The 56,854-nt window shown below is 30.4% G+C and overlaps 5 protein-coding genes across 5 annotated transcripts in view; 1 reads left to right on the forward strand and 4 right to left on the reverse strand.

The window, feature by feature from the left end:
• The window catches only part of TRIADDRAFT_22638 (uncharacterized protein), a gene marked incomplete at both ends in the record, with an annotated part of 12,819 nt that extends 12,651 nt beyond the window's left edge, over window positions 1-168 (reverse strand). Inside the window, one exon of the mRNA XM_002110937.1 lies at window positions 42-168. Within this exon, the coding sequence (XP_002110973.1) occupies window positions 42-168 (127 nt within the window). The remainder of the gene's footprint in view (window positions 1-41) is intronic.
• Window positions 169-1,654: 1,486 nt separating this feature from the next.
• Window positions 1,655-3,815, reverse strand: TRIADDRAFT_23148 (uncharacterized protein; the record flags this gene model as incomplete). Its single annotated transcript, XM_002110938.1, has 2 exons — window positions 1,655-2,061; window positions 3,485-3,815. Coding segments are annotated over 2 exons (738 nt in total), but the record flags the coding sequence as incomplete, so codon positions are not given.
• Window positions 3,816-29,000: 25,185 nt separating this feature from the next.
• Window positions 29,001-30,930, reverse strand: TRIADDRAFT_17953 (uncharacterized protein; the record flags this gene model as incomplete). The annotated part of the gene is made up of 2 exons (XM_002110939.1): window positions 29,001-29,087; window positions 30,772-30,930. Coding segments are annotated over 2 exons (246 nt in total), but the record flags the coding sequence as incomplete, so codon positions are not given.
• Window positions 30,931-40,959: 10,029 nt separating this feature from the next.
• Window positions 40,960-42,804, forward strand: TRIADDRAFT_22236 (uncharacterized protein; the record flags this gene model as incomplete). Its single annotated transcript, XM_002110406.1, has 5 exons — window positions 40,960-40,994; window positions 41,839-41,936; window positions 42,024-42,099; window positions 42,270-42,410; window positions 42,669-42,804. The coding sequence occupies 5 exons, from the start codon at window positions 40,960-40,962 to the stop codon at window positions 42,802-42,804; spliced, it is 486 nt and encodes a 161-aa protein (XP_002110442.1).
• A 2,377-nt stretch (window positions 42,805-45,181) lies between these two features.
• Window positions 45,182-51,119, reverse strand: TRIADDRAFT_54453 (uncharacterized protein; the record flags this gene model as incomplete). Its single annotated transcript, XM_002110940.1, has 14 exons — window positions 45,182-45,324; window positions 45,465-45,537; window positions 45,659-45,740; window positions 45,873-45,966; window positions 46,195-46,294; window positions 46,409-46,508; window positions 47,578-47,694; window positions 48,015-48,061; window positions 48,139-48,185; window positions 48,326-48,389; window positions 48,848-48,995; window positions 49,247-49,337; window positions 49,578-49,695; window positions 51,072-51,119. 14 exons carry the CDS (start codon window positions 51,117-51,119, stop codon window positions 45,182-45,184), a joined length of 1,272 nt encoding a protein of 423 aa, XP_002110976.1.
• Between the last annotated feature and the right edge of the window lie 5,735 nt (window positions 51,120-56,854).

The following is a 56,854-nucleotide window of genomic DNA, read 5'->3' on the forward strand; positions in this document are numbered from 1 at the left end:
ATAAGTACCGCAGCAAGAATAGCCTGACGCATTTGTGTAACCTAATTGACGACAAGCGACTCTGGCTTCCTTCATGTTAAATCCGTAATAGCAAATAGAGCCCCATATATTATTGTGATAAACTTCTACTCTTCCCTTATTCGGAGTAGGACCATTTACTAGTCGAATTGGTAACTGACTATTGGAACCTACGTATGAAAACGTTAAATCAGAAAATAAGATAATACTATACGAACATGCATAGCCAATGACGCGTATTTTAAAACAGCCTCGGACTGTATCACATACATAACAGCAATCGTGAAGAATATTATATTATATATCGTACAATAAGCTACGAGTATATATGCTATATATTATCTTACGTACTTTCATAACAGAATGGTCCTACGTAGCCTGGTGCACAGTTACATTCGTATCTTCCAATAAGGTTACTACAAGTAGCATTACTTGCGCAAGGCGAAGAACTACATTCGTCAATATCTATATTAATTAAATATTGAAATACTTATTTCATGATGCATGGTATTACAATATTAATATTCTATTAAAATGGCATAACACTAAAGTGTTAATTACACATAAAATATCTTTTATAATAATGTAATCAATACAACTGCTATAATTATCTATAATTAACATTATTGCAGATTTTTCAAGGAAAATCGTCAGAATAATAGTTTATATAAAGCATAGAATAATACGATGTTGAAGTAAGAAACTGACGATCTCGTATTGTAATTTCAGTATGAAGTAATCATACAGTTACGCATATGTGTTGTATTATATAGTAAAAATATTGTCTATATTCTATAATAGACGATATTAATCCACTATTTGTACATTAATATTATTATTCTGCTGTACGTCGTCTACCTGATTGACATTCATTCCCAGTGTATCCATTTATACAAGAGCAGTTATAACCGATTCCTGAAGAGCCTACCATGCAGGTACCACCGTTTAAGCATGGATTTGAATAACAATCGCTTCCTAATTTTAGTTACAAATAAATCAGCTAAAAATTACTCCTTAAGCATTTATTAGATCAATATTTATGCTATCATCTTTCGAATACAAATTTCAGGAGCAACTACCATGATTTTGCTTAAAATACTAATACGAAAAATAGTTGTACACATTTACAATCTGATATTGTTTGTTAGCGTTTCCATTGAAAGCATTGAGTACTTACGGATATTACACTTTGTTCCTACGTAACCTGGGAAACAAGAACAGTTAAATGCACCAACTTGATCGTAACACGTTCCATTAACACATGGATTGGAGGCACATTGGTTAAAATCTGTTTCAAATTAATAGTAAACAGAAAATTGCAATATTATGGCACGTGGAAAAACTAGTCGTTATGATAAGTACTACGATTATTATACCGAAATAAATGACAGCACGAGCATAACGTACTGATGTAGTTACACAAGAAAAACAAAATTTATCAGTTTAATACTATAATTTTTGATGCAATGAACTACATACTTGCACTATTGCTGCACGAAAAATTTAATAACTGTTATAAAAACTTTTATTAAGCTTGCTACAATTTATTGCATTATCTCACAATAAGTAACTAATGTAAATTTGCCATCATCACAACATTTATACCAAAAAGGTTAAATTTAGTAATAATAACGTATCAAATAGTAACAAATGCCGCAGCAAAGATAAAAATTAGATAGGTAATCTTATTGCTCAAACCTGTACAACTAACACCAGCTATACTGTATCTACCACATCCATTGGAGAAATCTCCCCATCTGGAACCACGAGGGCAATCTAAAACTCTACTTTCATTACCACTGCAATTTAAATAACTTAACCATGTCAACTTATAATTGCTGTTCCCATAATTCGAGCAGCAGGACGTATACGAAGCATTAGTATAGCCAAGCTGGCGGCATACAACTTGAGCATCCTTGATATTGAAGGAATTATGACATATTGCACCCCAAGTTCCGTTGTGATAGATTTCAACATTGCCTTCGTTCGGTCCGGCCGAATTATACTGAGCAACCAATCTAAGAGTACCATCTGTAACCGGTCCTATGGTCATGAAGTGAGAATTTTTAATTTAATTATCATGTGTTTGTGCTATTGCAGTAATGCACCAGTACATGAATATTTTGATCGATATATTTGATATACAGTATTTGAGTTATTAATATTACCTATTATCATTTTAGCTAATATTACAAAATATTGACTGCCAATGTTATTCACTTATACAGTGTACTTACTAATATAGTCGATTATCTAAGTATGGTAAATGGTCTAAGACATTGATGTACTGAGATACGAAGATGTCCAACACCTTGCAGTATCCCAACATTTGTTGAAGAGAAATCAGATGTTGTGAAAATAGATTTGTACGGTAGGAATTGTTGATCCTCCGTTATAGAAAAAAACTAACTTAATGCCCCTATCGCTTCGCTGACGGAGATACTGAATTATAGTTTTATTATAATGACATTCTATTGATGTGTGAGGTGTTATTATTAGGCTTCATTAGAGCTTTATTGCAGTAAATAGATCGAGCTGAATGTATTTGAAAATGGCAAGTAGAAGCTCTTGATTCGTTTGAGCTCCAGATAATTTATTTCTAGATTCTTGTAATAACTGCTTTATAAATTCTACTATTCCAATATACGGTGAGGTAATAAAATAATATCTTGATACGTTCAGTTTTCTACGAGAATTAGATTTCTATCAGATTAGATAGATTAGCTACATACATAAATCAAATTAATATTTCATTTTAGAATTTTAAGAGCATTTGCTCTCATGTACGGTAGCTGGTGAGCCGCCTACTCATAGTTAGAACTTAGAAGTAACCTTTTACTGTTATAATAAATTAGTGTCCAAAAGTATCCATAGTTTGCTCAAGGTAATGAATTTAGCTCGAAGCCCTATGGTCTTTTGAAAACACTTCAAATATCTTTTCTTACCCTGATCACAATTACTGCCGTACCAGCCTTCAGGACATAAACAGGCGTAAGATACATGTCGGTCAAGACATGTAGCATTGGCTACGCAAGGATTTGAAGCACACTCATTAACACCTGTTTGCGAATTCAGAGTATAACAACTTGTAAGTCATATAAGTTACTGAATACACTTTGATTTATAGTCTATCGGTTCACACCCCTTTAGCTTAGAATACACTGATATTGCTTCCAAGAAGCAATATTATATTATTCAAATCAATTTTATAATCTATACTTTTGAATATACATACTTATATCACATTGCTGGCCCATCCAGCCATAGTGACAACTGCAGCTATATGAGCTTCCCATAGTATCATTACTATTACACGTTCCATGAGCACATGGAAATGATGAACAACCGCCAACTAAAACATAAGAAAATCTTATCAATACTCCAGTATTAATTCAACAATACGAAACTAATTATCTAAATCAGTTTATTGGTTTATTTATTATGGCATAAATTACGTTATAATTACTCAATTTCATACTGTACGAACCTGTACATTTAACTGATGCTTTATCATATCGCGAACATGTAGTAGTACCATTACTCCAACTAAAGTCAGAGCAGTTATAAATAGAGTTCTCGCTTCCGGTACAATTTAGATTATTTATCCAATATGTACCAAAACTATAACCATACTGACTACAACAGCCAGCGGATGATGCGTTATTATATCCTAATTGTGTACACACCACTCTAGCATCCTGTATATCCCATCCATAGTGGCATATGAAGCCCCAGCGGCCATCATGATAAACTTGCACATGTCCATCAGCTACATTAGGTCCATTAACCAGTCGAATGGCACCATCAGATACTGGACCTATTCGATATCATTGATATATTTATTAAATCTGTGCGATTAAATTTAAACTATATAAGCAACCATTTATTCGTAGATGCAATATTGTAAACTTCCAAGCTATTGAGACAAACCATTTAAGCAATTGTTGCCGTAATAGCCTTGAGGACATCGACAACTGTAACCCAAGTGTTGATCTACGCAAGTTGCATTTGCAGAACATGGATTCGATGCACATTCATTTATTCCTAATTGTCAAATATATATATAAGTTGTAGAAGAATCAAACCGAAGTAAAGTTAACAATTAATATAATCAATAAACCTTTTACATAAATTTATGCTAACGTTATATAAGTAAACATGACAAAGTAATTTCACATTGTAAAAATCCATCCATACTATGATAGCTTTAAATTTAAAGCCGATAATTTAACGAACGATAATGAGCTCGCTATGCTTAAGACGTTAGTAATTAAAGTTTTAAGTTAGCTTTATAATTATGGACAACCAGATCCAAATTACCGCTTTCGCATTGTTGTCCAGTCCAACCACTGCTGCAAGTACAGTTATATCCATTATTAGCAGTACTTGAACAAGTTCCGAAATTGGCGCAAGGAAACGAGCCACAGGCCCCCACTAGATATTATAATTCGGATAATAAATATTAAGTTACATAAACTTTTAATATAAATATTGTAGTTGCGTCTAATAAACGGAATCCTTTACTCTCTGCTCCACCGTATGAGCACGTAAGCTAACTAAATAGGAAAATCATTGTTATTATATCTAGGCATCTTACCAGTACAAGCAATACCAATAGTTGAGTACCGATTACAACTGCTGTCATTTGCTATGGTGTATGAGCACTGGCTTAGGGAAATCTCATTACCAGTGCAGTTGATATTGCTCATATAAGATGGTGCCGGTTGAGGAGTGCCGAAAGAACCGCTACAGCAATAGTAGGTGCTAACGTTGGTAAAACCGAGTGAACGACAAACAACTCTTGCAGCATTCCAATTAAAATTGTTGTGACAAATATTAATCCAACTGTAATTGCGATAAACTTCTACGCGACCAGAATACGACTGACCGTTAACCAAACGAATTGGTAAAGTTGAATTAATATCTAAAACAATATAGCGAACTAAGAGTTAAACTTTTATTCTTTCCAAAACTATTATAATATCTACAGCGTTAACTGCGATAACTATGTACAATAGATAAATGATCGTGTCAATCTTTAAAAATATAATAACGTTTACTCTACGATTTTTATGCGAATTAAAATAGAGTATCAGTCTGATTTTAGATAAACTAAATGATATCATTACCATCAAATTACTTAAAACTATTATGGTAGGTATCTTTCACCTATGTTGCAATTGCTTCCACCGAATCCCACTGGACAAGAGCATTCATAATGAAATCCATTACCAATACAGGTAGCATTACTTGAACAAGGATTCGAATTACAAGTATTATTTGCCCCTGACAAGAAATGAAACGAAAATCATAGTTACTTTGAAATAGTGGCTAAAGCTATATTACTACTTTCCATTTCTCTATACGCCGCACTTTACGAAGATACAGCATCTTAATTTAAAGCTGCATCACACAGCGCTTAATATAAGGTATAATATACTAGTATCATCGCTATGACGTAACATTATATTTAGATAAACGTCAATAAAGCCAAAAAGTTTACAGTGTAGCGTATTCTACTATGCCAGCAATAAAACAGAAATACTCATTGAAGGGAAATCTTTATGAACCTTACCTGAGGCAAGTGAAGATAATCCTAGAACTGATATCTGTATGAGCCAGGTAAAAAAGAAGTGAATTTAACTTTTAATGCTCTTAAATATCTCAAAGTAACGCCTAAATTTCGGAAAGATAAGATCTGTAACAGTTTTACTATCTGAGTAATAGGTATGAGTATTATATGCATGAAATAAGTATAAAAGATTGACTGTAAAATACGCTATTGTATGATATAACTAAATAACGTACACAATTTGGAATTAGAATCGATCGATAACTTTCTACGGAAGAGCATTTGTCAGATACCATAGTGATTTTTTGTTATAAATGTGCTGTTTAATACGTACAGTAAGTAAACCTATAGAAATTCTAACCATTATTAATGGTTAAGAATTTCGAGAGCTATTTTAGAAAACTTTCAATCAGACTTATCGAACGATTCCCTCTCAATTTAGACTTAGCCGAATAGAAAAGGGATTACCAGTGTCAAGGTTAATACAGATTCAATCATAGCGTGGTAATCTTAAGTGATTAATGTCCAAACCATCAAAAAATTAGTATTTGCTATATATATATACTCGTATGTAGAAATAACCCGTTCACTCTACTGCTTTAATCAATTGCACGTAACGGGTACGTTCCTACGGTCTGCCTCTTGCAGTATTTATAATACGAATTCTCTTAACAAATAAAAAGCACTTAAAGCTACTATATGGAAATAGATTTGCAGCAATAATCATCATCGGTGCTCATTGAATATTATATTCAAGTAAAATTTTACATGCAAGATCGTCAGCTTTAGTCTGCCATAAATTTCAAAACAATCTACAATTATATCGTTTTCGACTTGAACAACTGTGTATAAAATAATACAACACGAACACATTACATATTTATCCAATGCATCTTGCCAAACGACAAGATACTCGACTTACGGCGATTATCAAAATCAAGAAAATTTGCTGGTTGACCGCCATTTTAGTTCTTTTAGTTCATTCCGAAGATTCTTCGAAATAGATTTAACAATATGAACGTCGAAGCTATTCAATATGGGTAAATAGTTACAGCCACACCTTGAATTGATGAAATTTTAAGCTTTTGTCTTTCTTTAAATCCACTGCCCATTGGGATGGCCTGATACATGCTTGTCTCTTGCAGCTATCTTCAAACACTAGACCAGAATATCTTATTAATTACATAATGCACAAATCCTGTATGGATATTAGGTTGCTATGGGCTACACTAATACTAATATTAATACTATAGCGGCTGGATATCAACTTTTATACATTACCATGTTATACGCACATTGAGATGCAACGTTTACGTATCTCATAACGATACGTCATCGCTACCGATGTTAATTACACCTGCATTAACAATAAATCTATTCGATAACGATTAATTGTTCATCTCACTAATCAAATATTTTTTTACATCTGGATAATATAGATAATCAGGTCTTCATTGTTTAATTTCCTAGTAGTAAAGTAAACGAACTATTCAAGATGATAATTCATGACTAACTCTTTCCACTCTAGATAGAGCCAAAAAAAACTATCTAAGGTATCCCTCGAATTCTGATCTAACTGATTATTCTAGGTCCATCTAATATCATTCCGCACTTTCAAAGATTTATTGTTCGCAATAAACGCGATTAGTTACCAATTTTAAAAGTAATTAGCGACCGTATATCATGTGCACGAATATTATACTACGTCAGAGATGCAAAAGAATTGACACATGATGATTTAATAGCTGATTCCAGCTAATTGAATAGTAATGTGTGCTAAATGGGTAGTAGTAAAATGAAGCAAAGCTATTTGTGACGTGTAATAATCGCTATATTCAATAAACTATTGATAGATGATGACTGGTACAAGAAAATCGCCTACTTGCACCATTTTTACTATGTGTATAAGGGGTTACGAAACTTACTCACTTTAATATCTTAAATTATTTAACTAGAAAGCGAGGTTAAAAATATTATGCAGGATTTAATGATCAATAAATTTATGCTATATCATTTTTTATCTCCAAAGTTAAATTATTTTAGGATTATAATGGAATAAAAGATGATAATATTACAAGCCTATTTCATCTACTAAAAGTATGCATAACGTCTAGATAAGGTATATTATCTGACGAAAATAAAATAAGTATTTTCTGGCAAAAAATCGCTTTGTGCGCGGCCGCATCTTCTATTACTACTTCTTGCAGAATTTGCGATGGGGAGTTCTATTAGTCAGCGGTTGTGAACTTAGTTGCAATGAAGAGAATTGCACAAAGATTTTAATAGAAAAATAGACAGTTTATATAGATTGTGTTTGCGTACAATGCGTGCATTTGCTGTAAAGCAGCGTGTAAGCTGTCGTGGAGTAGCGTGGGAAATACCAACAGTGAGACGATTGCAACTAACTAAATCTGAGGCAGAAATCGTTAGTATTATAGTTATAGGGATAGAACAGATGCAGAGTATAAGATTATAGAATTAGATACATCATATACTGTAATGAACTATGTTATAGCAATGACTGTAGAAAATGACGAAGACTGTAAGTGTTATAAAAATTAAGCATAACGAGCTATATTCCTATATAGTGTAAGAAGACAGTATCTATATTTAAGAACAATATGAAATGCCTATATTGAAAAACATGTTACATCATAATCTGAATACACTACAATATTGATACGGCAAACGATTAGAGAATATTATCTACTGAGCATAGTACAGTTACTTGAGCACCTAGCGTTGTAGTTACTGATAGCGTAGATAGAACAGTTGCGATATAATATTGATATAAGAGAAGAGATAATTTACAAGGTAAAAGATTTCCCGTTTGTAGCAGTTACACATATAATCATCAGTATGCTTAGATCAATACTATGGTAATGGAAACTGCTCTTACAGCGAATACATCATTATAAAATTCCTTGGATTTTGATATAATGTAACAGGAAGAATTAACATTATCGGTTCATGGTCTTAAAATTATATGGATACGTATTAAAAATCTTGAAAGCAAGATCAGTAAGATTTGAGGTATTATTCAAATCAGAATTATGATAATGCTGAGATAGCGAATATTAATTTTACGCTTGTTACCGTGCCTAGCTACGAACAATAATTGCCGTGTTAATTAAAATATCTTTTCTAGTGCCTCGTTTGAATGACAGCAAGGCAACGTTACTACAGAAATATTGATAGATTCGAAGATCATGTCTACAAATATAATTTTTCTAATGCTGTCAATAAATTTGAGTAAACTGAGTCATGAAACGTATGACTCAGAACGTACCGTATAACACTTTAAATAGATAGAGACAAAATTTTAAGACACTGATTATCATATATTTCTATACTATGAGTACTACATATAATGTATTATCTTGTCACGCTACGAACTACCGTGAAGAAATAGCTATCTAAATTTGGTAAATACTATGTAGTGATAATATATTACAACTAGTTTCTTACAATAGGAATTACTCTAATTATAAATGTGTTGCAGTAAATTTAATGCTGTGCTGTAATGTATACTGAAATGATTCTGTGAATGAATATGTAGTCCGAATGTGAAAAATTAGTTAGTAGATGTTCTCACCTAAGCATCTCACCTAAGTATTTTTATAAGATGACTCATGAATGTTAGCTGCTGTAGAAGGGTATATAAGCCCGTCAGATAGTTGAATAAAGTAGTTCTCAATTATCTAGTTGAGTTTAACGTAGAATCAAAGGCGTCTAAATTCTTGTGAGGTAGTTAAGGGATTCTGAATCCCGGAGATTATAGTAATTTAGAGATTTGTTTTACGTTATCCTTGTCACGAAGCTGGTTTGTGACATATCTTTATATTTTACTGTAACTAATTACGGAGATACTGGCATGAACTGAAAACTTTTAGACGTGAATTATTCATGAAGGATAGGTATGTAAAAATGTAGATACGCATATATTGCCTACACAAGGGCATATACTGCAACTGAAAAGAGTACGTAATACATTTTTAAGATAATATCCATCGTTTGAAGGCTCCAATTTACTAAATATAAACTTACTTGAAAATAGTTAAGATATAATAACTAATTCAATAATTCACGATGCAATATTGACTTAAAAGGCGTACTCATAAAGACCAAAAAAGCTTATAGCATGAAATCTTTAAAATCTTTTAACCGTGCTCTAGCTCAATTAATTCGAAGATATTCAGACATGTTACAGTCAATTATAATTAAATGCAAATAAGATTATAATACCAACCAAATAAACGCAGATTAATACGAATTACAATTCCAAAGAATGTAATTTTATATAGCAATATGTCCAGTTATTAGCTACCCCTGACATTAAATGAATTAGCAATTCCCGGTATATAATGATTAAGTTCATTTCCGATGCAATTCGTTCTTATTGATAAAGAAAAGAACATGAAATAATTCATATTTTAATATTTATTAGATTCAGAAAAATGAAATTTGGAAGTGATAGGTTACTAATACTGAGAGGATAAGAAAAACTATAATTTGATGCTATCAGTTCGAGACGTCCCTGCTACGGTACCTGATTAAAATTATTGCTTTAAGCACGCCATTATTATCCGGAATGGGTAACAATTAATCATTTTTATCGCCTGATTTCGAATAATCTCATCATAAAGTAATATTATACAGAAATTTTCAACTTGATTTAAAAATTGCGTTTTGTTATAATTGTATAATACTATGAACAAAGCTGTTGAGGAAATTATTATACGCTTATTCATTTGAGATATACTGAACGCCCTAAATCCGCGACTGCTTAATTACTCAAATGATATCATCCAGAATTATCCGCTAACACATTCTATACAAACTGCATTTGCTCTCTGTTATGTGATCTCACTAGCCACTTAATCAACGCTGATTTGATAAACCTGCAGAAGGCTACGGTAGACTTACAGTAATTATTGATACAAGCCTCATCTTTAAGATTAGACTGCGGATAAATAACATATAAATACACTCTACTCCAGCTGTTTGTCTTTGGTCTCTTTACTTGTTACAATTTAAACTCTGTGACAAGGAAACATACAGTAAAAGTCTATAAGCAACTACTGGCTTAAACGCTCTTTTACTAAATATTAAACACATACAGCAAAGTAACATAAAAATAACACTATTATTAGCATAAACGCATCTACGACTTTTTGCCGCATAACTCAACTCAATTGAATGATCAAAGGCCGCTAATCATTCAGTTACAGGTTTTGTATAGAAAAGGCATCACTTCTAGCAATAATACGCTTGTAGACATAGCTTAATATAGGAACCGTCTAATTTGTAAGCAAAAATAAAAGTATTATTATTATACCTTACTAGGAGAGACATCTCGAACTGAGATGTTCCTTACATAGCTTTTCTATCAGTAAATATTTTTAATCTCTTACTGACACTTAATCTTAATCTATATTGCGTAATTCAACTATCATTAGCTAAAACTTGAATCATCTTACTGCTATCTATACATAATAACAATCAATATCAAACATGTAATAAACTATCACAAATAATATAAACGACCTTAAAGTATTACTTATCTTACTGTACCTAGTACTACAAATATGGATATTTGCCACATTAGCTACTACTGTACTATTGAACTATCCTAACGGTAATCAATTATAGGTACGACTTCAAGACTCACAACTCCAAATAAAACGAAGCAATTATTTTCAATACGGAAAAGTATTATAACTTGTAGATCACCCCAAAACTTGTGACAGCAATGTCAGTATTGATTGTACAATTCCAAATAGTGATATTGTATTATATCCTCCATAATTATCCGTAAACCTATATACCAATTGCATCCTAAAAATCTTGAATTCCGTTAAAAAATTGATTGCTAGTCTTAATCATACAATTATTGTTTCGTTATCTTTTTTCATATTGAACAGTAGAGTATTTATAGAGCTTGACTAACTATATAACTGTGTTAATAATGCTTCAGATTTTTAATGCGGATAGCTTGCAGCGTAGTCAATTGAGTGCAAAACGTTACTAGAACGCACTATCTATCACTAAGATAATACGCTATAGATGTTATTCATGTTGTGGGATACCATATATCTTAGGCTTATGGTATATATGCATTTCTTTCTGATACTGCGTTATTAATTTATACAACACGCGTGTTCTTGGCATTTATGTTGTTAGCCTATACACTTCTTTATATTCTAACTTAGAAAGTGTACATACAGCATATGAAGTAATAATTCAGTATATCATAATCTTTCCACCCTACTCTCTGTAATACAAATGTGGTTCAGTCCCCCTGTCACTTATTTCAAATAAGCTGTTTTTCTCAACTTGCCATTCCTTGTTTTCGTCACCGAATCTGATATCGGAAAAAACTACGTCCATTACCTGAAGTTAGCTAGCAAATCTTCAACCGGCACTTCTAAAAATCTAATCTTAATCAATTTTTCATGGTTTAAGTTTTATAAACCAATTGCTACTTTCAGAAAGGATCTTGAAGAATAGATGCGGTATTCTTATTGATACTGATCTCAATAAATTTAGCACGAACAAGCTTTTATTGGACAGCAGCGTATACGAATTCAGAATGTACTTTTTCCTATACGTTATGCGTCTTCCTAACTACACAAAACCTACGAACTCATAAATACCTATCTACATGTTTTTTGTGGTGTTTTTGATGCAATATGATATAAACTGCATTACGTTACAGTAATATTCTAGCTCTCCTTATTCTTTATGTACTAATTAAAAATAATAATGATACTTGCATATCACAATGGAACCGATGCTTAGAAAAGGAACACCCTATACTCAAACAGCACCATTTATGTTAGGGTTTCCCTCTTTCTAGTCCCTAGTTTGTAGCATGGATTTCTCTCATATAACTTTATTTACCTTGCAATATATCTAAATTTGCTCATTAGAACACTCTAAGCAAAGTTTCTTGTTTTTTTAATATGAGTACATAGAGTTTTAGTAAATTATATATCAAAACATGCAGATGAAGGCACTTCATACCAACATCTGCGCGTTTTTATACGCAACTACGAAGCAGTATTCATAACCATTAAAATATTTAGCTACACGTAGGAGCTGTTTATGCTATACAATCCTTATGTTATACTAATATCATTATGATGTTTATATAGCTAGTAATTTTATATTTTCTCTAATTAGGATATTGATATATCGGTATAATAATTACTTGCTTCATTTACTATACCGTTTCATCAAGATACGGCAGTCGACATAAGTGTTATGGGAGGGTAGTGATGTAAGTTACTATTATCAACCTAAGTATAATCTGCCAACAGAATCACTTTAAATCCATAGCTATTTGCTCTTCAATTACTGCGTACAGCTGTATACCAGACAATATTGAATTAATAGATTCGATAATACTAAGCCAACAGCAATATAGCATTTTAGCTTTATTTAAAGAAAAATCACTACGTGACCTGAATACGAATTAATGAATGTTTAAATACGTATTATTGCAAGTTTACCTTTAGCTACTGACAGAAAATACTACTTTTATATCTTTTATCATAGTTTACTTCATGATTAAACTTGACTGATAGGAGTCTTAAATATAATTTACGGCTAAAAATTACGTACTCATATGAACTGTAAATCTTAGCATCTACCGTGGTAGATTAAAAATTTTATATGACTAAATAGAGCAATCTAAATCTTTATTCTGGTATAAATTACCATTTCGTAATAATTAAGGTTAACTGATTTTATATTACAGAAGTTCTACAATGTATTTACTATAGCAAGACCGTGAGGCCATATTGTTTTATACGAGTATGTATTTTACTGTATAATATATGTCCTATCATTCAAATAAATACAATAAAGTGATATTCTGTTGACTACCAAATTTAACCATCCTACCATCTTTTTCATGACGTAAACTATAACTCATCAACTTTCAACTAGAAATTAATGTGCAATCGTGTACTAGTATTAATGCAGTTGTGCATCTGTTCACAGATGACATAAACTCGTAAGTTCGTGGCTGGTAAGACAATAGGACGTACTTGCCTCAATCCTATTACCTGCTAAGATCTCTCTAAATCGCAACTGATTGCTGCTAGAGATATCATAAATCAATCCTTTGTAATGCTACAATGCGATTCGTAATATTGTAACCTGCTAATTGTTTCAAGATGAATATTGGGTATTGAGTGATTATTCGTTCTAGCAAGGGGATTACGAAACAAAATAAGGGTCTTATTGATGTTATAACAGTAACTATTGCTCAAATTGCAATGCTCCTTCAAACTTAGGGCAATATCGTGTTATACTATTAATAGAATATGATAATACCGAGGTCAAATAAATATTTTGAAAACTCCTTTAGCAATAAATTATATCAAAGCTAGAGACATATTACAAGTGGAAAATATTAGATCCGTCATATTAATACTTAAATTAAATTTTCATGTTTATACTAGAAATATGAATGCGCCATAAAATGGTAATGCGATTTCCGTAAGTTTAAGCTACTACTATATAAAAAAAGTGCTAAATCTATGCTTCTAGAGTCATTATCAAGTGTAATTTCAACAATATCTAGAAAATATGCTAGCAGTAAACACCCAATGACTTCAAATAGTATGCAAAGTATTATAAACATACAGCAGCAATAAGCATGCCATTACCCTCATCATAAAGGTAATAAAACTTATTCGAAGTGTAATCTGATTTTTACACTATTATTGTGTTAATAAAAATTCATGTAATAGCAAAAATGTATTGATATCCTGCTATTTTGTATCACAACCAGCTTTATATGGAGACCCTAGTTAATCAGATTCTATTGGTCTAGATGTAAGACCTTTTAGCAAATGTATGAACCATAAAGATATTTAAATGGCCGCTACGTTATTGTTTTCCTAATAATCTAGGATCGAATATTTAATCATGTATTACGTTATTGCTATCAAGATAAACAGGATTCAAAGAGAATATTGATACTGCCTGAATAATAGAAAATAAATAAATATCAATTGATCAATACATAATGGTTATGCATCAATATGGAATAGTTGGGAGCTTAAGCATCAAGAAATCCTGTCCTATCCCAGCAAATGTGTTGCAATATGCCTACAAAGCATAGCATAAGTTGTTTTCAGCCCAAATCTAATGGATAAAGTAAATCAAATTTGGGCACTTCCTATAAACATTAATCCTTTCATATATATTGCTGCCAAGTCAAATTAGGATTAAACGCCAAGGTAATTACAATATAATTTTCTCAAATATTTCGATAGAGCCTGGTTTAAATCTGAAGATATAAGTACAGAAGGTAGTCAGATTTTGCTTCCATCGCCGTCAAATGCGGCAACTGCAGCATGATGTCATGTCTATTTATTTTTATGAGCATTGAAATTTAAATAAACAAGATTACAGTTACTATTTTATGAATAATTTCGTATAATGAAAGACTAATGAAACATGTAAGCTACTCACATCCAACTAAATATTTTAAGCTTAGCCCTTTGATCTACTAGTATTGAGATTGCTATGATAAACTCAGATCATGTTATGTTTTCGAGCAGTTCACTGAAAGTTAGATATTTTAGAAAATTATCACCTACAGAACGTGAGAGATCCTTAATTAATAACCTACGATTAGCTTGTCAAGTGTTCTCAACAGAATTTAAATACAACTTTCAGTACTATAACTACGTTACAAGGCCTTCCATAAATTTCATACGCTACTGATATCTATTTACTTTGGTGACCTAGTAATAATATAAAATAGTATTTACGGACGCGCACGGTACAGTATTTGGGCTTACTCTTATACTTAACACAGTACAATACTTCAATTGCTATTATGATAATGCTAACTTACTTTTAAATTCATGCAATAGAGATTCCTGATGAATAATAGTTACCATTAGCTGTCAGAATGTTCAAAACAGAGCACAGACGTATAAAGTTTAAATCAACAAACACAGCATCCCACAAAATGTTAATAAACTAGCACTAATCATGTGATAATGGAATAGTTCGGGCAACAGCACTATTATACGTTAATTAGTCAATTGTTCATATAATCCTAGCAAAATCTAGTTGATCCTGCTGTAGATTACTTCAACTATATTTTTAATGTTTTCCGGAATTTATCAATTAATCCCAGTAAAATACACAATGAAGACTGACTGTGTAAACAGTTGACACAATTTTTAGTTGATCGTAGCTCATAACAACGTTCCATGAATATCTAAAGGAGCGATTGTTTGCAGTAATATTTGAAGAAACTGCCTGCGTACAAAGGGATTTAAAATCTTATGATGCACCAATCAAACATGCAAATAAATAACTTATAACAAAATTTTTATATTTAAGGCTAAAGTTTCTACACTCTCTAGTGGCAATCTATGAGGAAATAGAGTAACGCTTTAAAAGATCTTTCAGGTCAAGTCTAAAGTTCAGTGCTATAACCTATAGAGCACGTACAGAATGGATTAGATTTAAGTCTAGCTTTTCATTTTCTTAGCGTTACCAATATCTAACTCTAGGCTACATAACTGCTATGACTATAGATTTAAGTCCAAAGTATTTCGTCATCAATCTTAGTTAAATAAAAAATATCATCAAATTAATAACTCCATTTCTAGATTTATTACCGCATTCGACACGTTAGTAGTGATCAATTCATTAGAAAGGTGTTAATGACGTTCGATGATGGTTTCTCCGTAGGAGTCAATTTATGCAAATATTTAGACTAAAATTGAATTGATTTTAAATCCTTAACCGACTAAATTGCGTTAAAATTAAAATAATATAGCTATATAGCACAGTATGCAGTACTACAAAATTCAATCATTTAGCTATTATTATTAACTAAAATAAACAATGATCATGACATTGCAAATATCTAAATTTACTGCTCAAGGTTCAGTATAACTTTATTCTAGTAGATGATATACTGAACGACCATTTGTGTCAGTAGGGCATCACAAGGTAGAAAAGGATGCCGATCTAGTTCTTTTAGTAGTGATCGGTGGCTGATTCGTTAGCAGTTAGCTTATTGAATTGATAAAGTTATTGAGATTTCTTATCATTATAGATCCGAATTAATCATTTTAAGAAAGCATGACATAAGCAAACAAATAGTCAAGATATAAAGAATTCGTAAGGATTAGTCAATAACAAACAACTCTGGCATTCATACACGAGGTAATGAATGTTATAACCATCTGCAATACATAATAGACCATTTTACTGGTTTATTTATTTTTCAATCAAGCATAAAGTCCTGCCTTCGATGCGATTTGTTGTTGACATAAAGACGAAGGAGCACAATAAAGGAGTTATTTAAGACTTCATTCATGCTATAATAGTAATAGTTCTATTTGATGATTTCAAACTTTCTTGAAACGCTCATTAATCAAGAGTGAATTTATAGCAGCGATAGTGCGTCTAAGTCAACTATTCAAGTCCTTATACTGAATAAACCGTACGTTTTCAGTCCTGTTCTTTAAAAATAGACTGACTTTTAAAGAACACAATATTACCAATAAAGCAGTCTTAATATGGAATGGCATAATTACTTAGTGTGTTTTTTTATATTTTGTGGAAGCAAAGATCGCGTAAATGGACTGAGAAGTTACTAAAGGAGTTTTGAAATATTCGTCTAATGACAGTAGTGAGTTTAAAATGCTTCCTCTTAGACTACAATTGGTTGAATATTGACATATTCGACCTGCAAACTTGCAACTGAACAATAAATAATAACATCAAAATTAATAACAGAATTTAACAAGAATAGTATAAAAATGCTTTACATCAATAATGCAAATCACTTATTTGTGTTTGTTAGAATAGAATATTTTATAGCATAGCTTATCGATAATATTTTATAGTAATTCTAAGAGTTTAAAAAAATTAGAATAGCAAAAAACAATGGAAGGGCATTAATAATACTCAGCCTTGAATTATTAAGTTACTATTTGGTGTTGGCCGATCGATCAAGCTAGTAAATAATAATTCAATGCATTTTCATTGAGAAGATTGCATCATAAGAAAGTTAATCAACAAGGTCACACTATTAGTACAAGTTAGCAAAAAGCAATTAGCTATTGAATGAGACTAATTTTTTCTGTTCTAGAAAACAAATTAAAAATTCATAACTCTGACAATAAATCAACTACAGTGACATACTAGTATTGAACTTTATAATGATATTGAAACATAATACATTTCAGCAACTGCACAATGACGTAGACAAAAAGTGTACCAACTTCTATATTTTGATATGTTGAGATGTTATTAGTATCCAAAATTATTCAAATAGGGAAGTAATGTAGTACGTTTATATATAATAAATATTGGCTTTCTCAGAATTCTAACGTCATAAAGGTGGTACCATGTAGTGATTTCAGTTAATTACTGTAGTAGTGTGTACTAAAAATATAATAGTAATATGAAGTAAGGACTACGCAACATAGAATAGAGTTATACTAAATGCGGTATTTATTCTTCTATCCCGATCATTAATTTGTACGCATATAGTAACAAACTAAGGTCGCTTTCAAAATTTTCCTGCTGCTATAGAAAAATTTCAGTAAGAGAATTAGCCTAACAACATTACTAGCTAATTGTCAGTTAGTACTAAATCACCTAAAATTAATAAAACCCATGATGATTATTCTGATACACAGGTCATATGCAGTAATTCTTCTGTGAAAGCTACAATTAATTTAGCAAATCTAGACGAAACTTGGGCGTTTTTAAGGACGAAATCATTCATATTACAATTACTGACTAATTTACTATTATCTTTCGTCACCTTTAGTACTAAAATCGATCCAAACGTGTCATTATACTGATACAACTTCATACCGCTATATAATGGTATAGATGCTGAATTATGCATCATAACAAGTAAAGAATATGAATTGGGCTAAGTCAACAATCCATATTGAATTTTGTAAAGCAAAAAACAAATTATACTACTTTATAATAGATCCAAAACAAGATCTGTATGGTATGTCATATTTAAATTTAGGATATAATTAATTAGGATAGTCATTATACTATATAATTAAGCTAAGATTATTTAAGGTGCTAAATGAATGATGAATTATTAATAAATTCATTTTCACGTGATTTTTACCAATAGACATTATTGATAGCTATTAAATCTCCGTCCAGCATATAAACGCATAATATTTTGCAAAGCAAAGTTGTACACAATGAAGTTATAGACTTGATAACAACTTGCTTTTAACAACAGGATTCAAGCTATTACTAACATCCTCCTCTTTAAAAATAATATCTGCAAATTCCGGCGCAATGGTCGACCATTAACGCCATTTCTATTATTTCATATTATGATGCAATAAAATGTTAATACATATTTGTTTATTAGCGTACTAAATTTAGTTAGTCATTTACAGGAGTTATATATGGATACATTGCATAAGTGTATGTACATACTTTATGCTGCATATACATAATTTCAGATAGTTTTTAAATGATTAGCCTTTAACAATATATTGATAATTTATATGATTGAATTCCATTTTCTGTACTATATGTATATATTACATATACATAAAAAACTACTGCCTAAACTTATACATAGATGAAGAAAAATGTATCTACTGAGAGTATAGTTTTCGCCACCATACGCTGGGATACACGTTACAAATGTTCAATCATACCATTCTTAATTATTATATATTTAACAGAATGATTCTATCTATGGGAACTATAAAGCTAAGCCTGGTAGATGAATGATTCGTAATAGAATACATACTGGTATTTACTTCTAGCGCATTATTTGTTATTTGATTCAATCAGTGCATTGATATGCAAATTTCGCTTTCTAGAGCATTTCATAAATAATCGTTCCCGGATTAAATTCTTTGGATCTTTATCCAAATATAGTGCAATCAGAAGTAATTCAGTTATTTGTCTGATAAAGATGTTTTCGTCTTTGGATGAAATTAATATTACTTTTAACTTATAACAACAACTGAACGTTTAATTAATGATAAGAATAAGCATTCCAGTTTATTGTTAATTTGAATACGAACAAAGCATTCTAATTACTTAAGCCAACTCTCGAAATATAGAATCATTAGTCAATAATTTATGTGTCCCGGTTGTTAATTATTTTAAAAAAAAATTGCTAATGAAATCATTATATAAAAGAAAATTCGCGAGAAGTATAATACGATCATAAGAAACATAATACAGTTTTGTATGGTAACTTATTAGTCCCCTACTACTGTGCAAATACTGGAATTCGTAGCAGACACAGTACTTTGCTGAAATTTGAGCAAAAGAACTTTAGCAAACTAGTATAAATTTACGTACCCATATTTTTACTAAGACAACACTACCAAAAAGCAATGTATAATAATTATAGTCTATAAAGTTTTCGGTTATAGTTTTAATAAAGTAAATTAGGCATGATTCAAGAATGGTTTTAATGAAATTAGTGATATGCTAAGGGGGAACCCCACCATATAAGATATAGTTACAATAAGCTATGATTGATACACTTAGCTAAGATTTACTATGACTGTAAAAGCGTAGATATGTAGCAGCCGAACGGAAAATAATTAATTACTTTCAACATGTAGCCTTTCATCACGCTTTGAACTCCTAGATGATAAATAAACATCACGTTATCATATTCTCTTAATCTTTTATTTAATGCAGTGACATCTCAGAGAGGTTGGTTTATTTGTATTAGTTGTTTTTTTCTCTTTAAAATAATAGAACCGATTTGATTAAATCTAATTATTTGTTAAAATTTCAACCACGTTGTTAGACCTTGCATCATATTACATACTTTACATATACTTTACGATTGATTCAGTACTACAAACCTAGAGCAAACTTAATTCTATACTTATACGAGACCAAGTAAAATATCATACTCTGACAGTAGTTTAATAAAGATCATAATCATCTAGAATGTTGTACAAGACGAATTTTACATAGTAATTCATAGTTATCTAGATATCTTAGATTTATATATACAATAGTAGTAATATAAACTAGGCCTAGGATGAGTGCACTTCATAAAATAGTTTACAAATTATCTAAAATAGCTTACTATTACAGTTTTGTAACTTATGTTGACTAATTTTATCCTTATGAATGACGAGGTTGCATGAAGTAATGCTATTATTAATCATTAAGCAACACATTATAACAATCCATAAAATATTTAATTATTGTCTACAATTATTCTATATTACTCTCTAGGTATATAAATCATGATACTGGCCATGTTATATTTCACTTGATTCTATCAGAAAACTCAGCGCAAAGGTTAAATGATATTTTCACACACGAAAACAACAGCATCATATAACTACTGATCTTCTTTTGTTCTTGTTATTATGCTTAGCCTGCCAATTAATTTAATTTCTGAAATATTTATTATTTCTACATAATAATCGCCTCAACATCTCTAATTAACATATGAATTATAATATTGAATCAATCGAGCATTCCGTAGATATATATGACAATAGTTCTCCCTTATTTATATTAACCTGTTTAGAGAGTAAGGATCGGAGTCCAATAATATTTTTTTTAATTCTTTTAACTTCTATTATTTAAATCTTTCAATTTATTCCGGATTAAATTGACGTAGACATTCTTACAGTTCATGCTAAGCTTATTACGTAAAGGTTAACATTTATGAACGATTAGCTTTAGTACAGAAATTAGTGAGCAAGCACGTAATCCAGAAAATCGTCTAACGTGGAGTCGTTTTAAACTTCGAATAATCTTAACTAGGCAAATATAACTATAATATGAAAGTTTTAAGATTATTTATACACTGCTTATGTAACACAGCATACTACACCATCATCTTAGTACTAATATCTTTATAAAGCCACGTGGAAATATAATTTATGCGCTAATAATAATAATATTCATTAGCTTATAATCGACTAATTTCTCTATCCAGAAAAGAAAATCGACTCATTTGTTTTATATCTGCATACTGTATAATTAATTATCTTTAATAATTTCAAAGGCAATAGTATGTTACAGCTATGATTGTATCTCAAACATACTTATATTAGATATAAATTTGAAATACATCTTAATACATTACAGTACTCGTAAAGGAATAATACGCGTTGACCAGTAAGAAAAATAAATGACCACTTGTAGATATCAATTGAATGCCGCATTATTATTATTATTATTAATAAAATCATAATTTAAGGCGTGTCCGAGCGGTTTCTAACTATTATCTGTGTGATTGTCAATTGGCCTATTCAACTGAAACACTATATCATATTCCAATTGATTATATTATAATTAGATTTAGCTATCTGTAAACGCTAATTAGATCAAGTTTTATCAAGATATGAGGTACGGTAGACCTTAGCGCGATCAATACATTCAAAATTTTTCTTTTCTAGATCACAATCTAAGAATTAAATATCTTATTCGTATTTATATGTTTCTTGCAATAATTTTTACTATATAAGCTTATCATTAACATTAAGCATTGACTATTTAAATTTACACTATAAAGCTAGTTACCCGTTATTTGACTAACTATATTTTCATAACGCAGTAAATATATTTGAAATTTTACTCCTTTAGTCAAAAGCTTGCTGATAATGATTATGGATTTATATGAAATAGTCTGTACTAATATGTTAGAATGATGAATGTATTAAATTATATTTAAATTTTAACTAAACAAGGCATTCTACTTTAGCATTCATAATTTGATTATGATTTGGCTTAAAGAACTTTAGTATTAATGACGACTACCGTATGCAATAATTATGTTACCATTCAATTAGTAAATCAGGGGCTTGCTAATTGAAAGTACACAATATGGATTTAGAAAAAAACGTACAAACATAGATACGATGCTTTACTCTCCTGATTATGAATGTCAACTTTGTATGAAAGAACTTAATTATGGTGCGCGTATATCGTATCTTACATTCTTATTTAATTACAATGCTGATCACATGAACACAGCAGGGGTGATTTCTGAATTCTGTTTTGAATAAAGCAGTAATAATAACAATAAAATTAAATTAAATTAAATCAATCGCGGCTGTATTGAAAGTTACTCCATTGTACGTATGAGTTCAACATCAAAAAGTAAAAGACAATATATGTCTGCTGTTAGTAAAATAAGTATCTTATTCACCACTATATGCAAAAGTAATCATTAGATTCTAATTCAACGCTTGCTTAATAAAATTAATAATGAAAGAACACATCTAACACATGTTTACATCGTTGCAATACGTAGTGCATATGAGTAATGCTATTTAAACATACTATACAATATCGGATTAATAATATAAAATTAATATCTACAACAGCTAATGGCTGTATAATGCAGTTGTCGAAAGTAATAAATCGGTTTGACTAGATTATTTCAGGAGGTCTGAATGAGTTTATTGTATTATTATGGATATAATTTCATATCATTAATTTGGCTTACGGGAAAAATTTTATCTAAAGAGCATGCGTTCAATAATTGTAGGTCTAAAATACTATAGCATCTTCTAATATTACTCATTTATTTTATTCTAAATTCATTATGATGCCCACAATGCAGTAAAGGTCAATGTTAAAGAAGAAAAAGACTTAGTTAAATCGATGATTAAGTATATCATAAATATTTAAAGAAAAGATTTTACTGTATAGCTATTATATGCCAGTTTACAATAACATAATTTTTTGAATATATATTATTTAAGGCGTAGTATAGGATTTATACTTTACTTACAAATAAATAAGGAACAATAAGCCGAAAATATCATTTTAAATTAGCAATCATGCTGATTTCATGATAATTTCTATTTCTATGCTTTGATAAAGCATAATTAAAATTATCTTATACGTTATCTAGTAACTTTGCGTTTCCTGCAGTATCTTTAAGCGATCAATAAAGATTTTTTGATGATAAGTCTATGGACCAGCTATTTTTGAGTTATTCCATAGCGCTACCATGAAAATTTCAATTAATCAGGCACGCATCCAGGTATCTGATTCATCTATATTCTATGCGAAATAACAAATAAAACATCTTATGCAAGATCGAACAATGATATTAATTTCATTCATACTTTTTCCAATGCATGTTTTATAAATTATAATTAATCTATCTTGAATTTATATTTCAAAAGTTATACACATTACGCAATAGCAATAAATAGTCAATTGTAAATAAATTGTAGGCGTTTCAGAAACGATTCTCCCTGCAGAGAATTCGTCCGACAAAGGAAAGTGTAAAAATCTACGTATATAGGTAATTACCTATTCCTTATGTAATTCATTCATTCTAAAAACTGACTTTAGCTTAAAAAACTTTTAATACATTAACGAGATCAAAAACTCCATACAGCTTGACTATAGTCTGAACCTATTCGTATGTACTGTAAGCTAACAGACATAAATCTGGAAGACCTTGATGCGTATATGTTATACACGAATAAAAGAAACTAATGGATCTGAATCTAAACTGCATATTCTTTATCGTTATATTAATTTTTCAATCAAATAAGTTGGGTATATTTGATTATGCCAATGAAGATATCAAGGTAAAATATGGTAATCATCGTTGTCATTATGTACACTATACAGTAGAGCTAGGTTTCTGCCGATTATAGTCACTTCCAAAGAGGTTATCGGAAGTATAATAATAACCGAATTAACAAGTGGTTGTACAGCATATGCGCAAATCGGCTTCGCCTACTTAGGTAAAATGTGGGCATGGACATTAACGCGTTACTTTTTTTTAATTTTCGTGATCTAAGCCTTTATTGCAAAATATGAAATTTCAAGTGCATAAATATAACATACTGCGCTATAATCAGTCGTAGTCGAATTGTATTTTTAATTAAAGTACAGCAGTATCGTCATGACACTATAATTAAAATTCCAGGTACATTAGTATCAGCACTACAATGATCCTAAATCAGGTATTATCTGTTATATTTAATACGGCCTTCAGTAATTTATATCAAATAGTATCGATATTATACTATACTATATAGACTAATTTCTCGAATACAAATTAATCAATCAATTTAATTAATTAAATTACTGATATATAAGAAACAAGTTAATTACGCAGTCTCAACTGAATGAAAGAAGCGCTTGAGTTATACCGAATATTATAATGAGGTGGATATCAAAACGACGGGTTACTAAATTTGATATGATAGAATAAATTAGCGATAAATCATCTATACTCGTAGTTGTACGGAAAAGATATTTTAAGTATTTGTAACTAACAGAATAAGTGTAATATGCGATTATCATTAGATGAGATCCACATTATTGTTTTTCGGAAAGTTCGGAATTATTTCTTGAACAATCCAACTTTATTGTAGCTAGTATAATCAAACAGTAGTTTATCATTATTCTATTTTCATGATAGTCTCATTTACTGTATCATGCATGCATAATTAGTTTTATATATTGATCTTTTTGAAAATAATTATTTACAATTGAGTTAGAACTTTAGTACATAAAGTGAATTAGATTTTTACTCAATCTATATTAGGTAGCATTTTATAATCTATGTAAAGCAATTTTAATGATTCTGACGAGAAACCCAATCTTTCAAAGCCCTTAAATTTTCCTATTTGATTTACACATGCTCAATTTATACTATGTTTTGTCATTATGTTCTGTATAGAACTTTTACAATTTATTTCACTATATTTCTTTCCGTATCACGGTATTTATAATGCTGTAATGAGAAAATTTGTTGTTTATCATTTCTGTAAGCTACGATACTTTGGACGATATGAAACAATTTAAATAGTTTCAATTAGTGATATGGGTACTTGATAATACTTTATATTTAAGAGTTAAAATTAGGCCACTACTGGATTCTAATGCCATTATTACATTATCACCCATCTACTTGTATTAATAAAACACTATAAGCCTCATCACGTTTCTACACAGATATATATGAGTATTTTTGTTAGATAAAATTATTGTTAACGCACTGTAGCCTATCTGTATTTTCTTATTAAATATAGGAGGTGACAATTGTAGAAGTTCCAGAGAATAGAAAATAGTTTTCTCAATATAAAGTTCATGCATTTTCAGATAGAATGGATTCGTTACCTTTGAACCTTCTTCAAGTATACACAAGCTCTATGTTTCTATATTTTAGATAACTTTCAATACGTTAATATAGCATTATTTTAGTTTACGATATGAAATTTGGAAATTAATGTTGTGATTTAATCTACATTAACGTAATCATTCGCTCAGTCGGTACCACTCATAAATGATAAACTTTATTCTGTTCATTTTACAAAGTATTGACGTGAATATATATGGGAACGATAAAATTCCTAACTTTTATTAGTGCTGCTGCTTCTTTAAGAAATAGATTCTGATATTTAATGTTAAAGATACCGGTAGCTCATAACAATGCCCTGTAATATCGCGAGAGCAAAGAATCCAATAGCCATTTGTAGTCAAGTCCAAAGTATAGCTTTAAATATTGATTGTAAGATTGTACGAGCATTGTAAGTCATGTGTTGATTAGTCAGATGGATTTTCTTGTAAGTGCTAAATCGTAGAATATAAGATTGTTTAAGTGAGTATTCATGTTAGTAGTTATAGTGCAGATTGTAGTAGTTGTTAAAGATGCTGTATTAAATGATCTTCACACCTTGGGATACGCTAGTAACGAAATGCTAGCCTAAATAAGATAGATATTGGCCCCTGTATCCTGATGATACTCTGTAACTAAATGTATATAATCAAGATATTTCATCTTCGAAGTTTATTTAGTCGTAGCTAATCCGGTCCTTGGTAGAACACGTAATTTGTGTAATAAAGTGATTTATTCTCAAGATATGGAAATCTTTGCTTAAAGTTGGACACCTTATCACACATTGCTACAGTGATTATCAAACTGCTTTCATTGTTCTACAGCATTCCACGAAAAGTAAATACGGTTAAATTGTGATCGGTCAAAAGTTACTAATGGCAGTAAAAGTATTGATAAAGCATTCTATCATTATTTTCTTACGTTATATTTATAACGTGCTGTAGCGTTTTGAATCTGAATTAAGAAAGCAAAAATTACTTAAATCCTCATTGTTTAGAAGGTACAGTACATGCATTACAGCGCATTAAAAATATCGACCGACATTATCCCTATACATTTTCTAAAACTACCACATGATTTAATTGTAAACTATCGAAAATTCTTTGAGCATCAAGCACTCTGATATTCTGAAGTCCTGTTAAATATGATAAATCAAATCCGGCAACTATTTACTGTGAGATTTTTTTCGTTATTATCACAATTATTTTCTATTGTTTCTTAAATAATTATAATGATAACGACAATGTATTCAGCTTTTCATTGATAATCCGGTCAGCAATGCTGATTTCATACAATTACAAAAGTAACAGATATATTTACATGATATCAAGCCACAATAAAATTTATTGAAACCAAAGATATTTCTACAACCGTTTAAGCATAAAGTGAGATTAATTACGTTAAGTATTAAACCACATTTATACCCAAAACGAACAATATTAATGTATTTATATCGCTGAGTAGTTATTTTTTTACAATAATGACCTCATCCGATTACATGATAACGGCGATGATTGATATAAATTGCCTAATACTGTAGGAATTGCATAAAAAGTGACTATGATTACAAACCAACAACCTGTCTAAAATTGATAGATGATATAATGTAGGATACCAAGTTAAGTAATATTATTTCTTCTAGAAAATTCGCTCAAGAAGAATAAAATGCAATAAATGCCAATACATATAACAGAGTATAAGATCCAAGCATCAAAAGAAACAACTACCTACAAGTACATTGCTTCTAAACTTTACAAAGGTTATATACCAAAAGTTACTGTGAAAATTAAATTGTCATGCGCAAGATAACTGAAAAGAGAGAGAAGTAAAGGTATCCATCTTCTCTCGACTCTCTTACTGTATACAACTGTATGCATATACGTATATAGAGAGATGCTGCATATTCATATATACATATAAGTACATATAAATAGATACTTTACAGCATAGCTATCGTACATATTGTACAGAGTTGGTACATAATGAAAGTGTAAACAATATTGCTAGCACTTTATAGTAACGACAAGCAAACGAGAAAATGCCTATTCTTAATGTATATAAACAAATTAATCTTTATCGAAACAAGGCAACGTGATATATTATACAAAAGAATAAACTAATAATGTTCGAATTACAAATGCATGTAACTTTTTCAATGTCATAACCAGTCTAGATGATAGATATAACAAGGTACACACAGAAACACACACACACACACATATATGTAAAACAAGGTACGCGTACCAACACACATATGCAGTACATATGTACACACTGCACATTCATATTGCACACGAATGCATGCGTATGCATTTAGGCATACGATCGATGTTGAATTCTAGACCATATTCAGAGCGATATTTATTATATTTAGCATATGTTCTAGCATAAACAGCTGTATAGTTCACATAATAGTTTTCTTGACTCTGTATAATGTACCTTGAAAAATTTTGAGGGTGTTTTTAACCAGACTTACTATCAGCGGCTGACCTTATTTCCAACAATAGCAAACAATTATCCTATTAAATTATTATTTATCATTTGAAATAAACGCTAAGCAAATTCTTGAATTTTTATCATTTGCGTTAGTAGACGGCAATTGATTTTAATTGGAAACAGCTAGTCTACCACATCTAGAAGAGAAGAAATTGCAGAAAATTCTGTTCAATAATATTGCCGTGCAAATAAAATCTATAAGAATACTTCCTCTGACTAACTCTACTAACAGTATTCCAAATAAAATTGATTAAATAGTATTAATCTTGACGATTTCCTTATTACATTAATAGCTGATTGATAACATATTTATTTGCAAGTACCATGTAAGCTAGTACCCGGATGCAGTATTAGCCATTGAATAGAGTAAAATCTGAATTTGTTTTCAACTAGTACAGTCTGCCTTAGTATAGACTATTTTTCAACTATTTTTCAATTATTTTGCTGATATACTTATAGTCATCATCAATTTGAGATTAGAGGAATATTCTTAGGAATACTGATAAGAGCAGTTGGTATCAGAATTATTCACATAATTCATAATTTTTTAATAGCATCAATGCCAATGAATCACCAGTAAAGATCAATGATTGTCTCACATTGGCTTTAACAGTGAGGTAAATTTCTTATCAAATAGGTAACAAGTGCATATCTACTGAACTGCGGTGTATTCTTATATCCAAAACGGCCATGATTGGACTTTATAAGTTAAGACTATTACTTTTTCTTAAAGATTCAAAAAAATAGATTTGGTTGTTGGCTAAAGTTAAGGAACACTTACCCCTGTAAATGGCGTTTCATATGAAGAGCTAAATGGTCCGATCTTGAAAAGCAACGATCACAATGGGAGCATTTAAATGGCTTGGCTCCAGTCTAAGTAAATAAGAGCATGATGTTTAGGAATACAATAACAAAAATCATCGCAACCCTCAATGTTAAAAATATTACAAACAAGACAATTAATTTGTGTCTTTATGATATTTCAATTCATTTAAAGATAAATGCTGTAAGCTAATAAAATATACTGTCATGTCAAGTACCTGAATTTAATATCGTTATGGTATAGTTACTGTCTTTATAATTTTGTTTAATAATTAGATAACCGAATTTTCGGTTTCAGCTAGATTAGAAACGAATGTAATAACAGCACGATATTACTTTCGTAAAAATTTTGCTCCGTATCCTATACGTAATTACCTTTCGATTGACATAAATCATATACATATCCAATTTCTACTAAGTAATTACATCGCTGTTTACTTTGTTTATCGTAGCATATGTCGTAAAATTATTGCACATATTCTGTGATATCATATCATTGACGGAAATGTCTATAAGAAATATTGTCGTAAAGATGTTGAAGTTTTTATTTATGTTTGATGTAACATAATCTCATATTGCATTACGGAATACAATGTTGTCTCTTAGTCAAGTATAAACCAAAATTCATCACTATAATAAAATCTACAGTGATTTGGTTCACCATTTCTGATATCGTTGATCATGCAGTCATGCGTATACAAAATTTCATTTATTATGGGTGAATGATAACGTCAACTATGAAAATAACCGTGATTTATTATATAATTATCGATTCCAAAGTGTGTTCACGATGATCAATCCAGCATTTCACGTACAGGTTACGCAAATAGATGACATGCAATTGCTTACATGATCAATTTAAGTTGTTATGGGATTGTAAAAAGACTATAGTCCTATTTTATTATGTTATTCGAATTTATAGGAGTTAAAATAAATTATTTTCGGAACGTTATACTCGTATTCGTTAGTATTATTAACTAAGAAATCAAAAAGTTAATGTACATAAATTGTTAACTCACTGATTTACGGTATCAAATAATTTCTGTTTGGATTAAATTGGGCATTTTCAATTATTTCTTACTTTGATCATCGTTTACTTAACGACATAGACAATTTTTCATGCGACGTCTTACCAATCCCGTACTACCGACCCTAGATTCTCAACTCACGCACATACGTTGCAAAACGACCCGACCAATCTTATAGCTTAAATTGTAATTTTGTTACAATTTGATTCTTTGATGTCGATTATACTATAGTATTATCTATATTACATTCCGAAGAACATGAGTACGTTCAAAAGTAACATGATCTATAATATACCTATCTATGTCGGATTAGTAATTACTGTACATTCTTGAAAATCTCTACTAATTTTTTTATTCTATGTTGTCAAAATTTTCACATCAGCTACTGTCGGTCTGATAAGAAGCCGTCTTAACATTCTTTGAATATCCATCTTTTTAGCACGTTTCATTATCAAATTTATAAACTGCCGTATTAAATTGTCTTTGACATAGTAAACTACGGGTAAAATTTAATTTCATGACTGACAGCTGATATATTACTAATATTTTATGTTACTGAAAATATTCTTATCAATCTACTTTATAATTTAATATAGAATATTTTCCTAACTAAATGTCTTAAAAGATTTTAATGACCAAGTTAAATAACATTTTATTATATATTCTGATCTGCGCTAAGCGATAATCAAATTGCTATAGAGACTTACATGCTTGCGGTAATGGCGTGTTAATTCATCAGATCTGGCAAATCTCCAGGGACATTCTTCCCATGGACATTTGTAAGGCTTTTCTCCCGTGTGCGTACGCTGGTGCGCTTTTAAATGTGAGCTTTTAGTATAAACTTTACGACAACCAGAAAAATGGCAACGATGTACTCGTCTTTTAGCTTTGATGTTACCATTAACGAGATTTTTAGCATTTTTGCTCTTATTTACTTTAGTATTATTAATATTTCGATTCGTACATGATTTCGGAGTTTTAGAAGGGCGAGATGGGGTTGTACTAGTTAAAGTATTAGTACTGACAACATTTTTTCGTGTATTGGATACATTAACGGAATTAATGTTATTAGTTTTAGAACCTGAACTACGACTTGATTTTTGCTGCTGATTAGTAGATGGTTGTTTACTAATAGCTTTAGCTTTGATCTCTGGTGATGATGGAGGTGTAGGTGGTAAAGATGATTTGCGTTTGTTATTCAATGTTTTTTGTTGCTGCGTTTTACCTTTTTCCAATAACGCTGGTAAAATATATTCTGTTGCTTTTGTGTTAACTTGTTTAACTTGTTGCTGCATCTGGCTAAGATCAAATCGAAACGGATTGCCATCTTGACAGCTATTAGCTGAAGGTGGTGGACTTAACTCAGCGGTTATTAATTTCACATCTTTATCAATCAAGTAATGATTAGTAGCAGCTGTTATTGCTGTTGTAACTGCTGTTGATGCTAGTGTAGTTGTTGCAGTTGAAAATTGGTCTCTTGTAACTAATGGATACTCCATGCAACCTTCCCAGTTTGCACTGTTGTAACCACAGTTGTCGGTATAATAAGGTTCAGAATTGATATAGCGTTCAACCTCTAACTTAATCTATGAAACAAAAGAATCCCATACTAAAAATCGATTTCTTACTAATATCAAATCATGATCAATTTACAATTTCTTTTACGAGTAAAGTTATACATTACTAAAAATACCTAAAACGACGCATTAAAAGTCTTAACATTTAGCCTTAATGCTAATTTAAACATTTCTATTTAATTTAATCAAAATTTTTTTCATCAATCAAAGATCATACCGTAAATAACTATCTCCATATTAAATCTATTATAATTACTAATGGTTTATCCTAATCGTGCCTATTGTCGTATATTTTTATTAAAGTAATTTCATTTAGTATACAGATTAAAAGTAGTAATCGCTAAGATAACCTGTCTTGCAATTCACAGCAAGTATGGATATCGTACTTGTCTACCAATCTTTTTAATAACATGTCGTTCGACAATGTATTTGAAGATTTTAATTAATCGTATTATAATTAATACAGAAAAAACATTTACTGAACAGAACAGGGTAAAACAAGAAGTGTAAAAAACAATGTGTTGGTAAACGTTATCGATATTGAAATGGTTCATTTGCAACATAGATATTATCAGAAATCAATCGTTTACTGAATGGAATTGAGTAAAACAGGAAGGGCAAAAACAATGAGTTAGCAAGGGTTAATCATTCTGAAATAGTGGAAATGCAACTTAGATATTATCAGGCATTATCATAATCTCATTTTCGGGTTATTTGACATTAACATATTAATTTTTCTAATACAGTATCACTTCTTTTTCTCCCAGCGATGTATACTGTCAGAATTGATTAAATTGAAAAGTTCCTCAAAGTATAAAAGTGACTGCTAGTATGAAGATATTGTCACATTCTCATTTAACTAGCGCGATCTACTGTGCATCTATAAAATCTAAGCGAAATAGCAATCGGCATTAGTCGCTACAGAGAAATTTCCATGTCAAGGTTATGGAACTTCAATAGAATCCCTTTCTTGATGCAATCAATGTATAAACTATTCTCGAATGACTACCATATTTAGAGTAGATAATGGAATATATTTAATTATTACAATGCTGAAGTAGGCAATTCGTACAATAGATCTACAGGTTGATTCAAAAGGACGTACAGCCCAATTGGATATCATATTCAATAGCTATTATCGATTAATAAGGTAAAGTAATCACGGCATATATACGTCCAAAGATGATGATGATGATATCTGTATAGCTAAATATTAAAATGATGCTTGATTAAATAGATGGAAACATTTCAATTTTCTGACAAGAATATCAACTTCTTATTACAAGAGAATAGGTCTGATGAGTCTGTCATTGGGAGCACGAATGCCATAGTCGCAGTTTTTCTTCAATTTTTAAAATTAATAATAAACAAGTGCTTGTCCCTTTAAACTATCATAATTTTATAGATACCGTAAAATTGCTTAAAACTTGTACTGTAATGATTTTATGCATAATAAACAGGATTGACCGTAACATATATACGTTCGTATTCTGTCTTCAATATTAGTGTATAAAGAAAATTTCGTTGGATACTACACTTAAAGTTTTATTATTGCAATATATTCGGCAGGAATAATTATACTGTCACACTAAATAACAACACGACTTGTGCTAAAGATTATGTATTATGATGTTAATGAAATATGTTTATCAAGTAATCGTATCAAAAGTCACAGTAATAAAATCAGTTGACGAAGAAAATCGATTAGTGACTAAGGGCAAAAATGAAAATTATACTAACTTGTTGCCAATCTTCTTCCAAGGTTGGTAGTGTATAGAAGAAACCATTATCGTTATGCAATTGCTCATGAAAATACTCGCTAGCACAACTAGAGCCAAGACTACTATTAGCATAATCCAACGTAGCCATCACAGAAGCAGATTCCAAATTACTCGACATCGGATAACGTGTACCAAACAAATTTCGTCAAAAGAAATAATACTAAAATATAAGTATATGAAAAATGGATTATAGATTAATACCGGCTAAAGTTTAATTACTGTACGCAACTATTTGTAACCAGTAAAATATTATTTTAAAAAATTTTTTTAATTGCCATTCTAAGTATTATTGTTTTGAAACTGCCTATAATTTTAATATGGACAACCTGAAAATCAAGATTATAAATACTCCTCTTACTTTAATTCAAATAATTTGCTTACCTTAAATGAATTTAATGATGGCTAAATGAATTAAGTATCAACTCAATGCGGATAATCGAGTATTTCAAGGCCTTTTTTATCGTAAACTTCTACGGATTGCAAACGATAATAAAACTACCGATAAGACCGAGGAGATCGGAGATGATCTGGCAACAGACTACACCAAGCGTTGATCAAACTATTTACTTATCAAAAATTACCATATAGCAAATGAAGGCAACTCAATGAAGAACTTAGGATTGCATGTTGTTCGAAAATAGATGGTATCATATATATTGGATACTGGTACTGTTTATGTAGAAAATGTAGCTAAAAAGATAATATTAAATTAGATCGATGGTTTATGTATGCAGTTGGTGTTGAATTAGATTATTATTGGTTAAAAACTGGCAATTTAAGTCGACTGCGCAATGGGAAATGAAGGTGGGTGGTCAATGTTAAGAATAGAGTAGGAGGGTATCTTGAAAATCAAACATTAACCTCTATAAAGGAAAGATGCCTGAAATCTGACTTTTATTTAAACGACACGGAATAAATTAATACCCCCTCTACTTGATTGTTTTTGCTCAACCCACTCTTCACACACATCTAATCTCTCATTGGTTTTAGTAATTATATATAAAAGATATGTCAATGGTATAAAATGTCAATCATTATTTTTTATTTAACTATTTGGTCTACGCTATTTAAGTTTGGACATTCCTCAATCGTTGCCCAATATATCGTCAAAAGTTTCATCGGTGCTATTTATTCCTGAGAAAGATAGAGACATGTATTCCTTATTAGAGAATAAATTCGATTAGATATTATATCCTATAAAATTATCAAGACGGGAAAATTTCTCGTTGACCATTGTCATAATGGTCTATACGGTAAGAAATTAAAGAATAAAAAAAGTGAATATTAAATTAAAATAATATGATGATAACAATAACTAACTGAGGATACAGAAAATCATCTACCGATAGATCAGCAGAAAGAAAGAGGAGGAGACTAGGCCACATGAGTCAATCTATACCTGATGCAGTATTGATTGATTTTACCAATAAAGGTAATAAATCAATTAAATGTCTTGGTCCAATGACGTGAGGAGGAATCAACTTTTGATCCATTGATTGTTCTTCCAATTATTATTGACAGGATGATCACTCTTGGGCATCTGCCTGGTTACCCATTAGATTGATTTAGGACCCAACTGTGATATGATTGACATAAAATCTGCATATTTAAATTCTGACTAATATTCAATTCAATAAAATTGTCGATAGAAGAAAGTTTGTAACCAAAATTTCTTATTGGTTAGACAGTTTACTCTATTTTATTGACATACTTCTTTGTGTCAACTATTTCTACTATCGCATTATTTTTTTTACCTTAAGATATATTGGTCTTTACTTTATCGAGTGAAGCTATGTTAATTTATGAGCTGTTTTATCAGAATTCCGTTTCCTTGATCACAATATTAATCGATTATCGAATCTACTAATAAATTGATTTCATCACTTAAGTTCTAAAGAATTCGTAATTTATCTATAGCCTAGCTATTAGTTAAAATGTAAGAAATTCCTTTTTTGAAACAGTCAACAGATTTATTAGTCATATTTCAATAACTTATCATGGGTAAAAATGAATTGGTGCAGTATGAGATTTAGTATTTATTCTTACTTGTAAGTACTTCCTGCATGGTAATGGCTAATAAACTAAAATATGAAGTGATTGCAATCCAATTTTGTTAAATAATTAGCAATATTTCATAGTAAACAAATCTTTGTAAGTTATAAAGTAATGTTAAAATTAACTACAAATCTCACTACTAAATGAAGAATGAGGTAATGTATCTTATATTACTTATTTTTAGTAAGATCAAAAATTAACTTCCTGTTGCTGCATATAATAAAAAGATGATGCAGCTCTACTTTCAGGTCAGAATTAATCGGAACGACTATCGGCACTAAGATGAACTCAGTCAAATAACTGGTCTAGATAACAAGCAAGAAAATTGAATTACTAAACCATACTACGTTATATTATAATGTAATTAATTTTCTTTCTTCTATATTATCCCTTGGAACTAATTATAAGGGTAAATAGCTTTGATAAGCTGCTATATAAAACGATAAAATCGGAATTAAAGCAACATAGCGGAGCTATAAAAGTGATTAGTTCTTAACATACTCCTTTTGCCTTATTCAGCTAATTATTGAAACATAGGATTGTAAGTGTACAGAAAATTTTATTAAAATAGTTAATAGTAAATTTATGTAGTAAAACTATAAAACAACATATTGGCTACAATAGACATCTCCAATAGAGCTATTGTCCTATGATCGTTCGTAGATGATGTTACTATTTATTTCCTTATATTTTGGACCACGATAAATACAGCGAATATTATACAAGTGTTAAATTTAGAAAGATTAACTAGAAATTTCTGGTAGTTGCAATTTACTTAATCGCAAAGGATAAGATACGGGGAATGATAGCTGATATGAATGTTATTTCTAGTACGCAATTAATTTGAGAACACTGTGAGGAAGATGACAATAAACAAGAATTCATGCAGTATCCATTTGTATTCAAAGCTACCTTTGAGTGTTTCTAATAATCGCTTCACGAAATAATATAACTCATTCGATTGATTAATTATCAATCAAGTATATGCCATAATAATTATAAGTCTCCTTTGCTGTTAACTTCTCTATTCCCTTTTCGATTACTATGATGTTTTAAAAATAAAGTTTTATTTCAGGGAAGAAAACTGCTGTTACCAAGATATGTAGCCACTTCTAGACTTGACTATTAGTAATTTTTATTATTTTAAATATTCAAAATAAATACATTTAGAAATTATACAGCGCCGTGCCATATTCTAGTTGCTATAGACTCAGCTTTATTGTGAAGAAGAGACAAGATGAAAAAGATCTATTCAATATTTTGCAAAGAATAATTTAAAGCCTTAATAATACCTATTTCAGTCCCACAAGATTTCATTTAATATTAAACCGAATTTTAAACTCAACTATCTCATTTAAAGTTCGTATTTCGAAATAATTACACGTCTTAGCAGAACAATATGGCTTTTACAATAACTCAGCATCCCAGAAGCTGGTCGTAGAAGACCGTCTACATCGATAAATAATTCTAATTTACCTGCTGTGGCACATTATATCAAAAATGGCTGAATAGATTCTTTTTCATCTATCATTCTACCATTCTTCTAACATTTTTGCCTCTATTTAGTATAAAATTGTGAATGCAATTAGATATTATATTGCTAAATGCAAACCTTATTTTCGATAAATTTTTTATCGTATAAATATGGCAATTATAAATGATCTAAATTTACAATAATCTCTTAGAATCGGAATTTAATAAATCGTGGTAACATGCAAGTAGAATGTCTCAATGCTAGTTTCAAAAAGATAGTGAACCATTCCAAGCAATCAATAACATCGTCAACAAATAGCACAATCAATTACGGTTTATAATTTACCGGATTATAAAAGAACGAGAATTTAGTCTGCCAGATGTAAACAGTCATTGGCCTCCAGCTAATTTCTCCTTATTGAAATTAACCCGTTTTTCCAAGAGAAAATAATAATAAATTGTATTATCTAGACAGCCATTCTTCTGTTCTCTCAACTGGTGGTCGCATCAATTATTTCTATTTTATCTCATAGTTGGCTGTAACCACTTAAAAAAGAAACCGTTACTATATGATTGCTAAAATCTAATTAAGATAAAACGTAAAATTCCCAAAATTCCTGCGTATTTTCATGACTTCTTACTGTACGACAGCCTTAAATAATTACGAATAGCTATCGGGCCAAATCATATGATGTAAAGAAACAAAATAGAACTCTCAATAATTTGCTATAAATATTATTTTTATGATTTAGGTATAAACAGTTCTACTGAGCTAGTCAAATATAGTTAATAATGACGCATATCAATACTTAGTATAGCAGCAATTTTTATTCATATGTGAAGCAGTATGTTCAGAATACATTTATAGCAGTTGCAAAGTAAATAACGATAACATTATAATATTATACCTGCAGTTTATTGGAGTATTGAAAGCGTATATTAGAATCCTACTGAAAATTATAATACAATTTTTAGGATAATTAAAGTCATAAAGAATTTCATTCTAGTCTTCTAGACTGATTGTCCACTTCATGGGCTAGAAAGTTTAAGTTTTATCTTACGGGATTGATTTTAAGTATCCTAAATGTCGAGTAAAGAAAACAGTAGAATTTGCAGCTATCATCTACATTTAGTTACTAGAATATAAAATTACGGTAATGATTACTACGCCTTGCGAATTAAATTCTAATAAACTTATAATTGAAGTCTCACTACTAAAGCATATAATAATTCAGAATTGCTTCTCGATTACAAACTAAGTAAAGGAAAGCAACCACCAAGTAAAACTCTCTTAAGTGAAAGTTTAAAATACTGGAACTTAATAAGGAATTTAGATATTAGATACGTCAAATCCGGCTATGAGTACGATGGACTAAGAACATGATCCGAAATTAATTTAACGATTGACAACAATGTAAGCTTTGGTAAACCAGAGTATGAGTACAATTAAATATGAATGTGCCTTCCAAACTTACTTAATGATTGGTAGCAATATGAGTAATCTTATCATATATTGTGATTGAGTAAAGTAAATTTACATAGCACAAGGATGGAAGTATTATGAAGTAATCGTAATCGTCACGCTTACGAAAGCATGCTGTTACGGTGTTACATTATCGTTAGGGATAGTTTAATAGCACAGTAATAGCTAATAAATAGTCTTACTATCTACTCATTTCAAGCAGAAGTCATAAGTTGACAAGATGGGATTAACTTAGTAATGATCTAATTTTTTCAATAATAGTGATTAATAAACTGAGAGTTGTAGGTAGATTAAGCGTAAGTACGAGTTTCAATATTTATATTATGATGTTTGTGGCTGTTATAATCACGATATCATAATAAAGGACAAGTATCACAAAATGTGAATTGAAGTAATAGCTTACTTTAAGAATTGGCTAAGTACCGCATTTTTTTAGAGAATCGTTATTTGTCCCCTTTCAAGTATATTGAAAGGATAAATTATAGAGCACTCGAACTGATTAGATACCGTATTGCATTATCTGATGCAGTCTTGCTATGATTTTTACTATTAGCAAACTGTTATTTAATTAATGGCAGTAAAAATAGATGAGGTAACTATCCCAATTTTAAAAAGTCTAGTTCTGTAATAGGATGCTTATTTAGTATTTTCGAAGCTTTTAATCTACATACGAATTAAAATCTAGCTCATCTGTGACTATATGTGGTTCAGTGGTATATGCAAACCTTTTATAGGAGTATCGAAACTGAAATATCTATTATTATGAATCGATAATTCCAACTCTCAGAACTCATCACCATCGCTTTGTATTACAAGTAAGTGAAATAATTTTGACTGACGTTCATTTAAAAATCCTCTAGTGCAAGTCTAACTTTAAAAGTAAGCCTTAAAGTAATGTAAATTTTTGTTTAGTTGGCGACGGAAGTGATTACATTAGTACACGGCGACTTTATTGCATATGTATAGTAGTTACAATTTTATAACGTATTTTGTAATATTTAGCTTTTTATCATACCCTTAAATAAATTATATATCCTGTAATAATCACATCATCATTTATATCAATATAATCTTCTGATAGACAGTATTATACATTTAACGATATTGATAATTACAATTAATCGTATTATAGCTGATATTTGATGCTGAATAACAATATACAACGTTGTAATACATTTACAGTGTCAGATTTCTTAGTATTAGCCTATTAGGCCGTGTACGAGATTAAAATAGCAATACAAGCTCATTATACATTATTGGAAGATCTTATTTAACATATATGATACTCAGAATTGAAATGATTACATGATAGGATGTTATTAAGCTATCATTATACAGTGCTTAATATTTTATGATCATAGGATTCCTAGAAACTCTGTTTAAGAAGGGTCTAGGGCAATTTGACGCAGACAATTTACCTCTGTGCAATGTAGTAATTTAGGATGAAAACAATATCAATGTAGGTTTGATATTACCAGGGTGAATTAAACACTTTGCAGTGTTTAATCCTATACGGCGTAAAATTAATCTAATACAGTAAAGCATCTGTTTTGATATTACGAGGATAGATTTAATATTTTGCAGCGTTCAATCCCATACAGCGTCAATTTAATTTCATGCGGTAAATTGTCCGCAGTCAATTATCCGGTATCGATTCAAGAATAAGTATGCAGAACTGCACATAGCACGCAGTATTATACCGATCTCCTCTATCCTACCATTTCAAAACTCCATATTCTCGTTAATTTAAGCGATTGAGATCAATGTTGGTTAATAAGTGTAGAGTGTCTACTTCTACGATGCTGGCAAAAGTTGCATCATTATTTTCATGGTATGAATAATTATACTGTACTGTAGATCGAGAAATTTTGCGTAAGAAAGCAGAAGAGACTTACAGTATCAAAGTTTCAATTTCATTGTACTTTAAAGCTTAATGTACATTAGTGCTTCGTATTTCTAAGTTGACTAATGGAAGTTAAGGTAAGTTGTCATTTAGTTCATCAATTTTGAATGAAATCTCAACATTAATAAAGTAGAGTGGAGGCTGTAATATTGTTGATGTATTAATAACGCTCTAAACATGCGTACACTCCTTACAGTACACTACCGTACAACTCGGACTGCAGTACCAGTTCATGGTTGTCGTAACTACAGTACAGTACTACTGTACAGTACAGTACTGTAGGTGAAAACTAATACTGTACTGTACACAGTGCAAAGTACGTACAGTACTGTAGACTGTACAAGTGTCAAACTGCGCGTGCGTTAAATCCTGCACACTATGTGCACTGCGCACTGCGCATTTCCATAGAAAATCCACAAAGACAGCTTCGGATTACGGTACTGTAGAATGTGTATATTGCAGTACTGTACAGTACTGTACTGTACACTGTACTGTAAGTTTGACTCTTCAACCTGCAAGTACGACTGCTCAGTGCACACTGCACACCTTTGCACATACCCTCTCGCCATCGCACGTTACCTAGGACATCTTTTTGATCAACCTTGTTATTCTCATGTAACAACATGGCAAAGTTTTACTCCAGTTCCAACGTTTACAAGTAAGTTCAATGCCAATCAATGATTCTATTGAAATCATGTTGCTGTTATTACATAGTCCATGATTGATTTTACTCATTGAATAGTACAATTATTGAAATTTTAACTTAATAAAAAGCCAATATGCTTGCATCAACCATACTGTCCTTGATGGCGCACGCGTTGATTTGTATTTGCCGAGCGTGCTGTCGTTAACGCCAATTATTATGATATTTTGGCCGCTAATCAGATGTAAGACGGTGCTACGTTATGCCATGGTAATGAATTCATCTTTGCCAATTGCAATTATTCCTTACTTGATAATGTACTTTATCATCATTCATCGACCAGGAACGGCCATGTCAGTATAACAACAGTACTTTCTGATACAGTATTGTCGATCGGATTAGATAGTAGGTTACTTTATTCTACGCAATTTTCCTGCTAGGATTACCCAAACGATTTCTATTGCGAATTTGCTAGTCTAAAAAGGATAATGCACGTTACAATTTTGTATGTTACATCCGAAGCCACAAATAGGGTAGCCAGTATGAGTTTAAAATATCCACACTATACTAGTATATTACAGGTATTAGCTGTTATGCGGACAAGTGGCTTTTTACTCATCGGCCATCGGTATAATTCTTCTCCGTCTCACATGTTCCTACAGTAGATACGTCAGGGACTTCTGAATTTCCTCTTTCTAAGTCCCTGCTGATGCACATAGGCAATATCGTAATCCTACCGTACAAGTAGACCCTTGTCAACGTTACGTTTACGCCATAATAGAATTAAATGTTGTGAGTACAGTAGCTATATGATCTGTGCCCACTAAGTGTGAATTATTATTGGATCCGATGTCCTTAGCTTCGATTGGGATCAAGTATCTGCTATTTACTGGAAGAAATATCCAAACCCTTACAGTCCACACGTATTAACCGAGGACGTTATTGAAAGGTCAGTTGGTCAATTAATATTGAATACCTTTTGTAAGTTTGAAAGAATAAGTATATAAACAATACTGCTCTATCCCACTGCATATCATAGGAAAGTTGTGGATCGTAAGTTAATAACTACTCGCTTATTAAAGAAAACGAACAAACTCCCGAGATGGGGAGAAAAGGTATCGTTGTTATTTCTACTACATTTATAATCTCTAACATACAATATCTACAGTGTATGCAATAACCATAATAGATCTCTCTGAAGTGTGATAATGCTAGAAATTATTGCATAGAACTGCTATTAATAACTTACACGTCATTCTGCTTTATATGGTAGCTACTACCTTTAAACAGCTCGGCCTATATTGTAGAAGAATCCATTGTTGATCCAGTCAATAAAAAACTAACCACTTATACTCGAAATATTACTTTAACTAAATGGTTATTATTGGAAGAAAAGTGCGAATATTACCCATGTTCACAAAATTCGAATTGGTACGGTATAAGGCGCTATGCAATGAGTAAATGTTCTGGCACAAATATACGTATATATCTTATTGGTACATCACTACTGAATTGTATTTGTGTGTCTTCGTTCATAAAAACGTATAGATTTTACGTTATTGAATTACTGTTGTCAAGTTATTAATTAATTTCAGTGTTGTAACTGAAACTTTAGTATAAAATTATAATGTTGTATTTTTATGCTTATTTGACGTTAATTTATCACAATTATCTGAATGATTTTCGCAGGACGATTTGTAAGCGCTATGCATGGATTAGTTCATCAATGTTTGGCCTAGCGCCTGCCTTGAAAGCATTTGGCTACGAAAGATTTAAATCGAATGCTTCAAAGGTAAAGATTGTATTAACTAATATATATAATTGATTTACGATTGGTCAAAATTTAATTTGTATATTTAATTTTTTTGTTATGTAATGAAACTTGTAGTAAAGTATGGTAGTTTTGATACTGTCATTGTCATTTATTGACTTGGCAGTATCTGGTAACTGGTGCTAATTATAAATTCTTACTAAAAATATCGCATTCTACTTAATACAACGTAAATATTCTTTCTGTCTGTTAATGTCTTCTTGGTAATGGATTCTGCATAATTAATGCTTCAGTTGTTCTTCGTTTAATTAATTACTACAGGCAATTAAAGGATTATCTTATGCCCTAAAAAAATCCTCTGAAAGCGACAATTCTCAATATCAGTATATTATGGCTCATGGCTCCAATAATCAACCAATATTCGATCCTCCGAAAGCTACCTGCACGTGAATCTCAAGCACTTTTAGATCCCAGGAGCTTTCAACCCGTGAAACCAATAATGCCATTGTCGATATAAAATTCGCTGCATTATTACACTTACAGATATAAGTCGCAGACACAGCGAGCAATACACGTAAACTTTATTTATAAAATAAATTTTTGAGATGTATTGTTTTACTTGAAGGATAATAATGTTTATGTAGATTAATTAATTATTGACGAAATTTACCTTTTATATGCACGCATACAGTATAATTGCCGAAAGTGAACCGATGTGCTATTTATGACTCAGCAACGTAATCGTAAACTTTCAATTATTATTTTAAAACTAGGCATCCTTTTAATCTTTTCCTCGAACTAATTACTATTGTTAGGTACTATTTAATGATATCGGTGATAATTGCAGCGTACCTCTTGCAGTAATGGATAAAATGCTACAAAATTGAGGCATGTTTGCATGCTTTAAATTAAATTTACTATGCCATGAAATGTATTTGATTCGTGCAGATTTGTCATACAGCGCGTTAACTGGATATAGTAGATGCAAAGATACAAAGGAAAAGAATATTAGATAGGTTGTTTTATAACTACCATAACTAATAATTTACTACTATATTGCTGAAATTACAAAATTTTGTGATAATTTTTAAATTAGGTTGCTAAAAATATATTATAAAATTGTTTAAAATAAATCTAAGATAATCTAAAAATCTTTTTACAATTTAGATCAACCTGTACGTGACTTGATTTTATACTTTGTCTAAAATACTGACTAGTTACATTTGCATAGTTATGATATCGATAACTTAATGTTGACAATGTTAGGAAAACGAACCATACGACTACATAGTTATTTCAAAGGTACTGATTAATACACAGGCTATCAACTCTAGTACGAGGCGGAATAATTCTAGAATATGAGTAGGCTGCATCATTGGAAAATCATACAGCGTCTACAATATTTTAAAATTTTTAATAATGATTACTATCTAGGAATATTTATTATAATTATTAATGTAGTCTTATAATCTCAATCCATGAAACTGTGGCATTTAAATCGAAAGCTTTAAAACGATTAGATGACTTCAGTTTTATTTTAAAAAAGTTGTATCATTTGAATATCGCTTCAGGTACAAGCGCAAGAAAAGTAATAAATATATATTTGCACAAGCATTCATAAATCTATAATATCATCAGGTAGTTAATTCTGGTACGTAATATATGCCCTATATATCATCATAAAAACAGTTATTGAACACTTCAAATCGAAATAAAATTAACAGGGTTATTAAAATATGTAATCCGTTTATCGTCTTGATACCAAATGCTCAACGTAATCATATAATCATGATTATACACTAAGAAAAAAGGATTATATTAATAAATTTACGTAATTGCTTTACCACAATCTGACAATAAAGAATCACTCCATAATATTGAGGAATGCTTATGCTGATCAAGACTCCATCAAGATTCTCATGCAAGTAACGGCACGATCAAAATTTTACACTAATTTGACTATCATAATCCATCCGCAAACGAAAGATAAAATTAGAATTATATGTACTATTATCAATCATATATACGCGTACTTAATATGACTTTTTAAATATATTGTAGCATTACAAATCATGCTGTCTCATTGTCCATGCATAATTATAATTAGTTCAAAGATGGTTTGAGTACATTATTAAAGTAGTTTTATCTTTATACAAGCAATAATAAAATCAAAGATGAAAAGTGTTTACTTCCTGTAGGCTGATCAATGTGCTCGAGCATATCCATCACCTATATTACCGCTTATCAAGTAACAAGAAGTCTACTTTAAGATCTGTTTACCCAGTTTCTTACTTTATATGATTAAAACAAATTTTTGGAATGCCACTGTGGATATTAAATTCTTTCAAACGGTATATAAAATGCTATAACTTCGCAAAAATCACTTGAAAACCTTCTAATCATCTCTGTTAAATCATCCATCATATGAGTTTCACGTAGCTGTATGATCACTATTGCCGGTATTATCGATTGCAGTTGGAAAGACAGCAGCGACAGAAGTGCATAACATGTTCAAGTAACTACTGCTATCCTCCAATTCTTGAGAAGATTTAATATTCTCTGGTGATGCCATCTCTATTAAATTGTGATCAAAATGAGAATGTCCGTTACTCAAAGTAGTCATTATAAAAGATTAATTATCAAATTGGATCTCTTAATTCGTGCACTAAAATTATTGACATATTCGGAAATTTTATTTTATAACAAAATCAAACCTATTGCCTTTAGAACATCTTTCTCTTGAAGCTTCAAAGCTCTCAATTCTTCCTGCTTCTTGAACAGTTTTTGCTATAATTGAAGTGATAATTTGATAAGAAGTATAACTAGTTTTATTTTACGATGAAAAAATATCGTGTAAGATAAAGATGTATAAGAAATGCTTCTGAAATTGTAATAGGAATAAACTTACCAACTTTTTATTACATTTCATATGTAATTCAACATATCGTAAACCATCAACGAAAGCAACTTTAACAGTACACATGTTAGAACTACAAGAGGAAAAGAATAGAATTTTAATGGAATACCCATGAATTAAACCCTACTAAGATATTAATAATAATTATTTACCTAAATTTATCGAATTATAGCTGTACGTAGAAAATTTTGAATACGGTGTGTACCTTGTTGCAATTTTCGAATATTTTACTTGCTTGATAATTTCATAATGATTGATTTCATCAGTATCTACTCCATTTATCGCTAGAATTTCATCACCTGTAATTTTTCAATTATCAAAGTTAGCATGTAAAAAGCCTTGTTACCTACACATGCTTAGTACTATAATCTATTATTAGTTTTTGGCAATATAGTTTAATCAGTACTATCTACTTTAAGTATTTTATTGCAAAGTCATAAAAACAAGAAATGATGCAGATTCCATAGTTCATTATTAATAATCATAAGGTCTGGTACTGATATTGGTTGTAAGTGTTTATTTTTTACCTGGAAATAACCCACATCGCTTTGCAGGTCCAAGTGAGTCAACATCGGTAACAAACGTTCGATGCCTCATATTGCCATCTTTATCTCGTAGTCCAATTGTCTGTATACAATGACAGTAACAGCTATAGTTACGATTCTAATAGCTATAAACTTTAATATTTACAAAATTTTGCTATAAATAATACGAAAATATTGTCCCAAATCCTTTTCTAACCGTAATAGAAAACCCAAAACCTTGATCACTGTCTTTAGAAATTCTCACAAGTCGAAGCATTTTCTTTTGCCTTTGGTTTAAGCTGCAATCGCTGTCATAGCTAAAAAATATTTGAAATTCGTAAGAACGATTAATAACTACACTAATGACATCAAACCTGATTTGCTCTTATCGAGCATTTTGTATTTAGATATCGATATTATATTGCACCACAAACTGTTTGCATAACATGTTAAGTATTAAAGTAAACACTCTACTATATTTAATTTATAAAATGAGTACTTATAACAAATCAAGAAAATACTACCTTCTATGTTAAAATCTTCGATTACATACACAATTAATAGCATACGTATATTGTTATTGCTATTGATGACATGAATGCTATTCAAAATAATGCACTAATCTCGATTAAATATATAGAGCAAATCGAACAGTCATTTATGCAAACGGCACAAATGTAAGCTGCTTTCTATTGCAAATTATATCAACTGGATATGAAGTCATTGCAGTAATTCTCTTTAATACATTAGTACAAGGGTAAGCCCATTAATATTACTATCTATCACGATTAAATTACACGGTGCAAATCTTATGAGACTGTGGCATGACATTATTATTATAATTAATGTATGTCTACTTGATTAAATTTTTACCCTATTCATGCAACGATGTGTACAGTTTCAGAGTATAGTTACATTATACCTTAATTGGTGTTACAGATACCCTACACTACAGCGTATGATACTCCAGTAGGCTAAAATATAGACCAAATGCCTGTCATGAAAATATGGCTTGTAGGCTACTATGAATTACTGCTATTAACTCGTAAATTAAATTAATTGAATTGCACTTGAAGATGTAAATATACACTAAAATTAAAAAAAAACAATGTAAAAATGGCTAAATTTTACAAATTCCACAATTCATAAGTACAAAATACGGATTCTCCTGGAAGATCAATTACCTCATTGATATTTGATTGCTTAATCTACACTAATTTTACGTTATGGTACACTTTTAAATTCGAACTAATTACCATTTATGTTAGTATAGGCGAAGAAATATTTAATTTATTATCAGTTTAAACTACTGCATCGATCTTGTAAAATAGTAATATTCGTTAAATTACTCTACGTATACTGCCCTCAAATAAAATGATATCATACCTAGGACTAAAGCTAATACTATCAGCCCTTCTGCGCATTGGCTCAGTCAGAGTCAATTTTATACTACTTCGGTGATTCTTGAATTTGGATTTTGGACTTAGTTGCCGTGATATCCTCCTATACGTGAGTAGGATTAATAAAATGTTGTAAGCATTGATGCCTGAACTCAATACTCTGTAAGATTGACTTTTAAAAATCCATGCATGTAAGCAGGTGTAACTTTAGTTTAGAAAATATCCAATATTACTTCCTCTACTATCCTCACTTACAGGGTTTCTAGGTCAGACTTGGTACTAAATGATCAAAGAAAGATTACATGGTTACGTATCGTTTAGTTGTCTTAAGTAAATTGTCTAATTAGCAGTTGGATAGTAACTTGAAATATGGAGATTTACGAGAGTTGCAATTTTTTTATCCCAATATTTCTCTCCACTTACCACGTATCGAAACCGGTTTTACTCCTTCGCGTACACCTTATAGTAGTCTAATTTTTAAAGTAAATATTACTTCAGATAAATATACTGAAAGACATTTTGCGAAATTAAAAGCAAAGCCATTTACCTCCTCAAATGAATTTGATCGAAGATACTCTGGACTTTTAGGAAACCCTAATACGGAAAGAAACCGGTAAAAATCTTCAGTATTTTAGCGAAATCTAGAGAAACAGAATTTCATACATGCTGCTGAATCATTTATTACTTATTCTCAAATTCTAATAGCATAATGCCGAAAGCATTTCAAGCTTTACCTAAATTATATGTTGCGGAACTAGTGGAATCAGATAAGTTGGTATTAGATAAAGGACTTGGTATCTATGAAATAAGTCAGTGTTTAATTCTCATTGTGTTTAAATATCATCACAAAATATATTATGCAAATACATTTCTATAGAGCTTCATCGTAATGAAGTACATATGAACATACTTATAACGTGAGCTAGAGTTAATGGAGTAAATATGTAGTTTCGGAAAATAATTAGGTAGTAAGTATGAGTAACCAATAATATTACCTACACAATAGTTTATACATAAAGAAGTACTGCAACAACTCATTCACTAATGATGAAGTAAATACCATGAACAAGCAACATATTAGTCAACACCTTTGAGGTAGTGCAATAACAATGAAACTATCAAAGAACATTATAGTAAACATCAATCGAATATTTTGAAGCTTAAAAGATATCGTTAATTGAAGTGAAAAGCTTCTAGACTTTCACTAAGGCCAATAAAAGACATGATAAGTATTAATTATATTTATAACTATTTACCTGCAAATTATTCGAAGATACCGTCGAAGATGATGATATTCTATCACGGTTTACTAAAGGAGATGCGAGCGAGGACATTGAGGAATAAGCACTATCTGCACACGATACTTGCACAAGATGTCGATTATCTGTTGTTAATCCTTTCTGCCTATGAAATACATATCGAGTAGATTTCAAACAATTATTGATCTAAAATCAAGGTACCATAAAGAACATTTAACCAATGGTAATTTGTATTCCTAATTATAAATATATTCATCTCCTGTAACATGATAGCATTTTAAAGCCTATAAACAGCCTCGCTAAATAAAGGGATCTCAATTAATTATAATTTTCTCACTTTTTTAAATTATTAAAACTAATTTTTAGCAAGCATAGCAACTAGATTAAAGTTAATACCGCTTGTCATTGTCAGGTTTATTGCCATCATTTTTATCTGTAACTATCGGATTGGCTGCAGGAGAACCTTTAGAAGACGGCCGTAACGTGCCTAATAATAAGACATTTTCGAAAATTCACTTAAGGTCATCTTCTTGCATCTAAATATTTAACGCTTATAACGATGTTCATTTAAAAAATCACAGCTAAGATAGCCTTGATCACATCAAAGAAATGAAAAAGAAGTTTTTATCGAAATCTATGGCAATGCAGCCATTAATACCAATACATGCACGTATAGATGTATCTGTATTCTCTACTATCCTTAAATCACTTAGGCAAGTTACTATACCTTCCGATTTGTGCTTTTTGCCAAGTTTACTCCCCTTCGAGACAGTTAGAGTATCATTAAATTGCACAGTCTTTTTAGCTGTTTTAGGAGTTACCGTAAGAGTATCCATAGCTGCTCCCTATAAAAAAATGTTAGCAAAGGAATAAACTCTAATATCAGTAAGAAATTTTTTAAAAACCAGCAATTAAAGAGTAAAAGACATCGTAAAAACAAATTGTGCACTTGCTAGACTGTAAAATAAGTGATCACTAGAACTATTCATACAGGAAGAAATAATGAAGAAAGAATAACAAAGTACACTTTCAAATGTACAATCTTACGTCTTTAAATGTCATAAATATACTATATTATATGCTATCATTTATGCGGTGTAGCTTTCTCACATCTTTATTCTCAAATATGTAGTAGGGTTTACATTGAGAAGATGTATGGGAAATGATTTTTAAACGACAAAATGATATATTTCAAATTAATTTAAATAATAAGATTAACAAAGAACTATTTGCTTCTGTAGATCAAATAAAACAGAATCAGCAAACAGCAGGAGCCAAAGAAATTTTAATAAAGATAGCAAGAATGAACTTAATTCGAAGATTAGAAATGAGAGTAACATACGTAGGTAGGTTTTACTAATAATTATAAACGAATAGTAGCTTGTTCTATCAACGAATAAATAACGCAAAGCAATATCAACAATATTTTTTACGACGCATTTAATATGGCCGATAGACTATAATTCGAAAAACCATACGATGCCTAAAGTAAAGAAAAATTGAATATTAAAAGTAAATTTAAAATACTAAAATCTGAGCAACTAAATATTTGTACCAGAGATGTAAATATTTCTAGGGAATAAACTCTAATTCTGTTCTACAGTAAAACGATATTATGCTATTTTTCCCTGATAAGGCCGCGAAATTAAACAGGAAAGTTGATAATAGGTTGATGATGCTGGTAATTTTAGAAATAACTTTCATACATTGTTTTTTATGAATTTTACTCTCGAAGAAATCGCACAAAAGTATTTATAATTGTCGTATATGTATTTTTATATCTGATTCCACTAAAACAGTTTTTGTTCCATATACAGGCAGTAGTTAGAGGTAGCAGTTGGTGCTAAATTTAATCAATTATGAATATATGCGTATTACTGACAGAGTAGCAGAAAAGTTACTCTATACCGCTATTTATATTATGACGCGTTATAATAAATAGGAGGCAGATGCAACAAAATACTAATCGATTTTTATACTACAATGCAAAAGTTAGAAATATAGTTTTAACAAATCTGATCTACAATGAAGTGTTTTAGAAACCTAAGCAACCCAAATGACAAATATTTATTAATAGTAAAGCTAACTACAATAAATTCAAAATTTGGCAACGATATAAATTGAAGCTTCCAAATAGAAAGTACGATGTGATTGTAAACTATGAACCATAATTAAAACTGCTACTTTCTATACCCAGCAGATATTAGATTAATATTGTAACCTTAGGTGATGTAGAATATTTCATTCTACTGCGAAAGTTTGATGCCATTTTTACTAAATTTGTACTTGCTCAAGAAAGCATAATTCGTCTTCAATAAAAATATTTGTATATAGTTATGACTATGCGATAAATATAATCAACACGCCGCTTTTATCAAGCGATGAACTTTCATTATGTAAAACATTACTTTCCATTGAATAATACTGTACACTAGAATAAAGCATTAGTGTTCCTAATATTGAAAGTATAAATCAATAATCCTGACAATTACTACAATATTTTGACTTTAACTTTGTTCACAAAAACGTGTATTTAATTATTCTATAATATTTTTCAGCAATGTAAATTTGAAAGCAAATCTCATAAATAATTTAAACTGTAGGAAAACAGATTGTGACGTTGGAAGCTATTTTCTTATTCAATGCATAATCATCATAATAAATGAGAAAAATAACGGACGTTATTTTTCAATTATTATTAATTCATATCCAACTTTCTATCATAAACAATCTTGGATACAGTAGTCGAAGTTCCAATAGATAACATTGAAACTGAAAATTATTTTGAAGTCATACCCCAATAATGACTGTAAAAGCATGAGAACCTCCAACTGAAACTCATGTTGAAGATTTGAGACATAATAATTCTACTCTATTTTGCCTTAGATTAACTTGTAATCATAGATTACTTTATAGAGATAATCGTGTTCTGAATCTCTTCAAATTAATCGATAAAGAATATAATATATATTAACTAAAGTAGATTCTTTATGATGTTCTAAATTAGTGAAATTCAGCTATGAAGACGTCGAAACTAAATACAACAACAAAAAGCTAGTACACATATTATTTGCCATCGATAAAGTTAAGAATAAGTAGTGTGTTGTATAGAAATAAACAGAAGAGTAAAACTAAAAAAATTGAATGATATCAATGTTGAATGATTAAATATGGTCTAACGCAATAAATAGAAGCAAAGAACTTATTTTCATTCACCTAGAAACATATAGAGGCGACAAAAGTACCACAGAAGTGTTCATATCAAGTGAAAGAGAATCACAAGCGATTATATTAAAACTATTTACTAATCAGTATGCTAGTAGACGTTGATAGCGTTAAATTGATTGTCTTGATTGACTGTTAGTAATGAAATCGCCTAGAAGGTTGATCTTAGTCATCAATTATAAATTGTAGACAAACCTACGTAAACTAAAGCAGACTTTTAGTAATAAAAATTGCCTAGAAGGTTGATCTTACTAATCAATTATAAACCGTAGGCAAATCTACGTAAACTAAAGCAAATATTAATTAGCCCCTCGATTAAAGAAAATCACTTTCAGTAAATAAGACTTTAAAAAAATAACTTCAAAATGTGATCCAATAAATATTAACAAAAAGGCCATAAAAACAGATGTCATTTCGGGAAAACGATACGACTTAAAAAAGCGAAAATCAACAAAAATTGAAAGTCCAGAAGGTATAAAAATTCTTCAGCAGGGGTATCTCACAAATAGATAATCAATACATGTAGAAGGATTTGTATCAGAAATTTCACTTAATCTGCAAGTCACAAAGACATTTCTGTCATGTACGCGTACAGTATTCCTACAAATCAAGACGCCATCTTTAAATTGATGTAGACTAAAAGCAGACTGTTGATCTGTTAAGTGATCATATAATATTTTAAATATGTAAATTACGCAAAAGTGTAAAGGTTAGTGCCTACTTGTAAATGATCGGACAGGCAAGAATAATATGGTATTAAAATAAAGGAATTGTTAAGTTTCTTGATTTGGCCAACTAAGTGTAAAATCGATATCAAAGACTGATGTTAAAGTGATCAATGACTTTATGTATGACTGAGTATAGTTATCCAGTTGAACATCAATCGGCTTAACGATCTAAATATGGTACTTTAGCCTATCATACTTTTCTTTTTGATGTCATCATGGCTGTTTTACCATATACTGTATATATTAGTGTACTGTATACACATTGGCAATTCGTAGGCAGTATTTATTTTCGAGAAATAATGCTGTCAAGATGGATGATATGCAACAATAAGATGGAGTGTCAAACGATGATTTACTCCCCTGGTTAATAAGCCGGAAGAAGAAGCTACAACATTTTATTTGTTTCTTTCTTACTCCCTATTCTGAAAATAACTATTAATCTAGTAAAAACCTATTCCAAACACTGAATACCTCCATGTAAACATATTTGGCTGCATTCAAGTAAAAGCATACAAAGTAACCCCTAACTTTAGCAATGATCACTTTAATTATGAATGAACACTAATTAACCAAGAAAATATTCAACTGAGATTATAGAGAGACCGCTAACTCAGACAAATACGGTTATTTCATTCCATCTACATTTAGAAATTGTGGGGGCAAGAATACAATAATAGAATTTGCAGTATTCACTTAATTCCTGAACTAATATTAAAGGAAACTATCAACACATTTTTTATTACATCAAATGATCAATATAGTTCGTCAGGGATTGAAATATTTTTAATTTTAGGTGCTTTGTTCTTAAAATGCACTATATACGACATCCCTTTTAAGCCATCATTGAGTTCTGGTTTATTTTTCTCGTTATGGATATATTCATATTACCAATTCAATGGAAAATATATTGTCATTGCTGAGTAAAATTGAATAGTTAAAGCCAAATCTATTCAATATCAATTGTTAACTACTTCCAGGAATCCTATTAGAATACTGTTTGAACTGAAATATCACATGATGATCGTAGACATAATTAGTTTTAGGTCAGCAGTCACAAAAATGTCTATACCATTACTAGAAACCTTTCTACCATTTATATTTTCAAATGTATCCAGACTTCATAATAAAATATGCGAGTAATCCCTTATTCTAAATGAAATCATGCGACAATAAAAACCTATTTATTTACACGTAGATGATATATAGTTTTAATGAAATGAAATTAATGATCCTCTAGCCGATCTCTCACTCGTAAGACTGGTGGCCTACACTTGTACTACTTACTTTATATATAACATGTACTGGAAAGTTCATGTCACGCATGCACAGACAAAATCTATTATATTAAATTTTGTCAGAGTTAAGCAATTATAGCCAAATTTTCAATATAAGTTCTCCACTAAATACTATTATAGTACAGTCAAGACTATTTAATTTATGAGAAATTTAACTTAAAACTCAACGTATGGCATACCTTCGAAAAACTCACTCAATAATGATAAATTTTGTAATGTTACAATTAGATCAATTTAGCATGTTCTTAATGATGTTCATTTTTACAGTTATTGGGCTATCCATTATTTCAGGTCTAAATTTCTTGGAAAACATTGAAATATAATATATGTGTCGATTAGCGGAATGATTACTATGATACAGCTATTAAGCATTGATACTTTGCAGCAACCCTTGTTATAGTTACAGTCTCTACCTTGATATGAATGAATCAAAGTACTAACGGTAACAGGGATACTGAAAGAGGTTTCATCACAGTCATTTCAGAAATATAAGACATCATTGATATAACCTAGTTTAAGTAGATAATTTTTAATAAATCTAGGAATTGCTAGTTCGGAATTAGAATATTAAGAGAAGCTGATGAAGCAGTTAACCAATAAAGTTAGACATTAGACGATTACTTTTAATTAGTTTAGGCCATTTGCCTTAGATATTGGCCATTTATACTTCAAAAACCCTAATCGCATCCTTTAATAGGCTAAGGAGACCTCGATACAGCAATTAATCACTCTAAATGTAGGATTATTATAGTATCGATTTACTTCATACATCTTGGATTTGCGCCTTTGTATCCAGCAAAATTCTAGATATATCCTAGAAATTTTGTCTATCTTCAATTCGCTATAGTAATTAACGCCATATCAAAATTACCGCAATTAGTTATTATAATATCCCAGAGCAACCAAAAAATTCTCAAATAGAAAGAGACTAAGCTAAAGCAAATTGCTTGCACGATCTTCGTTCTCTACCTACAACGGAGCTGACTTACAAAGTCAAGATGCCTATCATACATGAAAATATTTTACTGGGGAAATTGAATGTGCAATATGCAATAGCTCAATCATTACCTATTATGTCATTAATGGGATATTTAATGATGAACCATATCCCGTAGTGGAGTATGATACTGGGACAGGTTTAGAAGCCTTTAGAAACGAAATCTTACAAATCTTGTAATAAGTAAGAGTAAACCACTAAATGTCGTAATCATATGTGATTGACTGGATAGCAATGATACTTAAAGAGAGTTGCTAAGTATTATCAAAACCACTAGTTCATTCGTTTTACATTTACAATATTCCGGTATTAATATTATCTGTTGTCATATCATACTTCAAGCATTAGTAAACTAGAGAAAAATAAATATAAAGAGGTACTATGATCTAAAAATTACCCTTACTTTTTACTTTCGGTTAGAATCACCTAATCGAATTTAACTCTATAAATAGCTAAAAATAATCCTGTCTCTCCCCGTAGCTACTCTTAATATAATAACTTCAATATTGTTCAAGGTGAATTTTTCGAGTATCTTGGGTCTTATGCTAATATTGACATAATTCCTAGTTTGAACGTGTATTACTAACATTTAGTTGCCTTTACAGCCAATTGTATATATATATTAATAATTCCAATATATTAAATGTTAGTCATAATCTCAGAAGTAACAGCCCGATTGATCTTACCGTATTACAGTATTTGAAAGTTCAACACGATGTGTAATATATAACTACATATTCTAATAACCTTAAAGATATAATAAATAAAACTAATAGTGGTATCAACAGTACACATATCTGATTAGCAATCCGTGTATATACGTTTTAAGGATATATTTTATCAAGTTACCTGCACTTTAGATAATTTTTACTTGTACTTATGTCTGTGTATCATTACATGTGGTAAGGGTGGATGAAATTATAATTTTTAAATCCAACTGTAAAACTTTCAACATGTGAAATGTAATAATTCATATCATGCATGTCTGAATATTAAAAAATCATGTGATATTGCACATGTACTTTCATTAGTAGCTAGGCAAGGACCCATGCTTAAGAATGAACACATTACACCGATAGCTTTCTTAAATATTCTAAAATATGCTTAACATAATTTTTGGTCCGATCTATTTCAGTTGAAAATTGTAAAGTATCATTCATTAATCCAGACATAGTTTAAAGCTATCCTAACTCTCAAAACACTTATATAGCTATATTATTAAAATGCTACATCCTGCTTTGTGCCTCATTTAGCAAAATCTGCGGTATTAACCATCTGCTATGTACAATAAAATGACATTGCAACGATTAACATGCAGATAATTAAATACCTTTAAAATTTCTATAGTTTTATCATAATTTCTATTATTAAATAAATTAATTTAACATATTATCATATGTTAATCCTGAAATGGCCCAGCACACTTTAAATCATGGTAATAAATAATAGAAAATATGTACAAATGGATAGAGAAAATATTACTGCTTACACTACAGTGTAAAGTAAACTTAAAAGAGTACGTGACAATAAAAAATAGTAATATTCGTAAAAAGCATTAGTGCCTTTAGATACGCTAGGTAAAAATTAAAGTTGCCTTGTGCTTAATTCAATAATACTCCTAATCGATAATAATTGAATGAAGCAAACATTAATCTACAAGATTTCGTACTCATCAATATCAACAGAGCTTGATATTTAATCTTAACAAGAATAACTTGCCTGTAGAGCCGGCTGATGATGTTTTTTAAAGTGTAATTTT

Source organism: Trichoplax adhaerens, genomic scaffold (assembly GCF_000150275.1).
Source record: "Trichoplax adhaerens TRIADscaffold_3 genomic scaffold, whole genome shotgun sequence".
In the NCBI taxonomy this organism is placed as follows: domain Eukaryota; kingdom Metazoa; phylum Placozoa; class Uniplacotomia; order Trichoplacea; family Trichoplacidae; genus Trichoplax; species Trichoplax adhaerens.